Source organism: Podarcis erhardii (genome assembly GCF_964252035.2).
Source record: "Podarcis erhardii genome assembly, chromosome: 4".
In the NCBI taxonomy this organism is placed as follows: Eukaryota; Metazoa; Chordata; class Lepidosauria; order Squamata; family Lacertidae; genus Podarcis; species Podarcis erhardii.
This window is the reverse complement of record NC_138508.1, coordinates 7,896,679-7,956,610: the sequence shown is the minus strand read 5'-3', so window position 1 is coordinate 7,956,610 and position 59,932 is coordinate 7,896,679. Positions and strand designations below refer to the sequence as shown.

Genomic DNA, 59,932 nt, shown 5'->3' with positions numbered 1-59,932 from the left:
AGACAGCATTATCTAACATCCCTTGGGAACTCATAATGGATGCTCAATAATTAACCAACTTTACCTAACGTCCTTGCAAACAAATTGGCACAAATCCACAATAACCATGTTGTTTACAAAGCGATGGTTCTAAGTCAGGGGTAGGCAATGTCGGAGCCTCCGCTACGACCGAGCTGGAAAAGCTCATCCTCTGGTCGAGTCCTTTGGAATCGCCTCCGACAATGATTAACGACCTCAGCCTCTGATAAGGCTCCAGGCACATTCCCTCATTATGCAGAGTATCCAGCAGCAGGGAAGGACGAGAAATAGGAGCTACATTGCAAAGAGTTTTATTTCTAACTACGCAGACAGAAAAGAAACATCCTCTCTCTGTGAGAGCAGAGAGACAACTGGAAAGACAAAGGAATGGGAAAGCAGTAACATCACATCTGTCTCCCGTCTTCTAAGAGACTTCCAACAGTCTGGAATGTCTGGAATGCAAAACAGAGTCTTGTGGCTCCAAGCACTGCACAGTGGCAACACACAGAAACCTAACAGGCAACCTAAGGCCCAGGGGCCGGATCCGACCCAATTGCCTTCTCATTCTGGCCCGCAGATGGTCCGGGAATCAGCGTGTTTTTACCTGAGTAGAATGTGTGCTTTTATTTAATATTCATCTCTGGGGTATTTGTGGGGCATAGGAATTCGTTCATTTCCCCCCAAAAAATATAGTCTGGTCCCGCACAAGGTCTGAGGGACGGTGGACCGGCCTACGACTGAAAAAGGTTGCTGACCCCTGTTAACCAGTGGATGAAGTGACATACATTGTGAAGAAAGTGTACCAACTGACCAGAAAAGTGGTACCTCAGGTTAAGTACTTAATTCGTTCCGGAGGTCCGTTCTTAACCTGAAACTGTTCTTAACCTGAAGCACCACTTTAGCTAATCGGGCCTTCTGCCGCCGCCACTGCACGATTTCTGTTCTCATCCTGAAGCAAAGTTCTTAACCTCAAGCACTATTTCTGGGTTAGCGGAGTCTGTAACCTGAAGCGTATGTAACCTGAAGCATATGTAACCCGAGGTACCACTGTACCCCTAACAACATCACTGTGAAAGAACAATAAAAAGGGGCTACTTGTCCATAAATAAGCACATATGTACCTAAAGCTATCTCCTGGCATTAGGGTCTTCCACTGTGCTTTCTGCTACGCTCCTGCGCATTGCCCAAGGGCAGCCAGAATAGGATCCATTTAAATCATTTTGTGACTAAGGGTTTTCTAAGTGGCTTACTGGAAGTGCTTTCGTCATGGTGAGTGAGCTTCAGTGGGCTGGAAAGAGGGGAAATGGCAGCAGGGCTCTTTCTGCAAGAGGGAGACTGCTGGGGGGCGAGTAGCTGGTGTCTCTTTTTAGAAAACCAGCCTTGCACCAGCTGCTGAGAATGTACGTTTCGTCCCCCACCCCGGCTGAAATGAATGGGAGCCGCCTGTCTTCCTACACAGGAACACGACCCGTGCTTTCTATATTTCTTTATTTATTTTCCGCACGCCTCCCATTCATTGCAAGCAGGCGTGCAACCCCGGGGGAACTCCCTGACTCGGAGCTGAGTCACGGGTTGCCAAGCACCTGTCCCCGAGAACATAAAAGCACGTCCGCTCCGCAGCAACAAATGTTTGCTGGTTCTCTTGCCCACCCAAACCCATTATAACCAGCCGGTGGTTTGTGCTATGTTTGTAGTTGAGATGGGGTCGGCAGTTACCGTATTTTTTGCTCTATAAGACTCACTTTTTCCCTCGTATTTAACCCGAGGAACCACTGTATATTACTTAACCCGAGGTACCACTGTATATTATTTCTGCAAATTTCCCACATCTAACCCTGCAACCACCTCCCCTTATTCCCCAATACCCGTGTGACTTCCTTCAGCCACATGTGTGTGTTTCGTGTTTTAACCCGAGGAACCACTGTATGTTGTAAGCCTCCCAGAGCCGCTGGGGAAACCCAGCAAGATGGGGGGGGGGTATAAATTTTAAAAATATTATTATTATGTGCCCCTAATGCTATGGGGCTTCATGTATACAGTGGGGTTAAGAACTTAATTCGTTCCAGAGGTCTGTTCTTAACCTGAAACTGTTCTTAACCTCGTATCTACGGGATACGAGGGCCCTTGTATCTACGGGACTGCCTCTCCTGGTTTGCCCCACAGAGGACCCTAAGGTCCATGAATAACCATAGTTTAGAGGTCCCAGGCCTTAAGGAAGTCGGACTATCCTCCACCAGGGCCAGGGCCTTCTCAGTGATGGCTCCGACCTGGTGGAATGCTCTGTCCCAGGAGACCAGGACCCTGGCAGGATTTAACCTCCTTCCGTCAGGCCTGTAAGACAGAGCTATCCCGCCTGGCCTTTAATTTGAATTCAGCCTGATCTTTTACGTCCCTTCTCTTCCTTCCCCCTCCCCTTTTATGAAGATCACCCGCTCTGAGACCCCACAGCTAATTCTTCCCTGGGCTCCTCGCTGGCCCAATTAGGACCAATTCAGCCAGCTAGCCCTGGGGATTTTTGAATTTTACAGTTATTCATGTTGTTATACTGTATTTTATGCTGCTTTTATAATTGTTTTAAATTTGTTGTTCGCCACCCTGAGCCTGGTTTTTAAACCGGGAAGGGCGGGGTATAAATAAAAAGTTATTTATGATGATGATGAAATGAATGGACCTAAATTAGTGATGTGCACTAATTTCAACGGATCTGCTCTGCTTGTGGCAAATGTTGGGTTCAGAAGCCTTGCTGCCTCCAACCGATCCCAGTTGCTCAAAACCACAGGAGCGGAGAGTTACTCTTGTGCAATGGTTCTACTTGCAGGTTTCCTGCAGGCATCTGTTAATGTATATTTTAATGAAGAGGCTGAACAGAGCGAAAGATTATGAGTCATTGGGGAAGAGGGTGTGTAAACCTGTGTGTGTGTTTAGCTTCATTTTTCTTGCTATTTTGTTCATAATGGTTTTACACATTATCAGTGCTTTGTTAGTCATATAATGGGACATGCTGCAGTTGCGATGTTTAGCCTGCTTCTTTGTTGCTGCTTTGCTAATAGTGTTTTATAGGTTGTAATTGTTTTACTGATGTTCTGCTAATTATATATGATTTATGCTGTACTTGTTATGTTATTGTTCTTTATTGTTTGGAAGCCGCTTCAGTCAAGAAATCACTCCAGTTGGACACTGTGAGACAGGATGCCGGACTAGATGGGCAAATTGGCCTCATCCAGCAGCCTCTTCTTTTGGACTGAAATAAAAAAAATAAGGTCTTATATATATAATAAATGTTCATAAATGTACCAAGCAAACCCATACATAAATATATAAACCACATGTCTGAAGCAGCACAGGAAACCAGCCCTGAAACCTTTTTGACTCCCAAACTGACCAAATGATCTCTCTGCAAGGTCAAGGAAAATGGAAAAGCCTCCCCATTGTCTCCTCCTTCACAAATCCTGTCTTTAAGGGTATGTCTGTGTATGAACAGGGTGAGCCTGTTCCTGAGCCAGGAACTAAGTATTTGCCATTACAAAAGACTGGCCAGGCTCCCCAGGCAATCCAATCAAGTAAGCATTAACAGGTAACCTGCCAGACAGGAGATAAACAATGCACTCAGATTTCTGTTGTAGACCGCCCTTTCTGTGATGTAGGTATGATGTATCTGGGGGTGGACTCCAAGGCGGGCAATTTAAAATGTCGATATAAGGGCGGACACACCTTTGTTCTGGGTCCTCCTCTCCTGCGTGTGAGGGGGGCACCCTGTTGCAACATTTTCAATAAAGATCAGGCTTACTAGCTGCTTTGCTGCTCAATATTCTCTGCTTGGCCTCTGTTATTTTCTCTGACTGATGGAGAACCTACAAAGGACTCTATAAGGGCTCTTGTGTCCCCCATAAGGGAATTACGGGCAGATTTACGTTTATTACAGACAATACTTATTTTGTGGTGATCTGCCGACCAGCTTTGGGCCAGGTGGTCTCCCGTAAGATGCCCAATGTCATGTCTGAAGACCCTTCATTAGGCTTCCTCATTCGCCTTTCCACTCCGTTGGCACTTGATTAATAAGGTGGCTGCAGTAGCCCTTCTGCTTAAGGGACTCTCTTCACACAGGTCTTGCTGTTTCTCGAAAGCCTATTAATAATGGAGGAAGTGAACGAATAGCTATTTTGCAGACTGGGGAGTCTATAGTTTCTATTTTCGGTCTTTTCGGTCCCGGTTCCTCGATGTAATGAACTGGGTCTCCGAGGGCTGCTTCAGGCCACAAATGACAGATAACAGAAGTGAAATTACGGCTGTAATCAGGCAGCTGTTTTCAAAGAACTGGTAAATAGCGAAACGGAAAGGACGTCATTTTCTTCACACTGATATTAGAATATCTTCCTCCTTTGTCCTGCAGAAAAATTATACCTGTGCTTGCTGTTGTCAGTAACTTGATCAACAGTGAAATCTGTAAAAAGCCACTTTCTGGTTCAACATGCATCGGAATAAACGGGGGCGGGGGGAAGACAAATTAAGCAACATTAATCTTTTACAGGAATCAGTAGAGGATGGCAGTGGACTCAAGCTGTGGGTGGACTAAATTCTATTGTTGTTGTTTAGTCGTTTAGTTGTGTCCGACTCTTCGTGACCCCTGGACCAGAGCACGCCAGGCACTTCTGTCTTCCACTGCCTCCCGCAGTTTGGTCAAACTCATGCTGGTAGCTTTGAGTACACTGTCCGCAGAACACCGTCCGGCAGCTAAAAAAGCCAATGCAATTCTGGGCTGCATCAATAGGAGTATAGCATCTAGATCAAGGGAAGTAATAGTGCCACTGTATTCTGCTCTGGTCAGACCTCACCTGGAGTACTGTGTCCAGTTCTGGGCACCACAGTTCAGGAAGGACACTGACAAACTGGAACGTGTCCAGAGGAGGGCAACCAAAATGGTCAAAGGCCTGGAAACGATGCCTTATGAGGAACGGCTAAGGGAGCTGGGCATGTTTAGCCTGGAGAAGAGGAGGTTAAGGGGTGATAGGATAGCCATGTTCAAATATATAAAAGGATGTCACATAGAGGAGGGAGAAAGGTTGTTTTCTGCTGCTCCAGAGAAGCGGACACGGAGCAATGGATCCAAACTACAAGAAAGAAGATTCCACCTAAACATTAGGAAGAACTTCCTGACAGTAAGAGCTGTTTGACAGTGGGATTTGCTGCCAAGGAGTGTGGTGGAGTCTCCTTCTTTGGAGGTCTTTAAGCAGAGGCTTGACAACCATATGTCAGGAGTGCTCTGATGGTGTTTCCTGCTTGGCAGGGGGTTGGACTCGATGGCCCTTGGGGTCTCTTCCAACTCTATGATTCTATGATTCTAGGTTACACAGGATTGAAGCCTTAAACCTCAGTACTTTGATTTCAGCTTGTTTTTAATTATTGTTGTTACCAGCCTTGTTTCTTTGCTTCTTGGGCAAACCTTAGCAGTTAATAATAATGCTTATCTTGATGTTGTGAAAAGCTGCACCAGCTTACAAATCAAGCTACTCCTTAAAAAGCATAAGAAGCCAGGCCTTCTTTCCTGATCAACTGACAGCTGTAATTCTAAGTAACTTTTAGGAAGTTGCAGAAAGCAGCCTACCTGCTAAACCCACCCTGGATCTAAAAGCCTTGCAAGAAGTTTCAAAAAGCATGGGGAAAATGCAGAAAATACTTCACAAACTGTGCCCTAAAATACATATCTGGACTTGTTTCGATTAATGTCTGCAGGAGAGTTTGTGGATATTTTAAGTTATAATTAGAAAAATCTTAATAATTATTCGTAAAGAAAACAGTTTATAAGAAGTAAATAAGGACGCCAGATACAGGATAAAGGAAGTCTTTTATTTGGTTGTTTGTATTGTTGTATGTTATGTTATGCACACTGTATGTTATGTTCACGTTTAATGAGGGTAGATTTGTGTATTGGGGGATGGGGGGTTGTGTTATGTTGTAAATAAAATTCCAATTAAATTTTTTTTTTTAAGCCTTGTAAGAGTGCCCCCTTGATTAGCAGGAGTGGTTAGGGAAGTGAGCAAAAGCACCTTTTTCACCTTACTTGAAAGAGTAGCTTCTTAAAAGTCTTATTGTCATATGACACACACCTGACAAAAAACAAACAAACTGCCCTGCTCCTGTGCTTTTAACAGCACTTTTTAACAGCACAGCAGAAATCAACAGCTGAAATATTTAATGGGCGAGATAAAAATTATCGGCTTCTAATGTCTGATACAAGGGTGTATGGAATTGAAATAAAAAAATTAAGGTCTTATATATATAATAAATGTTCATAAATGTACCAAGCAAACATGTACATAAATATATGAACCACATGTCTGAAGCAGCACAGGAAACCAGCCCTGAAACCGTTTTGACTCCCAAACTGACCAAATGATTTCTCTGCAAGGTCAAGGAAAATGGAAAAGCCTCCCCATTATCTTTTCCTCCATAAATCCTGTCTTAAGGGTATGTCTGTGTATGAACAGGGTGAGCCTGTGACCTGGCTCAGGAACTAAGTATTTATCATTACAAAAGACTGGCCAGGCTCCCCAGGGTATCCAGTCAAGTGAACATTAACAGGTAACCTGCCAGACAGGAGGTAAACAACGCACTCAGATTTCTGTTGTAGACCGCCCTTTCTGTGATGTATGTATGATGTTTCTGGGGGGTGGTCTTGGACTCCAGGACGGGCAATTTAAAATGTCTATATAAAGGCGGACACACCTTTGTTCTGGGTTCCTCCTCCCTCCTGCGTGTGAAGGAGGCACCCTGTTGCAACAGTCCAATAAAGATCAGGCTTACTAGCTGCTTTGCTTCTCAATATTCTCTGGTTGGCCTCTGTTCTTTTTTCCGACCCATGGAGAACCTGCAAAGGACTCTATAAGGGCTCTTGTGTCCCCCATAAGGGAATAAGGGCAGATTTTCATTTATTACAGAATGTTAGGGGAGGGGTAGCACTTCTGATAGTGCTCCTTCTGGGGTAATTTCTCCACCTTTGGTTCTCAACCTGCACTCAACTCTCACCTGTGTCTTCTAGAAGATGTCAGTATGTGACGGCAGCTACAAAACCGGAAAACAGCTTTGACCCGCATGTTAAACCAGGCGAGGGTAGCCGATGGGTCTCAAACCCTCGATGAGTTAGGGATTTCTCCGGTGAACTGAGTGGACAATACCAAGAGTGGGTCCAACGGTCAAGCAGGCGGTTTCTGCATGTGCTGCAGAGGAAAGTGAGGGGCAGAGGGGGCTTGTCCACCTGGGAAGGGAGTCCATCTAGAAGAGGGCAAACTCTGATCCTAAACCTCCGCTGCCCTGTGAGATATCTTCATCATGTTCTAAACATGTGTCTTCAAATTTTGAGACCTTGCTTTTTAATATACATTTTGCAGAATGTGGGCATACAAGTTCCCAACTCTCCAAAGTCATGCAGTCTAGAGCCCAAGTCTTAATAGGTGTCAGCATTCCAGAAATCAGCTGGAACCATAGCTGTCAACTTTTCCCTTTTCTTGCGAGGAATCCTATTCGGAATAAGGGAATTTCCATTTAAAAAAGGGAAATAATAATAATAATAATAATATCATTATTGCCATTATTATTATTATTATTATTATTATTTCCCTTTTTTAGCTGAAACTTTGACAGCTATGGCTGGAACACCATTAAGCACATTGCAAATCACTTAAGAGGTGCCTTGCAAGAGGTAATTAATTAATAAGAAGAAGAAGAAGAAGAAGAAGAAGAAGAAGTTGCAAACATTAACAAGTAAAAATTGGGAAGACAGTAACAAATAAAAAGTGAAGGCATCCAGTACCAAAGTGACATAACTAGTTCTAAATGAGCAAAGACTGAGCTGATATATACTCTGCTTTTAAAACCAGATTTCCCTCCCCGAAATGCCACACTCAATATGGCTGTTTCTCGGGGCTGAAAGTATGGGCCAATCAGAAAGCTAGTTGTTAGGAGCTGCCTCCCGGGGTCCCGTTGCTTTGATTGATGCTTTTTCAACCCAGTGACAGAGGCAGCAGAGAGGCCCAATCACTGCGGAATGGGTGGGGAATTCCTGCCAATAGGGTTGGACGCCCCGCAGTTTGGCTGCACCGTGCAAGCTGTTGCCACGTTTGAGGTTTGCTGATTTCTCAGCCTCCTGCGGGTCTCCCAGTGCTGTGCACCAGCCCTGTGACTGAGGAAATATGACATCCTCTGGACTTATAGGGAAGGCCTTGCAGTGCAACCCTATGCACAGAGGCCAATAGGAATAAGCCCCCTGAAAACCTGTACTGTGTTTAATAGGTAAAGGTAAAGGGACCTCTGACCATTAGGTCCAGTTGTCGATGACTCTGGGGTTGTGGCGCTCATCTCGCTTTATTGGCCGAGGGAGCCGGCGTACAGCTTCTGGGTCATGCGGCTAGCGTGACTAAGCCGCTTCTAGCGAAGCAGAGCAGTGCACAGAAACGCCGCTTACCTTCCCGCCGGAGTGGTACCTATTTATCTACTTGGACTTTGACGTGCTTTCAAACTGCTAGGTTGGCAGGAGCAGGGACCGAGCAATGGGAGCTCACCCCGTCGCGGGGATTCGAACTTTATGATCGGCAAGTCCTAGGCTCTATGGTTTAAACCACAGCACCACCCGTGTGCCTCTGTTTAATAGGTAAAGGTAAAGGGACCCCTGACCGTTAAGTCCAGTCGCGGACGACTCTGGGGTTGCGGCACTCATCTCACTTTACTGGCCTAGGGAGCCGGCGTACAGCTTTCAGGTCATGTGGCCAGCCTGACGAAGCCGCTTCTGGCGAACCAGAGCAGCGCACGGAAACGCTGTTTACCTTCCCGCCGGAGTGGTACCTATTTATCTACTTGCACTTTGACGTGCTTTCAAACTGCTAGGTTGGCAGGAGCAGGGACCGAGCAATGGAAGCTCACCCCTTCGCAGGGATTCAAACCGCCGACTTTCTGATCGGCAAGCGCCCTAGGCTCTGTGGTTTAACCCACAGCGCCACCCGCGTCCCTGTTTAATAGGGAGGGGTGCATATATAGGGTTGCAGCATGGTTCAGTCTGCCAGCTGATGGAGCAGCATAAATGTGCATTCCTGTAGCAGCTGAGTCACTATTGTATTGAGTTTTGCCTCTGCCTCATGCAAGGTGATTCAGACAGTGCATTTGTCCTATGAGAGATCTGTCTTTTGTGCCAGCTGGTATGTCAGTCAAAGAGATACTGGAACCCACTGGTTTCTGGAAATCTCCTGGCTGCTTCCAAGAAATGTTCTTTCCCCATAAACTGGTGCATAGACTTTTCAAAGACAGAACAGATTTGAGTCTGGGATCTTCTGATGATTTTTCTCTGAGCTCAGCTATTTCCTGATCCCTCACCGTCAAAGAATATTTTATTGGACAAACAGGCCAGACCTTACGCCAAAGGATAAACGGACATAAATCGGACATCAGGAATCACAAGACAGAGAAACCAGTAGGAGAACATTTCAATCTCCCAGGACATTCTATACAAGATCTCAAAGTAGCTGTTCTATTACAAAGGAATTTCAGAAATAGACTGGAAAGAGAAACTGCTGAATTACAACTTATCACCAAACTCAAAACCATGGAAAAACCTGGTCTGAACAAAGACCTTGGATTCTTATCTCATTATACATGACAAAGCCATTTTTCACCTTTTCACCCCTTGCTTTTTCCTGTAAGACCTATTGCAGTCGTTAAGAGTCGTCAACAGGCTCATCACAGCTATCTGCCAATCACCCATTCCCACCACCCTTCTGAGTAATACCCCTCCCCACCTTCTCACTATATAGAAGGGTCTGGAAACTTCTGTTTCAGTGTATCTGAAGAAGTGTGCATGCACACGAAAGCTCATACCTAGAACTAACTCAGTTGGTCTTTAAGGTGCTACTGGAAGGAATTTGTTTTGTAAAGAATATTTTGTTGTTGTTGTTGTTTAGTCATTTAGTCATGTCCAACTCTTCGTGACCCAATGGACCAGAGCACGCCAGGCACTCCTGTCTTCCACTGCCTCCCGCAGTTTGGTCAAACTCATGCTGGTAGCTTTGAGAACACTGTCCAACCATCTCGTCCTCTGTCATCCCCTTCTCCTTGTGCCCTCCATCTTTCCCAACATCAGGGTCTTTTCCAGGGAGTCTTCTCTTCTCGTGAGGTGGCCAAAGTCTTGGAGCCTCAGCTTCAAGATCTGTCCTTCCAGTGAGCACTCAGGGCAGATTTCCTTCAGAATGGATCGGTTTGAACTTCTTGCAGTCCATGGGACTCTCAAGAGTCTCCTCCAGCACCATAATTCAAAAGCATGCATTCTTTGGCGATCAGCCTTCTTTATGGTCCAGCTCTCACTTCCATACATCACTACTGGGAAAAACCATAGTTTTTACTATACGGACCTTTGTTGGCAAGGTGATGTCTCCAAGCCTCAATTTTAAAGGAGCTTGGCTCATTCGTATGAAACAAGGCACTATGAAATCAACAAGGGCACTTTGCAACCAACCTTCCTTACCTGCGCTGATGGTGCAAAGGGCAAAAAGAAAAGCAATCCCAGTGGAAGAATCAAAATAAGTTGCAAGTCCAGCCTTACAAGCTCTTTAAAGCCACTTCAGATGTTGCTGAACTCTCAGTTCCCATCATTCCCAGCCAGGATGGCCAATGGTCAGGGATAGTGGGAGCTGAAACCCAGCCACTTGTGGAGGGCACCAGGTTGGCTATCCCTGAACACACTAGGTACACTACAGTGAGGTATAGGCTTGCTTTGTTTTTGTTTTCTTTATGTATTTTGTGTTTTTATGCTGTGAAGCGCCCTGAGATCTTTGGGTGAAGAAGAGTATACAAATTTAGTAAATAATAATAATAAATTCCAGACGCAGATTCAGCACATAGGAACCATAGCTTTTATACGATTATTATTATTTTATTATTTATTGAATTTATATATTGCCTTATACCCAGAGGTCTCAGGGCACTTCACAGAACAAAATCAAAATATGAAACCAAATAATATATAATCAAAATAAAAAATATATAATCAAAATAAAAACAACCCAATAACCTCTAGATAGATAGATAGATAGATAGAGGCATGTGTATTAAAATGAAGGGAAAGAAGAATCATGCGTCTATTTAGTAAGTAGAAGCGGGAAAATATTCAGTAGTGCTGATGAGGCTTGCTTTTTGGGTAATGACGGATACAAGCCTCCTTCTCAGTAACAGGGAAACTCTCGAGCCTTGCAAAGAAAAAACTGATTTAAAAGCCACCCAGACAAGAGACCCCGCCTTCCTCTGTCGGTCTCCAGGCTCCCCCGTCCTTAACCAATCGGAGCAGCCGTCGGGAGGAGGACGCCGCTGATTGGCGGCGGCGGCCGTCTCCTTCGCGGCCTCGGCCACTTTGATTGGAAGGACAAAATTGCGGCGGAACCCTGTGCGGACGGGTCGGGTGAGCGAGGGGGACCCGTTTTGTCGTTGCACGCGAGAGGCTTGGGGGGCATGTGTCGGCGGTGGACCCATAGAGACTCGTGCTTCTCCCGCTGCGTCGCCGTGGTTACCGCCTGGAGGGGTTCTAGGAGCGGCTGGGGAGCATGAACGCGGCTCTGGGCAGAGTACGTACGCTTTTTTGGGTGGGCAGAGGGATGAGGAGAGAGACGGGGCGTTTTGACCTTCTTACTGCACTCCCAGGAGTCTTTGCTTCTTCCTCGATTCTCATTAGCCTCCCTGGTCAAAGCAATAGCTCAGGGCCCAGTGGTTCTCAACCTGTGGGTCCCCAGATATTGATGGACTACAACTCCCATCATTCCTAGCCAGCATGACCAGTGGTCAAGGATGATGAAAGTTGTAGTCCCAAAACATCTGGGGGCCCACAGGTTGAGAACCACTGGCTCAGGCATAGGCAAACTTGGCCCTTCAGATGTTTTGGGACTACAAATCTCATCATCCCTGACCACTGGTCCTGTTAGTTAGGGATGGTGGAAGTTGTAGTCCAACAACATCTGGGGGCCCACAGGTTGAGAACCACTGGCTCAGGCATAGGTAAACTCAGCCCTTCAGATGTTTTTGGACTACAACTCCCATCATTCCTAGCCAGCATGACCAGTGGTCAGAGATTATGGGAGTTGTAGTGCAACAGGGACCCACAGGTTGAGAACCAAAACATCTGAAGGGCTGAGTTTGCCTATGCCTGCAATAGCTCTCTACCATTCTCAGAATCCTTTTCTTTCGGTGCCAGTGATTCTAAGCTGTGCCCATATGTTCTCCATGGGGCACCTTGTTAGGTATAGGATTGCATTGTGAATTTCCGTTTAATTTGCCATGGATCCTCTCTTGAGTGGAATGAGCTGACTTGCAGGGTTTAGGATCGGTTTGATCTTCTTGCAGTCCATGGGACTCTCAAGAGTCTCCTCCATCACCATAATTCAAAAGCGTCCATTCTTCGGTGATCAGCCTTCTTTAGGGTCCAGCTCTCACTTCCATACATCACTACTGGGGAAACCATAGCATTAACTATACAGGCCTTTGTTGGCAAGGTGATGTTTCTGCTTTTTAAGATGCTGTCCAGTTTTGTCACCTTCAAATATCTAAAGCAAAAGCTTTCCAAACCTTTCATGCTGACGACACTCTTTTTTAGACAGGCATCATTTTGCAGCGCAGCAATTCAATTTTACTAGCAAACCGGAAGTTAAACTAACCCCTTCCCAGCCCTGGGAGGAGTACGGGGAGCATCTTTGTGACACGCCTACACATTGCAGCCGACACATGAATGTGTCGTGACAGTTTGGAAAGCTCTCGTGTAAAGGACTGGCACATGGAAGATGGAGAAAGCTTGTTTTCTCCTGCTCTGGAGGGTAGGACTTGAACCCATGGCTTGCAAGAAGGGAGATCCTGACTAAACACCAGGAAGAATTTTCTGATGGTCAGAGCTGCTCAACAGTGGAACGGACGTCTTCAGGAGGTGGTGGGCTCTTCTTCCATGGAGGTTCTTAAGCAGAGGTTGGTTGGCCATCAGGGATGCTTTAGCTGAGATTCTTTCATTTCAGGGGGTTGGACTAGATGACCCTTGGGGTCCCAACTTTACAATTCTATGACTACAAAACCCTACAAACGGTTTGGAGGTGATCCCAAATTTTGGAGTTTGTAGTTAATGAAGCTTCCTTCCTCCAGTATTTGCCTGATGCTGGTTGCCCTTTTTGTCTCAGGTTTCTCCTCCCAACAGAAAGCTAGGTCTTTAAATGTTTTGTCTCCAAGGGACAGCCTTTTTTTAGGGTGGCCGTATTTCAAAAAGTAGCTTTGTTGAGCTTTTGCAGGGAAACCTACCCCAAACATAGTGATTTTAAGCTTTTTGACCTGTTTCCGCTGATTTTTCTATCGCGTTGCCATACATTCCCTGACATTTGGCCAAATTGGCAAAATCCCCCCCAACACCATTTTTACACCCTAAAACCAGGACATGTTAGGGATTTTCCTGACGTATGGCAGGCCTAGCCTTTTTGATCTTTGTAGGTCATTTCAGAGTCCTCGCTAAGGTATTCAAAGCTGTTTTAATCCATCCAGGAAACTTGGAAGTTCAAGCCTCATGGGACCCTTCCTTTGATTGCTTGTTTTAACCCCAGGTAGCTTTCCCCACCTTCTCTCTTCTCCCGCTGTTTCCTTGCCACCTTTCCATTGTCGTTATTTTCCTCTGGTTAGCAGGAACCTCAAGGGGACGTGAAGTCATGTGTTCTCCCTCTTCTATTTTTGGAACTGTCTTGGGAACCTTATAAGAAACCCAAGTTGCTTACACAACACAGGACTCAAAGGTGACCTACAAAGGTTTGCCTATCTCCACAACCAACCTGTCCTCATTCACTGATAAAAATAGATAACAAAGGGCAACTTGCTACCTAGGAAAATTGAGGCAAACGAGCTACCCAAGGATTTGCGCACTCTGAGAATGTTGGTTTAGGGCTTGTCTACAGTTCCTCTTGTCCTGCTGCTTTCTCCCAGGGAAAACTGCTCTTTAGCGCTCAGTCGGAGCAAAAAGGCAATTCAGGTTTTTCATGGATTGCTGTTTGTTCCAGTTTAGAGCTAAAGAGCAGGTTTTCACTGGGAAAGGACTGGGGCAAGGGTGAAATCTCTTGGACTCATGCCTAAAAAGCACAAGTCAAGCGCAAAACTGCTCAGACTGTGTTTCCTAGGCATGGGACAAGCAGAAGTGTGGTAGGTCCAATAAGGGCTGTTCCAGCCCCCACTCTGCCATGCCCACTTACCCCATAAAACACAGTGTGTGGATGGGTATAGCCTTGGCTGCAAAGGAACAATTGAAAGCTGTAAAGCATGCTCTTGAATGTTGCTTTGCCAGCACGGCTTGCCTTTGGCTGCTTTAAAATTCAGCACCGATTGCAAGCCTGATAGAATTGGTTCCTTTTTTAAAAAAATATATTTATTTAATTTTACAAAAAAACAAAAGAATTTCAAAACCACAAAGCCAATCACAAACATACATCAGAATACAAAAAACAAATTAAAAATAAAAACTCCAATTTTTAAATTCATGTTTACATAGCAATCTTTCTTGAATTCCTCCCGCCTCCCTTTTCTGTGTTCCTCTTTGTCCAATCAGATACAGCAAATCCTTACCCTCTTTCAAAACTCATTTCTAGTTATTAAAATCACTTCTATTATGTCTCCGATCTTTCCTCCTTATGTTTGAACACCTTTAACATATTGTTTACTTTTAACATAATATAACTTTAATCTTTCACCCTTTTTCTATTACATTTTTGCATACTTTTTAACACTGTATCACCAATGCCATATTATTTTTATATCCAACATCATTTTAGCATTCATAAACCTTGCAGTATTTCTGCAAATAAGTCTTAAACTTCTTCCAGTCCTCTTCCACCACTTCTTCTCCCAGGTCTCGGATTCTGCCAGTCATTTCTGCCAATTCCATATAGTCCATTACTTGCATCTGCCATTCTTCCAGGGTGGGCAAATCTTGTGTCTTCCAGTACTTTGCGATGAGTATTCTTGCTGCTGTTGTCGCATACATAAAAAACGTTCTATCTTTCTTTAGCACCAATTGGCCGACTATGCCCAAGAGAAAGGCCTCTGGTTTCTTAAGGAAGGTATATTTAAATACCTTTTTTAGTTCATTATATATCATCTCCCAGAAAGCCTTAATCTTCGGGCACGTCCACCAAAGGTGAAAGAATGTACCTTCAGTTTCTTTACATTTCCAACATTTGTTATCAGGCAGATGGTAAATTTTAGCAAGCTTGACTGGGGTCATGTACCACCTATAGATCATTTTCATAATATTCTCTCTTAAGGCATTACATGCCGTAAATTTCATACCGGTGGTCCACAACTTGGTTCCTTTTGGGAGCTCCAAATCAGAGACAGTTGGTGCAGAGGAACGCTTTTCTTTTGCAAACTAGCCTTTGCAGTGCACTCTGTTGCCTTGATCCAAGCTCTTGGGTCATGGTGATACCAGGAAATCCACTCCTCCTCTCTCCTTGGAACAAGTAAGAATGACTCCTCCATTTTCTCTTTCTCTCTCCCTCTTATCACCTCCATTTCCTAAATCTCACCTTTCATTTGCCCTTGCATGGCCCAAACTCGTGCCACCTTCCTCATATTTTGGACCACAACTCCCATCATCTCCAGTCACGTTGGCCAATGGCCAGGATTGATGGAGGGCGTCAGGTTGGCCAAAGCTTCCTGGATGCCTCTATGCTTCCATTTCAGCCTTCCCATTCCTTAATTTCATTCTTTATACAGCAAAAGTAGATTTCTAGCCTCCCATCTATCGCTGTCCGTATTATCAAAACAAGTTAAGTGTAAACTGTTGTTCTGGGCAGAATGGGCTTAAAAATCTCCTCTGTACTATTCTCAAAACCAGGGTTATGTATGTAGACATGTTTGTTGGCATGTAATGTATGATTAGGGAACTTTCTCCCAGATCTGCTCTTTCCTTTTTAAAGATTGAAAGCCAGTGGACAGATTTTGAAATAGATTGACTTAGGTGCAGGTGTATCATCTTGAGCTGAAGACGAGTCTGTGGCTTCAAAAATAAAACCAGCCTAGCGTGTTCCCCATCCCCCTGAAGATTACACTGTGGAAATACACAAGTACAAGTGGCAGAGTATGCAAAAATAGAAATTGCACTCATCTGTCTTCCTGTTGTTCTTTTGTGAACACCAGCCTTTAGGGCTTCTAATAACAGGTTGAGAAGTTTGCTGGTGGCTTGCAAATGTGGAGCTTTGAAGTAGGAGGTGAACGCTGGAATAGATTGCCAGAGAGCCATCAATGCCCTGAAAAACTCTCTGCAGTCTTTCTTGACATTTTAAGGGTATTTTTCTTTTCTCCCCCCCCCCTTTCTCCATCCCACTAGGCCTTCTACCTGGGAAAGGAACCCCTTTTAAAACAGACGCCTGCGCTTATCAGGTAAGGTGAATAACGTTGAAGCAAACATGACATCCTATCCTGAACAAATTTATTCTTGTCGGTAGGGCGGTAGCAGTAAAATAACCAAAATAGGTCAGGGATTGTGGCCTGGTCTTAAGGCATGTCTACACTGGAGGGGGAGCCTTGTTCTCATATTCCACAGTCAGATGTACAACCAGGGAAAAGGGATCCACCCTGACCCTCTGTCAGTTTACTCAGAATTAAGCCCATTTTGATGTTTATTTTATAGATTGATTGCATTTATATTCCACCTTTCTTCCAAGGGGACACGGGTGGCGCTGTGGGTAAAACCTCAGTGCCTAGGGCTTGCCGATTGCATGGTCGGTGGTTCGAATCCCCGCGGCGGGGTGAGCTCCTGTCTTTTGGTCCCAGCTGCTGCCCACCTAGCAGTTCGAAAGCACCCTTAAGTGCAAGTAGATAAATAGGTACTTCCTGCAGCCAATCGGAAGCCGCGCTTTGGTTTCCGAACGTTTTGGAAGCTGAACGGACTTCTGGAATGGATTCCGTTCGACTTCCGAGGTATGGCTGTATGTACACTTGGCTTTGGAGGCCAGCAACTTCCTACTTTTTGCTTGTGTCATCCGCCACCTGTGTTGACTCCCAAATCCCCCATGCGGATCAATGGGGAACAGAGGAAGCTGTTTTATACAGAGTCAGGCCAGTGATTCATCCAGCTCACCATTTTCTAAAGTGATCGAAAGTGGCTTTCCAGGGTTTTCGGCAGGGCACATTCCAAGACGCTGGAGAACCTTTTGTGTCTAAAGCAGATGCTCTATCCCAGGCATAGGCAACCTTTGGCCCTCCAGATGTTTTGGACTACAATTCCCATCATCCCTGACCACTGGTCCTGTTAGCTAGGGATCATGGGAGTTGTAGGCCAAACATCTGGAGGGCCAAAGGTTGCCTATGCCTGCTCTATCCTATCTGCAGGCAACACCTTTTGGGCCCTTCCCTAACATGCAGTTTTGTCATAATGCTTAAGAAGGTGCTAAATGTCAGCCTTAGGAAAGTTTCAAAACACGAAACACACACATGTGGCTGAAGGAAGTCACACGGGTATTGGGGAATAAGGGGAGGTGGTTGCAGGGTTAGATGTGGGAAATTTGCAGAAATAATATACAGTGGTTCCTCGGGTTAAGTACTTAATTCTTTCCGGAGGTCCGTACTTAACCTGAAACTGTTCTTAACCTGAAGCACCACTTTAGCTAATGGGGCCTCCTGCTGCCGCTGTGCCGCCGCTGCACGATTTCTGTTCTCATCCTGAAGCAAAGTTCTTAACCTGAAGCGCTATTTCTGGGTTAGCGGAGTCTGTAACCTGAAGCGTATGTAACCTGAAGTGTATGTAACCCGAGGTACCACTGTATTCATGCTATGTACAATGTTGAAGGTGTATGGTAATTAATTGAAAATAATTTTAAAAATTATTAAACATAACATAAAATAAAATGGACACAGACAGTAAAAGAAAGAAATTTTCAAAACATTTTGCAGACGGAGACATCAAGAGCCTGTAATGACAAACATTCTTCTTCTTTTTCTTTAGTCTTGCCTTAAAAACGTCCAGAAGGAATCCTGTATGTTCCGTAGGTAAGAATTGATTTCCAGGAACTTCTGTGCCAGTAGCCTGAGTGCTGTGCTCTGCTTTGTTGAGTGGAAGTTATAATTCCCCCCCTCTCGTGTAGAGAGGCAGCCTGAGAATGGACAGAGCAGGCCTTCCACTGACAGCGATCACATCAACATTATTAATGATGAGAAATGCTAATACATTGCTAGGCTAGCCTTTGACCATCTGGTGCCCTCCCAGATGTTTTAAACTACAACTCCCATCAGCCCCAGTGTTGGTTGAGACTGATGGGAACTGAAGTCCAAACACCTAGGAGATGGTGGAAGGCTAGTCTAGCACATGTTAGCATAATGATGGTTTGAATGTTTTGCTAGATGTGATACCAACAAATCTTCACAAGTTCTTGCCTGCAGGTTTGTAACCTAAACATTTCTCACATGAACAAATGATTCAAGAGTAGGGGTGTATACTCTCTTTCTAACAGCTGTCTGTAGTCATCCTCTTTCCTCACCTGATTTCCTTGTTTAGTGAATACTGATAATAATAATAATAATAATAATAATAATAATAATAATAATAATAATAATTTATTATTTGTACCCTGCCCATCTGGCTGGGTTTTCCCAGCCACTCTGGGCGGCTTCCACAGAAACCAAAAATACACTAAAATCACACATTAAAAACTTCTCTGAACAGGGCTGCCTTAAGATGTCTTCTGAATGACAGGTAGTTGTTTATCGCTTTGACATCTGATGGGAGGGCGTTCCACAGGGCGGGGGCCACTACCGAGAAGACCCTCTGCCTGGTTCCCTGTAGCTTTGCTTCTCACAATGAGGGAACCGCCAGAAGGCCCTCGGCGCTGGATCTCAGCGTCTGGGCAGAACAATGGGGGTGGAGACGCTCCTTCAGGTATACTGAGCCGAGGCTGTTTAGGGCTTTAAAGGTCAACACCATCACTTTGAATTGTGCTCGGAAACGTACTGGGAGCCAATGTAGATCTTTCAAGACCGGTGTTATGTGGTCTCGGCGGCCGCCCCCAGTCACCAGTCTAGCTACCGCATTCTGGATTAGTTGTAGTTTCCGAGTCACCTTCAAAGGTAGCCCCATGTAGAGCGCATTGCAGTAGTCCAAGTGGGAGATAACCAGAGCATGCACCACTCTGGTGAGACAGTCCGCGGGCAGGTAGGGTCTCAGCCTGCGTACCAGATGGAGCTGGGAGACAGCTGCCCTGGATACAGAATTGACCTGTGCCTCCATGGACATCTGTGAGTCCAAAATGACTCCCAGGCTGCACACCTGGTCCTTCAGGGGCACAGTTACCCCATTCAGGACCAGGGAGTCCTCCACACCTGCCTGCACCCTGTCCCCCCAAAACAGTACTTCTGTCTTGGCAGGATTCAACCTCAATCCATTAGCCGCCATCCATCCTCCAACCGCCTGAAGCATACTAGCTGCTTGATCCTATTGATGTTTAGTTGTGCATTAATCACAGGATGGATAAAAACCAATAATTTCTTTTAAAAAATGGGGGGGAAAGGATTTTTAAAAATTTAAATCGGATTTTTAAAATAAAATGCTTTTGGAGGAAAAATCTTTCTAAAGATAGCTTTCTGTTTAAGTTACATTATAGTCCAAAGGCTATTCATCAGGAAATTAGGATTTGTTTTAAGTTTTTCATGTGTGTAGTCTTTTTCTAAAAAAATTGTTTAACCACATCAGTTAACAAACATGCATGCATATAGTAGAATGTTATTGTTTTAGTTAAATAAATAGTTTCAATTGTTATTAAGGAAATGGTTATTTTTCTCCTTCCAGTAAAGTACAGCAGAAAAGTTGTCCAAATATAAAGTTAACTTATTAAACCTCACAATAATTTCATAATTATCTGTCTATGTATTTCTAAGAGTACAGTGGTGCCCCGCAAGACGAACGCCTCGCAAGACGGAAAACCCGCTAGACGAAAGGGTTTTCCGTTTTGGAGGCGCTTCGCAAAACGAATCTCCCTATGGGCTTGCTTCGCAAGACGAAATGTCTTGCGAGATTTTCCGACTTTTTTTCCCTCCCCCCCTTTTTCTAAGCCACTAAGCCGCTTATCAGCTGATCCGCTAAGCCGATAAGCCGCTAAAAGGTGCTAATAGCGCTAAGCCGCTAAGCCGTCAATGGGCTTGCTTCGCAAGACGAAAAAACCGCTAGACGAAGAGAATCGCGGAACGGATTCTTTTCGTCTTGCGAGGCACCACTGTATAACCAAATCAGTAATTTTTGATATAACTGTAAAAACTGCTCTGAAAATTTATTGTTCCAAAAATGAAACCTTCATCTGGTTGTAAATTTGCAAGAATGAGTCTTTCTGTAAAAAAAATGATTTAAATCAAGTCTTACTGACTAGCGATTTAAATCATGATTTAAATTGTGATTTAAATTGATTTGAGTTAAATCAAATCCACCCTGATTAATCATCTTGAGCTTGGGGTTTTGAATAAACATGCGTTGGATAGGATTGCAAGGGCTTGTTAAAGCAAATAGCCTTCAGATACCCACCCATTCTCCCTCTCTTTCTATGTCCTTGGGACCTCTCCCCACTGTCCAATGTCTTTGCTTCTTCTTTTTTAAATAAATTTTTATTCACTTTCTTTTCTGTCATTACAAACATCTCCTATCAATAATATACGTATTACACATCTTCACCCCTTCCCTCCCGGACTTCCCTCAGTTTCCATTTCTGGTTTGTTAACCCCTTATTACATACTGCTGTTTCTTACAATCCACTATATCATTTCTTCATTGTTTTAAATGTTCTCTATTAATAAAGATATGAGTGTGTATTTAAATCCTGCCATCAAGTCAATGTTCTTTCTTTGCTTCTGCAAATATATTATAAAAGGTTCCCACTCTTTTTCAGAGTCACTGTTGTCCTTTTCTCGTAGTCTATCCATCAATTTTGCCAGTTCTGCATAATTCATCATTTTTTATTGCCATTGTTCTTTTGTTGGAATTTCTCCAGTCTTCCAGTTTTGCGCTATCAAAATTCTTGCCGCTGTAGTAGCATACATAAATATCGTCCTATAATAATAATAATAATAATAATAATTTATTATTTGTACCCCGCCCATCTGGCTGGGTTTCCCCAGCCACTCTGGGCGGCTTCCATAAAAACCAGAAATACACTAAAATATCACAGATTAAAAACTTCCCTGAACAGGGCTGCCTTAAGATGTCTTCTGAATGTCAGGTAGTTATTTATCGCTTTGACATCTGATGGGAGGGCGTTCCACAAGGCGGGTGCCACTAACGAGAATCCTCTTCTCTTTCGGCATATCTTGACCTAAAATACCTAACAGGAAGGCTTCTGGTTGTTTAACAAATGTTATTTTCAATGTTTTCTTCAATTCATTGTATATACCGTACTTTCCGCTCTATAAGACACACCAGACCATAAGACACACCTAGTTTTTGGAGGAGGAAAACAAGAAAAAAAATATTCTGAATCCCAGAAGCCAGAACAGCAAGAGGGATCGCTGCGCAGTGAAAGCAGCAATCCCTCTTGCTGTTCTGGCTTCTGGGATAGCCGCGCAGCCTGCATTCCCTCCATAAGACGCACACACATTTCCCCTTACTTTTTAAGAGGGAAAAAGTGAGCCTTATAGAGCAAAAAATACGGTAATTTCCCAATATATTGGGCAGTGTCTTTGCTTCTTGACGCAGCTGCTGTGAGCGTCTGGGCGATGCTGCGCAGCTCCTGCCGTCCCGTTGTGACACCTGTGGCTCATTTCTGGTTTCATTTGAGCGGTTGGAGAGAAGAACGACACAGAAGGCAGCAGCTCCTGCTTCCGCCTGACACTATCTTTCAGGCAAACGTGCTTGCCATGGTGACGGTTTCACCAAGGAAACCCCCAATTTGCTGGGTTCCTTGGAGCACAGTTCAAAAAGCACTTGGCTAGTGGGTTTAAGGTTTCTGAAGGGACCTAACTGTGTCTGTTTTGTTTCCCAAAGGTAGCACTCTGCTGGACTGCCCCAGGCAGTACAGGTCCCAGCCTACTCACCGCATTGGCCAGTTCAAATACCTGCTCCCCAAAGAGGTAAGCACCTCTGATCTTGGGCTCTGCTGACTGGGCAGTTTATTGAAAGAAAAAAAATCAGAGATTGATGGGAAAACCTTCAGTGTAAACCATTTGATGTGGATTGGTGGAGTTGAGGAGCACCTGGTGTATTTCCTTTCTTTCCCTCCCAAAATATTTTTATTGATTTTGATGTGAAGAATTAATCAAAAGAAGGAAAAGCAAAAGACGTAGACCACAAAACATCACATGCCTGGAAGGACAGAAGTGCAGCACAGCTCCAGAGAAATAATAACTTACTGACCAATGCAAGGATTTCTCTTACAAATGGCAAAGATAATGTAAAAATAACAGTATCCTCCTCCACCACCACTATTTACCGTATTTTTCGCCCTATAGGACGCACTTTTTCCCCCTCCAAAAATGAAGGGGAAATGTGTGTGCATCCTATGGGGCGAATGCAGGCTTTCGCTGAAGCCTGGAGAGCGAGAAGGGTCGGTGCGCACCGACCCCTCTCGCCCTCCAGGCTTCAGGAAGCTGTCAGCAAGCCGTGGGAGAGCTGAGCTCAGCGCCCCCCAGGGTTTGGGCTTCGTGCAGCTCTCTGCAAGCCGTGGGAGGGCTGCGCGACTTCGCACAGCTCTCCCACGGCTTGTGGAGAGCTGCCTGTTCTGGGGTCGGGGGAAGCTCGGGCTTCCCCCGCCCCAGCCCCGCGCCTGGGGGGGGGGGGGAAATATTTTTTTCCCCTTTATTACCCCCCCAAAAAACTAGGTGTGCCCTATGCTTGGCAGGGGGTTGGACTCAATGGCCCTTGTGGTCTCTTCCAACTCTATGATTCTATGATTCTATGCACCGGTGCACCCTATGGGCCGAAAAATACGGTAGTTTGTTTGCTGCTTTTCCATAGATAAAACCATGCTCTAGGCGGCTAACAACATGAAAAGATTTCCACAATTTCAAAGCTAACAAAAGCAGTCCTAAAGAAGAAACGGAACGCATCCAAAAGTACACAAGCACCATTGAACAATTCCCATGTAAATCAGTATAAGATCAAAAAATAAAAAATAATATCAATAGCAGCAGCAACCAGAATCTGCACATGAACCCAACCCAAGAGTCTGTTCCGCAGCTTCAGCTTTTGCAGCTGGAGTCAGTCTGGACTCTGCCCTCCCAGGCCAGGCTGGAAAAGGCCAGCAAGGAGCAGGTCTTTGAGGACTCACAGCCCAGTGAGCTTGTTGTATTTCTTTTTATAGCACAAGAATGGACGTGGTACGCTTTGTACACTCCTTGGAGAGAAGGAGTTTATTAATCTGAGACTATTAATACATTATTCTTGTCCATTTCACTGTTTGCCCACTGCGCCAAGTAGTACATTGAAACTATAGGAGGGGGGAGTGCTGTTGTCCCCCTTTCAGGTTTCCCACAAGCATCTGGTCAGCCCCTGTGAGAACAGCATGCTGGACTAGATGGACCATTGGCCGGATCTAGCAGACTCTTATTATGTTCTTATCCGTGTAGCAAACTGCAAAATACGGTGGACGCTCGGGTTGCGAATGTGATCCATGCGGGATGCACATTCGCAACCCGCAGTGGCGTGTCTGCACATGTTCGGGTTGCGATTCAGCGCTTCTGTGCATGTGCAAAAAGCAATTTAGCGCTTCTGCGCATGTGCGACTGCCGAAACCTGGAAATAACCTGTTCCGGTACTTCTGGGTTTCGGCGTGTCCGTAACCCACAAAAAAGCAGCTTGAAGCGCCTGTAACCTGAGGTATGACTGTACAGTCGTACCTCTGGTTGCGAACGGGATCCGTTCCGGAGTCCTGTTCGCAACATGAGCAGAATGCAACCCACGTCTGTGCAGGTCGCGATTCACCGCGTCCGCACATGCGCGTGACATCATTTTGCGTGTCTGCGCATGTGCGAGCAGTGAAACCCGGAAGTAACCCTTTCTGGTACTTCCGGGTTGCCGTGGGACGCAACCTGAAAAAACGAAACATGAAGCAAACGCAGCACGAGGTATGACTGTATATGGGCAGAGCAATCCTAAGCCCCAGGCGACCACTTTAGGATTAATCTCACTGAAAAGTGGAATAGGGATACAATCAAGGAACGATACAACAGTTGCCACGGTCCCAAACCTTGCTGCTCACTCAGACCAAGATGGCAGGTAAGGGTGATTTTTCCCTCTTCTTACCTTGTTGCACCTGATTCCAGACGCCCTCCAGTAGCAAAAAAGGGCGTTAGGATCCCACTCGAAGTAGCACAAATTGAGTTGCGTGCTGTTGCTGAGCAGCAGCAGAGATGGAAAGCCACTCTTGGAACTTTTCGGAGGATGAGAAATCTGAAAGGGGAGGCCTTTGCAGTTTGGAAAGATAATGAACCAATCACTCATCTGGGCAGAATGTCTTCAAGGCAAAAGTTGAAATAGGAGCAGTTTGTCCTAGCTTGTCAAGAGCCGGGAAAGATTTTAATTGTTCCAAGACGATTTCGGTTCTTCCCCACCCCCTCTGGCCCCGGTACTGGGAATCAGCTGAACATAAGAAGAGCCCACTGGATCAGGCCAATGGTTCATTTAGTCCATCATCCAATTTTCACAGTGGCCAACCGGGTGCCTGTAGGAAACCAGCAAGCAGGATTCGAACACATGAGCATCACTCTGACCTCCTGTGGTTTCCAGCAACTGGTATTCAGATGCATTGCTGCCATTTACTGTGGAGGCAAAGCATAGCCCTTCACGGCCTAGGACCCTCGTACCTACGGGACCGCCTCTCCCGGTATGCCCCGCAGAGGACCTTAAGGTCCATAAATAGCAACACCCTAGAGGTCCTGGGCCCTAAGGAACTCCGATTAGCCTCAACCAGAGCCAGGGCCCTTTCAACACTGGCCCCAGCCTGGTGGAACACTCTGCCTCATGAGACCAGGGCCCTGCAGGATCTGATTTCTTTCCGCAGGGCCTGTAAGACAGAGTTGTTTCGCCTGGCTTTTCCCTTGGAATCAACTTGATCCCCTTCCCCCCTATCCTCTTTCCTTTTCCTTCTGTGATGGAACTCCTATTTGGGGACTTCCCTGGCTTTTTTCTGGCCCACGAAGGACCAGTCTGGATAGTTGGCCTTGGTGAAGATTTGACGTTTTCATGCCCCAAAAAGTTTTTGATTTGAGTTTCTACTGAAATGAGGCTGCATTTTAATGTTGCGTTTTAATCTTGTTTGTAAGTTGTATTTTAATAAATTGTTTTTATACCTGGTGTTAGCCGCCCTGAGCCGGGTCTTGGCTGGGGAGGGCGGGGTATAAATAAAAATTATTATTATTGTTGTTGTTGTTATTGTTATTGTTGTTATTATTATGGCTAGTAGCCATCAGTAGCCCTCTCCTCCATGAATTTGTCTAATCCTTTTTTAAAGCCTTCCAAGTCTGCCTCCTCTAGAGGGAGTTCCATAATTTCACTATGCGCTGTGTGAAGAAATCTGTCCTTTTTATCTGTCCTGAACCTTCTAGCCTTCAGCTTCGCTGGAGGACGTTCCAGTTTTAGGAGGGAGAAAAGCTCCACTCGATCCATTTTCTCCATGCCATGCTTCAGGTAGATCCTTTTACACTTGCGGGTGCTCCCAGCTGTGTTTGAGACAATTCTGCTTCTTTCTTCTCAGGTTCCCAAGAAAAGGAGGTTACAAATGAAGGAGATTGACCCTGGGACAGAACACGCGTATGGAGTCTTGAACATCGTCATGACCGGCTACGACATGACCTCGGTTGAGCACTATGCGCAGTACATCCACAAGCTCTGCAACCAACACTCCATCAAAGTGGAGGAAAGGTATAGATATCTGATGGATCCCTGCCTGTGTTCTCCAGTGAGACATCTACGCTTTGCCTCATGTGGTTGAATGTTGTGGTTTGAGGCTCTCCAGATAGTGGGACTCCCACTGTCCATCAGCCCCAACCGGCTTGGGGCCCAGTGGTCAGGAAGGTTGGGTGTTGTAGTCCAATGACATCTTGGAGCTTGTTGTTGTTTAGTCGTTTAGTTGTGTCCGACTCTTCCTGACCCCCTGGACCAGAGCACGCCAGGCACTCCTGTCTTCCACTGCCTCCCGCAGTTTGGTCAAACTCATGTTTGTAGCTTTGAGAACACTGTCCAACCATCTCGTCCTCTGTCGTCCCCTTCTCCTTGTGCCCTCCATCTTTCCCAAAATCAGGGTCTTTTCCAGGGAGTCTTCTCTTCTCATGAGGTGGCCAAAGGATTGGAGCCTCAGCTTCAGGATTTGTCCTTCCAGTGGGCACTCAGGGCTGATTTCCTTCAGAATGGGGAGGTTTGATCTTCTTGGGACTCTCAACAGTCTCCTTCAGCACCAGAATTCGAAAGCATCCATTCTTCGGCGATCAGCCTTCTTTAGGGTTCAGCTCTCACTTCCATTCATCACTACTGGGAAAACCATAGCATTAACTATACAGACCTTTGTCAGCAAGGTGATGGAGCAAGGGTCGGCAAACTACAGGTGAAACCCGAAAAATTAGAATATCGTGGAAAAGTTTATTTCAGTAATTCAACCTAAAAGGTGAAACTAATATATGAGATAGGCTCATGACATGCCAAGCGAGATATGTCAAGCCTTTATTTGTTATCATTGTGATGCTGCTTGTGCACCTTTTTCTTCCACACTTTTCCCTTCCGCATAACTTTCCATTAATGTGCTTCAATACAGCAGTTTGGGAACATCCAGTTTCTTCTGCAATTACCTTTTGAGGCTTTCCCTCCTTCTGGAGGGTCTCAATGATGGCTTTCTGCACAGCTGTCAGGTCAGCAGCCTTCCCCATGATGACGCCTTTGCTTGATCATTCAATACGTGCAAAATGGAAAAGTCAAATTGCTGAGTGAAGAATCTTAATTATTTTCAGAGGATTTGTCACTGGAGGAAACCCCAGAATGCCTCAGGGCACCCCCCCCCCCTTTGTTGTCTAGGTGGCCACCTAAATGCATTTAATCTGGCTGCTTAACCTGCTGTGATTTGTCCTGATGACATGACTGCATTCTTCGGTTCTCATGCAACTTAAAAAACCATCGCCGGATTGCATCCGTAGCATGTAGTCACACACACTCCCCGCCACCTCCAAAATTGGATTCAAATCTGCTGAGATCCTACCATCCACTCCTTCACACCACTTCAGTGCTTACTTTCCAAGTTCTGCTTGACCAATCAAATCAGAAATCGCTTCTGCGCATGCCCAGATGCCGAAAACCGCCCCTGCGCAGAAGTGATTTTTGGCGTCTGGACATGCGTAGGCGCGATTTCCAGTATCTGCGCGTGCGCAGACATGATTTCCAGCGCCGCTCAGCGAGTCCCCGTGCCGTGCTGCGCTGGTTTAGCACAGTGCGCGGGGGACTCAGTGAACAGGCGGCTCAGTTCGAGGGTGGCTTGGGGGCCAGTAAAACGGTCTTCGTGGGCCGCATCTGGCCCATGGGCTGCACGTTGCCGACCCCTGGTCTAGGTCTATGAAACATCGTATGATCTTTGAGGAAGAAAGGGGATTGTCTTCCATTGCAGTATTCTGAAATCTGTTGGGTGGTTGGTTTGTTTTTAAAAAAACCTCTTGTACTCTATTCTGGACATCTTAGAAAAGACTAGAGGGTTATGTTCAGCATGAACCTGCTTCTCTCTCTCTCTCTCTCTCTCTCTCTCTCCTGAGCTCTTCCTGTTGTATGGATGGACCTCTTTTTTTCCTACCCGGCCCAGAGACAAAGGTTCCGTTCAGCCTCTGCAGCTTGACCTTTTCCCTCTGCTTTGGCTCTTTGAAAATCCCAGGAGCTGATCAGATCAGGCAGAACAGCAAGCTGGCTTTGTTCCGCCGCAAAGAGAAGCCTCCCAAAAGAAGATATCTTTAAAGGAATGTGTGGAATGGGCTTTTGAAAGGTGGTAGATAAAATCGGAACGAAGGCTCGCTGGATTGTGAGATGGAACATAGGAAGCTGCCTGCTATATATATAGAGTTAGACCTTTGATCCATCTTGCTTAGAGTTTTGTACATTGATTGGCAGCAGCTCTCTAGGGTGTCAGACGGGGCACTTTTCATATTGGAGTGTTTCTTCCCCCCGCCCTGATTGTGTTCGATTTCTAAGTGTTTTACCCGGTCCTTTAAATTGCGTTTTTATTTTTGCAGAATGTTCATTGGAAGGCATTAGTGTAGTAGGACAGTGTGACTGGAGAGGATAATGGATGGGCAGGGCTCAGAATCTGTTATCTCTTGAATGATAGACATATTTTCAAACTTCTCTCTCTATAATACAGTGGTACCTCGGGTTAAGTACTTAATTCGTTCCGGAGGTCCGTTCTTAACCTGAAACTGTTCTTAACCTGAAGCACCACTTTAGCTAATGGGGCCTCCTGCTGCCGCTGCACAATTTCTGTTCTCATCCTGAAGCAAAGTTCTTAACCTGAAGCACTATTTCTGGCTTAGCGGAGTCTGTAACCTGAAACGTCTGTAACCTGAAGCATATGTAACCCGAGGTACCACTGTACAGTGGTGCCCCGCAAGACGAATGCCTCGCAAGACGAAAAACTCGCAAGACGAAAGGGTTTTCCGTTTTTCGAGGTGCTTCGCAAGACGAATTTCCCTATGGGCTTGCTTCGCAAGACGAAAACGTCTTGCAAGTCTTGCGAGTTTTTCCTCTTTTTTCCCCTTTTTCTAATCCGCTAAGCCGCTAATGGCCGTGCTTCGCAAGACGAAAAAAACGCTAGACGAAGAGACTCGCGGAACGAATTATTTTCGTCTTGCGAGGCACCACTGTATGTGCTTGGTGTCACTTTTCAGCATGGGTCCCCATTTTCACCCAGTTCACAAACAGGGGAAGCTTGCTTGAGCCAATTGCAGACTGTGCATTGAGCTAACTGCACATTGGTGTTTGTTCCTTTGAAACCTTTCCAGGTGAACAGTACATGCGCTGTTGTTACCTTGCCTCACACATCCCTGCTGGGCAACTGTGCTCCTCAAAAGAGGATCTGTTGAGAGCACTGCCTGCCCCAGAGGTGCACTCTGTGTGTAAAAGAAACCGGGCTTTTAGTGTTGCAGTTCCAGGCCTTTGGAATGAGATACCAGCCAATTGCCCAACATTGTGATGTTTAGACAGGGGTCAGCAAACTTTTTCAGCAGAGGGCCGGTCCACTGTCCCTCAGACCATGTTGGTGGGCCGGACTATATTTTGAAGGAAAAAAATGAATGAATTCCTATGCCCCACAAATAACCCGGAGATGCATTTTAAATAAAAGGACACATTCTACTCATGTAAAAACACCAGGCAGGCCCCACAAATAACCCAGAGATGCATTTTAAATAAAAGGACACATTCTACTCATGTAAAAACACGCTGATTCCCGGACCGTCCGCGGGCCGGATTGAGAAGGCAATTGGGTCGGATCCGGCCCCCGGGTCTTAGTTTGCCTATCCATGTGTTTAGACATCTACTGAATATGTTTTTCTTTAAGGAGGCTTTCCCTGTATTGTGACCCAGTCACTTACGACATATTAATCATACATCTGCAGGAATGGTTTTATTGGAAAGCTGGTAAAAATGGAACCGCTTGCTTATAGAATTTGCATGGGTGTTGTTGTTTTTTTGTATTTCATCTTATTTTTATCTTTTTCTGCATCACTTTGTTTGCCCTACACTGTAAATCAGTCTATAAATTTGTAAAATAATAAAGAAACCCCAGACATCATTTTTTTAAGATAGCAGGAGATTCGCCATCTTAGAATTGGAACTTTCACTTCAAATCAAGTTCCTAGGGTGTGGAGATAGCATGTTCAGATTGTTTAAACCAGATGGGAAGTTGCACAGGGCATCTGGGTTTAGTTTAGTTTTCCTTCTCCAGGGCTACTAGAAAGAGAGACACTTTATAAAATATATGCAAAGGTGCATTGTTTTTGCAAATTGCAAAAATCAAGCTTTCTTGGCATCAGATTTTAATGAACTTTCTCCCGGTTGAGGCCCACTCAGGGAACTTCAGAGCCAACAGGAATGTTGCTGTGTCTCATGAAACCACCCAACCGAGCACTCTGTGTCTCCTGCAGCACTCTGATTATCTTGAAAATCAACCTATGGGGCACGTACTTGCTTTTTCTTGCATTACACCCACCCCGTGCGCCTTTGGGACGAGACCTGTAAACAAATACGCCTTGCTAGTTTTTGCAGAAACCATTTTCAATGCAGATTTCCCAGTTCCGCTGGCACAGAGGTAGGAGTTTAGCGCCAACAGGCCTCATTAGCGCAGGCGGTTGTGCTCCATTTAACGAAGGCAGCCAGTCTTGTCTGCATCGCTAATTTGTCATGAAGGCTCCATCTCAGGAGCCTCGCTCTCTGGGGCTGGAAGTTCGGTTCTTTCTGCTGAATAGTGCAAACGTCTCCTTTCTCTCGCTTACCCCTTTCGTGCCTGTGGAATGCTGATAACAGCTGCTGTTTCCACAGCTATGCCATGCCCACCAAGACCACGGAGGTGATGCTGATGCAGGAACAAGGCTCCAAGGCACACCTGGATGCTGTTCTTACAACCCACCAACGTGTTGTTCAGGTAGGAGGTCTCACCTGCCCAATTTCCTCTTCGTTTTTGTCTTTTTAATAGTATGGTGACAACATGTTGCCCGGCAGTCTTTCAGCTGAGTTCTCTGTGACTTCTTTGGAGTAAAAGGTAAAGGACCCCTGTACGGTTAAGTCCACTCAAAGGCGACTATGGGGTTGCGGCGCTCATCTCACTTCCAGGCCAAGGGAGCTGGCGTTGGTCCGCAGACAGCTTTCCGGGTCATGTAGCCAGTAGGACTAAACTGCTTCTGGTGCAACGGAACACCATGACATAAATCAGAGTGCACGGAAACGCCGTTTACCTTCCCGCTGGAGTGGTACCTATTAATCTACTTGCACTGGTGTGCTTTCGAACTGCTAGGTTGGCAGGAGCTGGGACAGAGCGACGGGAGCTCACCCCATCGCGGGGATTCAAACCGCCGACCTTCCGATTGGCAAGCCCAAGAGGCTCAGTGGTTTAGACCACGGCGCCACCCGCCACCCTCTTCTTTGGAGTACACAAAAAACAACAGGGGCAGTGCTGGAGATGCAGTCGTTTTAAAGCCCCACTGCTCTACTTTGATCATCTTGGTGGAACTCCTCTGCACACATTACAGTAGCGGGTAAAGGTAAATGTACCCCTGACCGTTAGGTCCAGTCGTGGCCGACTCTGGGGTTGCGGCGCTCATCTCGCTTTATTGGCCAAGGGAGCCAGTGTACAGCTTCCAGGTCATGTGGCCAGCATGACTAAGCCGCTTCTGGCGAACCAGAGCAGCACACGGAAATGCCATTTACCTTTCCGCCAGAGCGGTACCTATTTATCTACTTGCACTTTTGACATGCTTTCGAACTGCTAGGTTGGCAGGAGCAGGGACCGAGGAACAGGAGCTCACCCCGTCGCGGGGATTCGAACCGCTGACCTTCTGATTAGCAAACCCTAGGCTCTGGTTTAGACCACAGCGCCACCCACATTGTAGCGGGTAGAGGAGGTCAATTCCCCACCTTTGGAATAGAGTGTTGGACAAGGGAGACCAGAACAGAGATACGCCGCTGTGGAGCTCAGTAGCTGGCATAGGTCAAGTCTTTTTCTCAATGTATAAAACGGGGGAAGACACATCTATCCCCTTCAGAGGAAGGATTGGATACGACAGTAATAAAGAAACACCTCTTCAGGCCAGTGGCAGACCTACGTAAGAATCCTGGTTTCACACTGTGTCATGGTCTGGTTCATGGGTGGTAGAAGTCCCAGCTGAGGACGTCGGGACTGGGGGCAAGATGGTGGGGTGGGAGCAGGAACAGGGGTCCAGAAGCCAGGAAGCCAAGAGTCCAAGGGTCAGAGAGCCAAGGGTCAGGAAGCAAGGAGGCATGAAGTCAGGGGTCCGAGGATCAAGAAGCAAGGAGTCAAGAAGCCGAGGTCCAAGGATCAGGAAGCAAGGAGCCAAACGCAGCAAGGCAGGAAGCGTGTTGCTGTGGCAAAGAGCCAAAGGGAAATGCTGACCTTATATCCCTTCCCAGCTCTTGCCACCAGGTGCAGTGAGTTACCAATCGGCCTCACCTATGCGGCCGCGCCTTGCCTCTCCAGAACGAACTTAGGAAGGCCCCAGTCCTGCGAAGCCCTACTGGTCACAGGGCCTGGCTCCTGCATGCACTCCTGACACACTGTGCCTTTGGTTCCTGCTGGAAACGGGCTCTTCCTCCCCTCCCCCCCCCATTATCTTTTTTATTTGATTTTCCAAAACATAAACATACAACATAAAATAGTACAAAATCCAGATATTGAGATGACTCTAAATCTCCATACTTCCCCCCATCCCTTCCATGGGTCCTTTTATTTCTATTTTCAACTGCATAACAGTATCTGTATCAGTAGACGTATCTGTATCTAACGGGGAAAGCCACCATGACGTTTTTTGTTCTAATAAGTCTTTATACTTTCCCCATACTTTAAAAATTGATTTTATTATTATATGATTCTGAAAGCCTTTGTGTACTTTCACCTTATCATAATGATGTGTGCTGATAACATAATAGGCCTGTTTTTTTTGGGGGGGGGGGTTTGCTCTCTTCCCTTTCCCCTACAATGATCCATTCTGCTTCTTTTTTCCTCTTCCCCTTCAGATCAGTGGTTTGAATGCTGCATTCGCTCCTATTCTCTTGGAAATTGTTCAGAATAATCGGCCCGAAGGAGTCCATCTGTTAGTGAAAGAGGTATGTGGATTCTTACTGAAGCATTCAGGTTTAGCATTGTGGCTCCTGGCTTTAAAACTATTGTTAAAAAGCAGGTCCTGAGAAGTGCTCCAGGACACACACACACACACACACACACACACACACACACACAGACACCCCTCCCTCTCTCACGCACACCCTCCCTCCCTCCTGCATTTGGTAGTTGGACACCCTTTGGAATAAATTCCTCAGCAGCCATGATATAGAGCCTCCCTGTTCAGGCGCAGTTTGCCTTGGAATACCAGGTGCTGGAGACAAATAACCAAGGCGGGCTTTTGTCACTGTGCCCTGGAAGAAGCAAAGATCACCAGTGTTGAAGCAATGATTCAACATCAACTTCATTGGACTGGTCATGTTGTGCAGATGCCTGATGATCGTCTTCCAAAGCAACTACTCTATTCCGAACTTAAAAATGAAAAGCGTAACGCTGGTGGTCAGCAAAAGAGGTTTAAAGACTCTCTCAATGTAAAATGTAGTAAAGGTAAAGGGACCCCTGACCATTAGGTCCAGTCGTGACTGACTCTGGGGTTGCGGCGCTCATCTCGCTTTACTGGCTGAGGGAGCCGCCGTACAGCTTCCGGGTCATGTGGCCAGCATGACTAAGCCACTTCTGGCGAACCAGAGCAGCGCACAGAAACGCCGTTTACCTTCCCGCTGGAGCGGTACCTATTTATCTACTTGCACTTTGACGTGCTTTCGAACTGCTAGGTTGGCAGGAGCAGGGACCGAGCAACGGAAGCTCACCCCGTTGCGGGGATTCGAACTGCCGACCTTCTGTTTGGCAAGTCCAAGGCTCTGTGGTTTAACCCACAGCGCCACCTGCGTCCCTAAAATGTAGAATAAACACTGACAAAAATGTAGTAAAAACGTAGTATAAACACTGACAACTGGGAAACACTGGCCTGCGAGCGCTCCAGTTGGAGAACAGCTTTTACCAAAGGTGTCATGGGCTTTGAAAACACTCGAACCCAGGACACAAGGGAGAACGTGCTAAGAGGAAGGCACGCTTGGCAAATTCACACCGTGATCAACTCCCGCCCAGAAACCAATGTCCCTACTGTGGAAGGACGTGTGGATCCTGAATGGGCCTCCACAGTCACTTACAGACTCACTGTTAAAACCGTGTTTATGGAAGACAATCTTTTTTGGCTATGAGGGATCGCCAAAGAAGAAGCAGCAGTACATGGGGTTCCCAGATGCACCTGCCTGCCCATTGCTAGGAGGAAAATGCCAGACCTGATGGACCTTTTGCTCAGGCCCAGCAGGGCTCATGTGGAAATGCTGACTTCTTGAGAGAAGCTTCACAGCAAATTTGAACCTTGGCGTCTTTACTTGGCGTCCTTTGCACCACAGGAAATTTGTTCCAGAACAAATGAGGGGGAAGTTTAAACCAAATGGCTGCGATTGTGATGCTAATGGAAATGACTAGAATCAAGCAAAACAGGCAAATTACCACGCACCCCATGTATTTGCATACTTTGGCTTTGAGCACAGAATCTGAGGGCATAATTGATTTTACAATGTACAGTCATACCTCATGTTGCGTTTGCTTCACGTTGAGTGTTTTCAGGTTGTGTTCCGTGGCGATCCAGAAGTACCAGAAAGGGTTACTTCTGGGTTTCGCTGCTCACGCATGCGCAGACACTCAAAATTACGTCACGTGCATGCGCAGAAGCGGCGAATTGTGACCCGCACAGGCGCGTGCGAAAGAAGGGCTTTGCACCTTTATACAATATGCATGTGTGCTTGGGCCCAGGGTCTTTTGCCTCACCATCCCCACTACTGACTCCCTGTTGCTACTCAGCTTAAAAAAGAAGTGTCCCTGGATTCACTGAAAAAATTCTTGTAACCATATGCTAATATCTATAACATCCTGCTCTTGTTGTTTTCCCCTCTCTGTCCCTCCACAGCACACGGAAGAAGACTTCAAGGTTCGGCTGAAGGCTCGTCCAGAACTGGAGAACCTGCTTTCTCAAATGAGCTGAGTCAAGCACATCACAAATACCCGTTTTACATCGGGGTTTGTGGCTGATCGTCGACCTTTTCGCAACGTTCCACAACACGGTGGAAGTGGACCTCTGTGTTCGCTGCAAAACACGACGAGTCTGTTTTTTCATAATAAATGTTTAATCTTTATGGCGTGCTTCTGCGGTGTGCTGTAACATGAGGCAATTTCTGCTGTTAGAGTTAAGCAAAAGTTCATTGCGTCACCTGTACCAATTTAGACTTCTGCTTACAGAATCTGGAAGCAGAATCCTTAGGTTTTCTGGGTAGAATACTGGCAATTCAGCACTCTGTACAGGGCAGGCCCAACCAGTTTATTGAGTGTGTGTGTGTGTAGGGGTGTGTGTGTGTGTGTGTGTGTGTGTGTGTGTATTAAGGTGTTATCAAGACCTGAGCTGTAATGTGCCCCCTGAGCTGGGCTGCTGCTCTCACGTCTGATGAGGGACCTGTCCCATCCTGTCGTGAAGAAATATTCAGCTTCTGGCAGTGTTAGAAACTGGGATAGAAAAACAATTCCCCACATGGCTCCTGGAACCTGGGTTGTGGGTGCCAAAGCAAATTGTCCAGTAGTGTAGCCTCAAAGACAACATCTGGATTTTGAAATCAACACAAATAAGAGCTCTCTAGCAGATTTCGTCCCCATTCTGTGAATTGGTCTTAAAAGCAGTTCCGTGTGCATATACAACACCCGTCTGACCTGCCCTAAACTATCCCCCCCCAAAATCCGGTTGAACGATAATCTAGACTCCTGAGCAATTATCAAATCCAGTGTGGGATAGGGACAGGATTCATGAATGCCAACTAAGCAGTCTGGTCCAGGACCGCAGTTAAGTTTGTACGCATTAAGGGACAGAAAATAATTGAGAGTGATAAGGATGGGCTTATCTATCTCTACAATAACTTCATCTTTAGAAAACCCCTAAACGACAGAGAAAATGAAGAAGGCATATAAATTCCACCTTTTATTTTTTGGCAAGAAAGTAAGTATTGCTTGTTCTGTTAAAAAACCAGAAGAATTTAGCCAGGGGATTACTGCAAGAGCAATGCATGCAGTTACATCCCATCTCTTTGAACCACCTCCCACAGCAACCGTTTCCCAGGGCTCAACCTCTGTGCTGCACTGCCATTATTTAAATACTTCCGCCAAGCAAGGGAACTGCCCTTTGTGCAAAGCTGGCTCTTGTCAGCTTGTGGTTTGATGCTGTTTCTGTCTTCTGAGCAGCTCTGCCATCCTCTGCTTCTCATGTTCCATCATGCAATCCTTGAAGCTCTTCACCTGCTCCTGGCACTTGCGCCAGTCCTGGTGCTCAGCCATGCACTCCTGCACCGCATAGTGGAAAGAGGCGCAGCCGGTGCGGGAGATCATTGTGTCGAAGGGATCTTCCTCTTCCTCCTCCGCTTTGGGCTTCCGGTTCCAGTTGTGACCCGAGGGGTTGGCACTTGACATCCTGGTGGGTCTGGAGGGAGGATGAGAAGGAAATGGACATTAAAAAAAAAAAAGCAGAGAAGGGAAAGGGATCGCCCGGTTGTCATTACAGTTGCTTGAACAGTACCTACTACAGTGGTGCCTCGCAAGACGAAATTAATCCGTTCCGTTAGGCTCTTCGTATAGCGGTTTTTTTGTCTTGCGAAGCAAGTCCATTGACAGCTTAGTGGATTAGCGCTATTAGCGGTTTAGCGGCTTTTAGCGATCAGCTGTTAAGCGGCTTATCAGCGGAACAGCTGATAAGCGGCTTAGCGGCTTAGGAAAAGGGGAAAAAGGGGGGGGGAACCTGCAGGAACTCGCAAGACGTTTTCGTCTTGCGAAGCAAGCCCATAGGGAAATTTGTTTTGCAAAGCGCCTCCAAAACGGAAAACCCTTTCGTCTAGCGGGTTTTCCGTCTTGCGAGGCATCCGTCTTGCGGGGCACCACTGTAAAGACCTGGAGCTGGATAAAGGCATTTTATAAAAGCAGTACAATGTCTCTTATCCTCTTAAACATAAAATAATGCAGAGTTTTATTCACATTTGTGAAAGTAAGCAGGGAAGGGCCATATGATTAGTAGATTGCAGTCCTAACCCCATTTACCTTGGAATATGCCCCACTGAATTCAACAGGACTGAGTAAACATGGAACGCCCTCCCACCAGATGTCAAAGAGAAAAACAACTACCAGACTTTTAGAAGACATCTGAAGGCAACCCTGTTTAGGGAAGTTTTAATGTTTAATAGACTATTGTATTTTAATATTCTGTTGGAAGCCGCCCAGAGTGGCTGGAGAAACCCAGCCAGATGGGCGGGGTATAAATAATAAATTATTATTATTAGCAATGTGCTGTGTGTTTCATTAACTGAACTGCAGCCCTACTTTCTCTTTGTCAGCTCTTATTATTGTTTATTGAGTTTATATACTGCCCTATACCCAGAGGTCTCAGGGCAGTTCACAGAAATGATAACATATATAATCAGAATAAAAACAGCTACCCAATAACCCTGCCCCTGAAAAGAACCACATTTTAAAAGGGTATAGGATGTCAAACAGATCAGCCAAAGCTCTTAGGTAAAGGTAAAGGTAAAGGGACCCCTGACTGTTAGGTCCAGTTGTGGCCGACTCTGGGGTTGCAGCGCTCATCTCGCTTTATTGGCCGAGGGAGCCGGCGTACAGCTTCTGGGTCTTTTGGCCAGCATGACTAAGCCGCTTCTGGCAAAACCAGAGCAGCGCATGGAAAGCTCTTAGGTGGTAGTTATCATTATGCCCTATACCAGGCTTCCTCAGCCTCGGCGCTCCAGATGTTTTTTGCCTACAACTCCCATGATCCCCAGCTAGCAGGACCAGTGGTTAGGGATGATGGGAATTGCAGTCTCAAAACATCTGGAGGGCCGAGGTTGAGGAAGCCTGCCCTAAACCCAGAGATCTCGGGGCAGTTCACAACATAAAATTACAATATAAAAAAACACAAAATACATCGTAAAAATAAGAACAGAAACAAACCAATCATCCGCCTAGCCACAACACATTTAAAAGGGCATCGGATGTGGTTATTTTGCCTTATGAATGGAGGGAATGAGAAAGAAAATGGGAGCACTGTGCATAGCTGTCAACGTTTCCTTTTTTAAAAGGGAAATTCCCTTATTCCGAATAGGATTCCTCGCAAGAAAAGGGAAAAGTTGACAGCTATGGCACAGTGTATTTTGCATGTGCAATATACTGAATTTGCCACACTTTGCATTCAAAGGCCGTAGTTTCTTTCTCCCCCACTTTCCTGACAATTCTCCTGGATTACTAAAGTCAAAAGTCATAACTGAAGCTTTTCCAGCACATTGATGTGAAGAAACTTCACTTGCGGATCCTTAGGCTGACTCCGCTTTTTGCATCATCTGGAGAACTTGTCTTATATATAAATAGCCTTCCTGCAACTTAGCCAATTCCCAATCTGCAGGAGGAGCTGGAGGAGCTGGGGGACCCTCCCCTCTGATACTCCTGGACAGCTATATAACCTTACTCGGGAGGAGTCTTTGGCAAGGTGCTCCGCGGAGAAAGGCCAAGCACGCGCGAGCTACGCGGAAATGACGCCGCCGCTGCTGCTCCGGTCTCCCATCCGAAAGCTGTCCGGGGCTGAGCCTGCTTAGCTTCCCGCGCGCGCCGGGCGCCCCGCCCACCGAGCTACGCAGGCAAAAAAAGAAGAGGCCGCCCACGCCCGGCGGCAGCGGCCTTCCCACGCCCGCCCGGCTCCCCTCGGCCTTGGGCTCCCCTGAGGCCTCCAAGCGGGCCAAGCTGCTTCCCTGGTGGGCGGCGCCCGGGCCTTCCGGGGGGAGGGCAGCGGGATGCGCTTTCCGGGGAGGGGCCCCGGGCAAGATGGCGGCGGTGGTGCGGATCCAGAGCGACTGGGACCAGGTGCTGAGGTGGGCGAGAGGGCCTCCTCGCGGCCACGCGGGGGCACCTGAAGTGTCGGCACCTCCTGCCGCCCCCCCCCCGTTTTCAGTGCCCCCCTCAACCTCTGCTCCCCCCATGACACCTTGCCCTCATTTTCAGTGCCCCCTCAAACTTATCTAGTGCTCTGCCCCCCATTCCAGTTCCTCCTCAATCTTACCTCTTCTCCTTACTTTGCCCCCAGTTTTCAGTGCCCCCTCAAACTTATCTCTGCTCCCCCCAGGACCCCTCGCCCCCAGTTTTCAGTGCCCCCTCAAACTTATCTCTGCTCCCCCCAGGACCCCTCGCCCCCATTTTCAGTGCCCCCTCAAACCTATCTAGTGCTCTGCCCCCCATTTCAGTCCCTCCTCAATCTTACCTCTTCTCCTTACTTTGCCCCCAATTTTCAGTGCCCTCTCAAACTTATCTCTGCTCCCCCAGGACCCCTCGCCCCCAGTTTTCAGTGCCCCCTCAAACTTATCTCTGCTCCCCCCAGGACCCCTCGCCCCCATTTTCAGTGCCCCCTCAAACTTATCTCTGCTCCCCCCAGGACCCCTCGCCCCCATTTTCAGTGCCCCCTCAAACTTATCTCTGCTCCCCCCAGGACCCCTCGCCCCCATTTTCAGTGCCCCCTCAAACTTATCTCTGCTCCCCCCAGGACCCCTCGCCCCCATTTTCAGTGCCCCCTCAAACTTATCTCTGCTCCCCCCAGGACCCCTCGCCCCCATTTTCAGTGCCCCCTCAAACTTATCTCTGCTCCCCCCAGGACCCCTCGCCCCCATTTTCAGTGCCCCCTCAAACTTATCTCTGCTCCCCCCAGGACCCCTCGCCCCCATTTTCAGTGCCCCCTCAAACTTATCTCTGCTCCCCCCAGGACCCCTCGCCCCCATTTTCAGTGCCCCCTCAAACTTATCTCTGCTCCCCCCAGGACCCCTCGCCCCCATTTTCAGTGCCCCCTCAAACTTATCTCTGCTCCCCCCAGGACCCCTCGCCCCCATTTTCAGTGCCCCCTCAAACTTATCTCTGCTCCCCCCAGGACCCCTCGCCCCCATTTTCAGTGCCCCCTCAAACTTATCTCTGCTCCCCCCAGGACCCCTTGCCCCCATTTTTCAGTGCCCCCTCAAACTTATCTTTGCTCCCCCCATGACCCCTCGCCCCCATTTTCAGTGCCCCCCTCGAACTTGGCTATTTTCCTCCCTCACCCCTCCATTTTCAAAGCTCCCTCAAACTGTCTCTCTTGTTCCCCCATTTCAGTGCCCCCTCAATCTTGTCTCTCCGCCCCCCAGCCCCTCATTTTCAGTGCCCCCTCAAACTTGCCTTTTCCCTCCCCCATTTTCAATGCTCCCTCAAACATGCTTCTCTTGTTCCCTCTTGACACCCCCCATTACAGTTCCCCCCTCAAACTTGTCTTTTCTCCCCCCCAGCCCCTCATTTTCAGTGCCCCCCTCAAACTTTGCTTTTTTCCTCCCTTGCCCCTCCATTTTCAGTGCCCCCTCAAACTTGCCTTTTCCCTCCCCCATTTTCAATGCCTCCTCAAACATGTCTCTTCTTCCCCCTTGATCCCCATTTTAGTGCTCCCCTCAAACTTGTCCCTTCCCCACCTCCTTGTCCCCCGTTTTCAGTGCCCCCTCAGATACATCTCTCCTCCCCCCCCCACTTGAAGTTTCACTTGTTTTTCAGCCCCCTTCACATCACCTGCTGCTGGTGGTCCTTTCAGCAGTCATTCTCCCCACCTCAACGTAGGGCAGACCATTCATGGGGCTCCAGGAGTTGAGTTTCCATCTTGGGCTCACCTTTTTGAGTCAAGCACAAAGGAATCTGCCTGCCTGCCTTCGCCATCCTTTTTCCCCCACCCCTCGAGGTTTTCTTTTTTCCTTCCAGAAGGGTTGCCTGCTTTGACTTGAAAGGTTTTGCCCATTTTCTTTCACTGCCCTCTCCTTGGGTATGGTGCCAAGCTGCTCCCATAGTCTGCCCTCCACATCTGTCATTTGCAACCTCCCTTCTCCCACCCCACATCAAATTTTGGGGTTTTTTTTGTCCCTTAAATGCTCTCCAGTTCCCCCAAATACTTCAGCCTGCACTAATGATAATAATGATGAAGTGGCCCCTCCAACCCCTTTAGCCTTGAATGAACTCAATAGCTGCTCCTTTCCAAACCTCCATCTACTTCAGTTTCATTAATGTATAACCCCAAATTTTTGCATCCCCTCCAAATTGATGTCAATGTTTTGTGCTCATTTTGGCCTGTGAACCCTGTGTCTTGTGCTGCCCCACAAACTGAGTAATTGACACAGGAAACAGGCTGCAAGTTAACACCCCCAAATCCAACGTCCTCTGATCCCCTCCAAACTGATGCCAAGTCAGCATTTGATCCTTCATGGTAGGGATAGCCAACATGGTACCTTCTGATGTCGTTGGATCACAACTTCCCTTAGCCCTAGCCAGCAAAGTCACTGGTACGGGACGATGGGAGATGTAGCCTAGCAACATTTGGAGGGCACCATGTTGGCTGTCCCTGCTTTATGCTAACTGGAATTTCTCATCTTTGCAGGAAGAATGAGGAGCAGGCTTGGCTAAGCTGCAGCAGCCCAGGTGAACAAGAAGAGTCTTCTACCCCTTTTGTGGTGATACTGTACAGTTCCATTCTCTTTGTGTTCAACCAGCTCTCTCTCCACACTTTAGCTTAAGCTCCAAGCTCCGAAATTCTGCCAATATTCAAATCCTGAGTTAGAGGCATGGCTTTTCCACCAGCTAATGCCATTTGTGAAGCTGAAATAACAAATTTATCTATTTTTTAAACAAGCCAAAATCAGTTTTAGATGAAAGTCCTACTGACAAAAAAACTTCAGAATTATAAGCCGTTGGTACTTGGTGAACATGGAGTTTTCTTGGCAGGGATACTGGAGTGTTTTGCTGGTTCCTCCTCCAGGTGGATCACGTTTGGTCAAAACTCTCCACTATGACCTGTCCATCTTGGGTGCCCTGCTCGGCATAGTTCATAGCTTCTCTGAGTTATTCAAGCCCCTTTGCCACGGCAAGGCAGTGATCCATGAAGACTCCCTGGAAAAAACCCTGATGTTGGGAAAGATGGAGGGCACAAGGAGAAGGGGACAACAGAGGACGAGATGGTTGGATAGTGTTCTTGAAGCTATCAGCATGAGTTTGACTAAACTGCAGGAGGCAGTGGAAGACAGGAGTGCCTGGCGTGCTCTGGTCCAAGTGGTCACAAAGAGTCGGACACGACTAAATGACTAAACAACAACAACACTTGGTGAACAAGTGTGTTAGAGTATAACAAGCCTCATTCTCTGATTTTCTCTTATTTGATTACTGTTTATTTATGTTAGTTTGCTACAAGTGGGAGTCGCATAATAAACCTGACAGAACTGTTTGTGAATCATTAACTAACAGTGGATCATATTTGTCTCTAGCTAGAAGAGGAACTCATGTTGAAGATCTCCATTAAAAATAAAACCTAAATAGATAAGGATGGCTTTATAACGTACTCTCTAAAGTATTTAACACCTTTTAAGTCTTTTGTTTGTGTTTTTTGCATGCTGTAGGAAAACCTACTTTGTATGGTAAGCTGACTTGTCAGGGGGTGAGCTCAGATGGAATTCCTGAAGTTGTAGCCTCTGAAGGATTTGTTGTCAGTGAAATAACTAAGGTACGGTCACTTCTGTCTATGAGGTTGAAGGGCAGACTAGTGGCTCATAGCAAGAACAAAGATAACTCTATGGTTTTCTATGTGAGATTTATAATCTGAATTTGATCTGGATTAAATTGAGGTGGGGGGGGATATGGGATGTCATTTTGACGAGGATGGTGTCCTGTGCAGATTATATAAAACATCCATCCATGAGCAGCACTGAATTCACAAGAAACTGCTGTGTGGGAGTGCCCTCTGTCATAACTGCATTTTTTTTATATTTTGCCTTTGGACTGTCACAGCCCCAATTCAGATTATTTTATTTTCTACTGGAGGAATAAAATGCTCTCTGGTGGCCTTAGAGCAACTTAGAGCTCATTTTCTTAAATATTAATACTTTTTTCCGTTGGGGTTCACAGTATAAGGCAACACTCAAAATTACTCATTACTGCAATGGTTTATTTCATATCTATGATATTTAATAGAAACATCCAAAATAATTGTGGCTGCCTGCTTTATTGTCTGGAGTTTTCACCGTATTAATTACTGGGTTTTGTGATGATGGGTCATAATCAGCTTCCAATAAATGTTATCTTCTCCTTTCTGTTCTACCTACTCCAGAAAAGTCTGCTGGTTTCCTGCCCTCGTGAAAATGCCTCCACCAAATTTCTGGCACCCTACACAACCTTCTGTAGAATCCATCAAAAAAGCGTAAGTATTTTTACGAAGCGGTTTTTCATAAGATGACTTTAAATGATGATGCAGCTTCAGTTAATTAAATGAGTTGCAGTGTTTTTCGATAACTTGTCAGTGCTGGGCGTATGTGCTGTGGAAGCTTGCCACAGAAAACAGCTGTACACCACACTACACACACACACACACACACACACACACACACACACACACACTACTTACAGATGGTACAAGAAGTCTTCTCTCTCTCAGCCCAGAGAGGATTCTTTGCTTCAAAGTCCTTGCTGTGTTAAATTCCACAGCCAAGCTCCAAGTGCAGCTTCTTTGAAGTCCTGCAACTCTTCACAAAGTCTTCAGGCTTTTCCCACAGTTCCAATTCCTCTTCTTCAGACTGTTTCACAATGTCTCACACCAATTATATGTCCCACCACACCAAATGCTAAACTCCCAAGTACAAACTTGTCTATATGCTACACAGGTAGGTATGTTCTTCTGTCAGATGCGTGACAGCAGAAATTCAAAGTCATCTCGGGAAGGAGGTGGTCAAGCTGAGGAGGACATGTCAAGTGGTAGGGGGACTGAGATTTTGTTGCATCATTTGCTCCTGAAAGAGCGTCTCCACCCCCATCGTTCAGCCCGGACGCTGAGGTCCAGCGCCGAGGGCCTTCTGGTGGTTCCCTGATTGCGAGAAGCAAAGCTACAGGGAACCAGGCAGAGGGCCTTCTCGGTGTTGGCGTCTGCCCTGTGGAACACCCTCCCATCAGATGTCAAGGAAATAAACAACTATCTGACTTTTAGAAGACTTCTAAAGGCAGCCATGTTTAGGGCAGTTTTTAATGTTTGATGCTGTATTGTGTTTTTAATATTTTGTTGGGAGCTGCCCAGAGTGGCTGGAAAAACCCAGCCAGATAGGCGGGGTATAAATAATAAGTTATTATTAATTTATTATTATTATTACTATTAATATTATTATTCCCTATAAGCCCATGTAAGTTCAAAATGGTTTTTGCCTGCTATTTTATGCACAGTTGTATATCATCTGTATTAGAGGTACTCAAAAACCTGGCAACCATTTTTGATTGTTTGACTATTTGATTTGATCTTTTATATGTCTCCTTGAATAGCCTGTGTTTTACAAATTGGCAGTTTAATTATATGGAATAGAGATTTCTCAATAAACTCATTAGCCTATACATCGTAATACATTAGTAATACATGGACTGAACTGTATAACGTGCCAGTGCCCATGCCAGTGCCCATCAGTATTTCACTTTTCTAGATTGTGGTCATTTATTCATTTTCTCTTCCTCTCCCTCTTAGATTACTTGCCTTGACATTTCTAGTGGTGGAGGACTTGGAGTGTCAGCCAGTGCTGATGGAGCTATGAAAATTTGGCAGGCTGCTAATGGAGAAATAAGAGTAAGACCAGTATTGAGGTTGAAATTTGCCTTTAAGAAACCTGCAGTCTAAATCCTTGAATGTTGAACTAATCCCTGCCCCCCTCAAACTGCTGTTCAAACTCCAGAGTTTTAATAGTCATTTGATATCATTGGGAGAGAGAGAGAGAGAAACAACACGATAAATCTTAAGTGCATGTGCATACCTGCGAGTGCACCTTGCTGCATGTTCTGTCTTCTCAGTGGGTAGAGAAATCCATTTCCCCCCTACTTCTTTCCATAAAGGAATTGGGATCTGGTCTCCTTACCATGTTGAGGATCATCTGACTTCCATGTCACAACACTCTGACAGGATAAAAATCAGTTCAGGAAGTCAACTGTTATCTCACTTCTGATCCACCCCCTTCTGCCTGACTGCTTTCTGTATAATGAGTTTACTAACAGTGGCCCAACTCTCACTGTGATGCTAACCCTATGTCTGGACTACAGTTTCAGGTAGCAGGTAGAGTCTCACAAAGAGAAATATATTGGGGGAAAGGCTAGACTATGAAACTTCTTTCTGACATGCTAGTTGATGTAGGTTTTTGTTTTGTGTTTTTTTTTTAAATCAAGATCCCACCTGCAGTCTTAAGTTGATGCAAGTTTAGCATCTTAGTGAGAAACATAGCTGTCAACTTTTCCCTTTTCTTGCAAGGAATCCTGTTCGGAATAAGGGAATTTCCCTTAAAAAAATGGGAAACGTTGACAGCTAGGGTGAGAAATAGGTCTGCTGTGACCTGGAAATCTCAGGCATATGTGTACCTTGTTTGGGCAGCTGGCCTAGATTTAATTACCCTTGGTTATGGTTTTAGGATACTTCCAGAACCTCAGTGTTATAATCTCTGCAAAGAAACAAAATAGAGGATGACAATCTAGGATGCAGCGATGTCATGGAGGCCGTGTAGCCAGCCAGTGTGCTTGGCAAATAAGATGGCTGTTGCTAAGTAACAAGGCAGAGGATGAGATGAGGCTTTTAACTAGCTTTCAATTCTTTTGTCTTCCCAGAGATGCCTGGAAGGCCACGTCTACGATGTGAATTGCTGCAGATTTTTCCCGTCAGGCATTGTGGTCCTGAGTGGGGGAATGGATGCCCGGCTAAAGATCTGGTCTGCGGAAGATGCCAAATGCGTGGTAACATTTCAGGGTCACAAAGCAGGTACAGGAAATTGGCAACTGAAATGAATGCAGTTGTAATAGCAGCTGAAGTTGAGTTAAGCTCCAGGCTGGAGAAAAAGGCCGGTGTTTTTCTTTTGTGGCTGGGCTGATAAGGTGTTCTGAGCACCTCTACAGCTCACCACCTAAACGAACTTGGAGGACAAGGGCAGTTGTACCTAGTAGCTGCGGCATTCCAAAGCTCAGTGCAACTATAAAGATGGCTCCCACTGTACTCTCCAGTTCCAGACTTTGAGGGGAGAAAGTCAGCAATGGGATGGTCCCTGCATATGCACAGTGTGAGGTCAGGGATAAAGGCACTGGCAGGACCCTGGTGAATACAGTGGTGCCTCGCAAGATGAAATTAAGTCTCTTCGTCTTGCGGTTTTTTCGTCTTGCGAAGCACACCTATTAGCGGCTTAATGGATTAGCGGCTTAGCGGCTTAGAAAAAGGGGGGGAAAGGGAAAAAAACTCGCAAGAACTCGCAAGACGTTTTCATCTTGCGAAGCAAGCCCATAGGGAAATTCGTCTTGCGAAGCACCTCAAAAATGGAAAACTCTTTCGTCTAGCGAGTTTTTCGTCTTGTGAGGCATTTGTCTTGTGGGGCACCACTGTACAAGCTAGCTGTCAGCCAAAAACTTCTGATCATCTGTCCTGAAAAGCTCAAAGTTACAGATTGCCAAAATTATTCAAATTCATCTTACGTACACAGTTATCAGAGCCAGCTGTCTCTTGCTGGAGAGATTTACCACAGCAGAATTGAGCAGATACAAGAATTTGTAGGATTGGATTTCTTTTGTTTTATACGTAAATGTATCAGCAGCTGTGGACAGCTGCGTCTATTAGAATTAATGGTGTTATTGGAAAAGAGTGAATGCTCTTCCTTGCTCGTTTCACAAAGGCACTTTGTTGGCCACTGTAGGAATAGGATGCTGGACTAGTTGGGCCATTGGCCTGATCCAGCAGGCCTCCTCTTACGATCTTATGTTCACTTGTAATGATTTGCTCTTGACCTATAATAGCTAAGTGCTAACACGGTATGGAATTTTGCAAATGCACAACAACAACAAAATACATTTGAGGCCCCAGATATCTGAGATTAGACTGGATTTTCATCTAAACTAGGCTCACATCCACACCATACATTGAAAGCACATGGCTTCCACCTAAGTATCTTGAGAACTGTACCTTACCCCTCACAGAGCTACAATTTCCAGCACCCTTAACAAACTGCAGTTCCCAGGATTCTTTGGGGGAAGCCACATGTTTGAAATGTATAGTGTGGTTGTCACCTAGATGAGCTGGCAAATCTTCAACCTTCTCTTTGGTTCTCTGAGGCTGTCTTAGCTGCTGACTCCTTGCTTTTTCCTTGTGGTGTGCTTTGGTCAGGATTATTGGGAAGGGGGGGCGGAATTGTGTCAGACAGTGTGGATAGACATCTTTTCCCTTTCCCACGAGCGTTTCCTTTGCCGTCCCGCAGGAATTCTGGACACAGCCATTGTGGATCGGGGAAGAAACGTGGTCTCAAGCTCTCGGGATGGCACTGCCCGCCTCTGGGACTGCGGGACATCGTCTTGCCTGGGTGTTGTCGCAGATTGTGGCTCTCCAGTCAATGGTGTTGCTTTGGGTGAGGCCGACAACACCTTAAACTTGGGCTCTCCCGAAAAAATACCCAGTAAGTTAACAACATTAAGCAAGTGTTCTCTTCTTTTAAAAAAAAAAAAAAAAAAAAAGCAGAGGCACGTTTTATGGTCATAAAGTCATGCCAAAAAGTTGCACACCTGAAAATAACTCCAGGTTCTATTTTGGCTGTAATTCATTGCTGGGAGAGCGGAGGATGTTTTGTATTGGCTGATTAGGCAGGGCCAGACCAGCAGGGGAGGAGCTATAGCCATGTGCCACTGACCTTTGAGCACAGGAGAACCCAGGTTCGGTTCATGGGTGCTTAGTCCTGCATTGGCCATGTTTACAATATTGGGCTCAGTCAGACTTTCCCAACCTGGTGCTGTCTCTCCAGCTTCTTTGGACTACAGTTCCGACCAGCCCCAGCCAGCACGGCCATGCGAGCTGCGGCTTAAGGAGGTTGGTAGTTCAATAACATCAGAGCAGGCACGTCCAACTAACAAGAGACTGCAGTTTGCTCCCAGTATAAAAATTATGGAAGTGATCTACCCATGAAAGGGGGTGGGATGCCAAAGTTGTTGACCTTTTAGGGAGGGAGCAATCCAAAGTTGTTGATTTTTTTTTTTTAGGAGAGGAAAATTGCTCACCTAAAAAAACGATGCAGTGCTAACAGATACTTTAATTTTCTAACCCATTTGACGCATCGGACTAACACAGTGGCAGAGCAGAGGGGCGGAGAATTCCCTTGCATTGCTTTTCACTTCCGCCAATATAGAGGGATCAACCTCTCGATCACGGTCGACCAGTTAGACATCCCTGATCTAGAGGGCTCCAGATCTGGGGGAAAGCTGGTAGACCAGTCCTCCAGCTCAGTATAAATGGAGCTTCATATGACAAGTGTAATAATTAAAATATATTAAAGATAAGGCAGAAGGGTAACATTGATGCTGACCTGTTAACTTTTTATGGAGAGGTTTGTGGTCCAACTTTGTTTAAAAATAAAGACATCACCTTGCCAACAATGGTCCGTATAGTAAAAGCTATGGTTTTCCCAGTAGTGATGTATGGAAGTGAAAGCTGGACCATAAAGAAGGCTGATCGCCGAAGAATGGATGCTTTTGAATTCTGGTGCTGGAGGAGACTCTTGAGAGTCCCATGGACTGCAAGAGAATCAAACCTCTCCATTCTGAAGGAAATCAGCCCTGAGTGCTCACTGGAAGGACAGATCCTGAAGCTGAGGCTCCAATACTTTGGCCACCTCATGAGAAGAGAAGACTCCCTGGAAAAGACCCTGATGTTGGGAAGGATGGAGGGCACAAGGAGAAGGGGACGACAGAAGACGAGATGGTTGGACAGTGTTCTCGAAGCTGCCAGCATGAGTTTGACGAAACTGCGGGAGGCAGTGGAAGACAGAAGTGCCTGGCGTGCTCTGGTCCATGGGGTCACGAAGAATCGGACATGACTAAACGACAACATATATTCATTCAATCAAATGAAGTTTGAAAAAGCATACTAAGAGCAAGGACAACCTTATGCACACCTATGTATGCACTCACTCATTCCTTCTCACTCCCTACCATTCAAAAAAATACATTGTCAATCTTTGACCATAGCATCTGGGCACAAACACACTGTGCTTAGTGAGCAGAACTGAAGGGGCAAATTCAACTCACTAGGTTTGGTCATTCACGTCTGTCCTGTTCCAAATATATGAAAAGCAGTGTTGCTTCGGGAACATTTCTCCTAGTCTGGCTCACTTCCGGCAATGTGGAGCAGGGATTAGGGAGGTTCTGTATCTGGGATGGCAGGGAAGTAAAATAGGTGAGTGTCCTTATGTAAAAATCAACCATGTGACCTGCAAACATGGCTGCTCCCATCACCCCTAGTTTGGCCATGATTCTGGCCTTTAACAAACCACAAGGTGAGCAGCTGCTAACCCTAACCATGTTTCTTTCCAACACAGGTGAGCGTGAAATCGGAACAGAAGGGAAACTCCTGCTGTTGGCACGAGAGGACAAAAAGCTGCAAGGGGTGGGGTTGCATAGCAGGCAGCCGGTAAGATATCACCATGACCATGTTTAATGTTGCCTTTTCTGCTGTTATTTGTTTTGAGCCTATCGACAGACACAGTGCAACAACCCAGCCATCGAAGCTGACGAGGAAGATTCGGAATCGCTGTGATGATTTCTTCCAAAAGGGACTGGGGCAAATTTATACTCTATATGAAAGAAAATTGCAAACGGTTGAATACGTTTGTAGGTTTAAGTTGAAATGTTTGGTAATGGGAAATTAAGGAGCTGATTTACTTATAAGTAGGTGATTGTTAAAAGATCGATTTAAGGTAAAAAGAATTTAGGAATGTGGAGAAATTGGTAATGAGATATGGAAGTCTGCTAGAGGGAAGGAAGGAGGTTGATGCTTTATTTAAGCAATGTCTTAAGTCATTAATTATTATTTATTGATATTGAAATGTAATAAAATAAATTATATATATAAAAAATGCAACACCCCAGCCAGAGGCCAGTTAGGAACATTCTTTTTTTCAACAGAAATTTCAACTCCCGTTTTTCCTAGCTGCGCGCGCTCTCTCTCTCTCTCTCTCTCTCTGAGTAGGATCGCAATCTCCTTTTCATTCCCTCTTGCTTGTTTCCTCCTCAGGTTTTTCTGTTTGTTGGCTCGGATGCATTTAATTGCTGTACGTTCCTCTCCAACATCTACCTCCTTGGTGGCACGCAGGATGGAAATATATACCAGCTGGATGTGCGAAACACCAAGTGAGTAGAATTGAAGGGCAGCTGTTAACATGGCCTTAGGAGCATCGTTGCTGCTTCCCATGTTGCTCCAGTCATGCAGGTCACTGGGGAAGGGCTGTAAGCTCAGTGGCAGAGCCTCTACCGAAAGCCCTGGGTTCAATTCTCAGTGGCTGTGGCGATCACACAGGGTCCCTGGACGTTTCAACATCTATTGATCCCTGTGCCACCACTTTATTTCTCGCTGCCACCACCCAGGCCCTACCTGGTAAAATACTGAGTCCATTCAGGGTTAAATTGGAACATAAACTTCTGTTTATTTATTGCAGTTTAACAAGCGTGTGGTTTCATAAACAGTATCGGTCAATTACATTCTTGGGGGGCCTATCCAGACCTATAACTTCCGCTACCTGCTCTCACTCACTAAACCACCTCTCAGATATTTACTTGTCTTCCTAGCTCCTAACTGTTCCTGACTCAGCTTATGTCGCTACACTAACTCAACCTCCCCACAGACTCTATCCCAATTCACTCCCACTCCAACCAACCACCCAACTCCTAACAAACTCCCCCCTTCGCCCTTCCCAGAGCTGCTTTTATAGTCCCTCTAACTCCACCCCCTGGGTTCTGATTGGGTAACCTGTTTAACTATTTCACCTCCAGCACTCATATGTTAACGTCTCAGTGGCATCTCCAGGTAAGAGTAGGAGAGACTCTCTGCTTTAAACCCTGGAGAGCCCCTGCCAGTCAGTGTAAGCAATATAGAGCCAGGTGGACCCGTGATCTGGCTCTGATTCAAGGCAGCTTCTTACGCTCCCTATACAACATGGCCCAGTTTATTTCTCTCTTTAAGAAGAATTCTGACAAACTTGTTATAGTGTGACTCTTTGTGATAAAAGTTCCTGCTGCTCTCTCTAGGGCTCCAGTTCGTGTTGTCCATAGATCAGGAGCACCAGTTCTTTCTCTGCTCCCTTTTAGAGATGGATTTATTGCCAGCCAAGGTAGCGCTCTTCTTTTCTTTCAGTTGCTGAGTTAGCATCCGTCTTGTCTTGGGAGACAATGGAGGAGGGCGCATGGGGGGGCGGGGTGAAGTCAAATTGTTGGAACCATTAACGGACCCTCCTGAATTTCTTGCACCGTGAGTTCTCAGCTGTTAAGAAGAAGTCACTACAGTCAAACCTCAGTTCCTGAACAGCTCCATTTGGAATGTTTTGGGTCCCAAACACTGAAAACCTGGAAGTAAATGTTCCGGTTTTCAAACGTTTTTCAGAAGCCAAATGGCTTCCAGAGGGTTTCCCCCCTTTTTTTTCTACATTGACTTTGATCCTCGGTTGTCGAACGTTTCAGAACTGTCTTCCGGAACGGATTACGTTCAACAACCGAGGTTTGCCTGTATTCTCCATAGACAAAAAGCCTTACAGCACTGCACTTGAGGATCCAGCAGGTTTCTCACATTTGATTTCTCAGTATCTTGCTCCGGTGGGTGGGCATCATAATGACATTGGTATGTAGAATGTGAAGGCTTGCGATGTAAACTGCAGTTTCTTGTCTCTCACATGTTCTGCATCTCTTTCCAGGTGATGGAACCTGCTTTATTATGCAGCAAGATCTCGACCATGTGGCTGAGCTCACTGGGCCAGACTGTGACCCCGTATACAAGGTACCGTACCAGGGGAAATGCCTGTCTTGGTCTTGGTCTCGGCAAAGGGAGTTTCTGCCTAGAGAAATCACGGAAATTGCTGCTTAACTCCAGGGAAGAAGGGAAATAGGAAAACTCAGGGAATAAAATTATGGTAAAATGTTTAACTATTATTTTATCATACACACTCATTCATAGAATCTCAGAATCATAGAATTAGTACAGTTGGGAGGGACCTGAGAGCCATCTAGTCCAAACCCCGGCAATGCAGGAATCTCAGATAGATCATACATGACAGATGGCCAAGCCTTATGAGTATGTTTCACCTGGAAAAGAGACTGAGAGGAGATATGATAGCCATTTTCAAATATCTCAAGGGCTGTCATGTGGAAGATGGAGCAAACTTGTTTTCTCCTACTCTGGGGAGTAGGACTCGAACCCACGGCTTCAAGTTAAAAGGAAGGAGATTCTGACTAAACATACAGAAACATACAGTAAGAGCTGTTTGACAGTTTAATAGTCACTTTCAAGAGGTTGTCAACTCTCTTTCCTCAGAGGTTTTAATGCAGAGTTTCATTGATTTCCGCCCTGTGGCGTTGACACCCATTATAATGAAATGTTTCGAAAAACTGGTGAGGAATTGCATCTCATCTTGTCTGCCAGTGGGACTTGACCCGTACCAGTTTGCGTACAAGACAAAGAGATCCACGGAGGATGCTGTGGCAATGGCTTTACGTGCTGTCCTGACTCGTTTGGAGAAGCAAGGGAACTACGCGAGACTGTTATTTGTAGACTTTAGTTCTGCATTTAATACTATTCTTCCGCATAGATTGGTGCCCAAATTATTAGACCTGGGACTCCCACCATGTTTGTGCAGGTGGATATTAGATTTTCTATCAAACCGTTCCCAAAGGGTCAGGTTCGGTTCCCCCGTCTCTACGGATCTCATCACGAATACGGGGACGCCGCAGGGGTGCGTGTTGAGCCCGCTTTTATATACGCTCTATACAGCTGACTGTGCCCCCAAATACCCCAGTAATAAGATCATTAAGTTTGCAGATGATACAACGGTGGTTGGTTTAATCACGGCTGGAGAGGGGGAGGCGGCCTATAGGAAGGAAGTTGAGCAGTTGGGGGAGTGGTGCAGGAAAAACAACTTACTCCTTAACTTAAAGAAAACAAAAGAGATCATTGTGGACTTTAGGAAATGTAAATTGAATATTCAGAGTTGGTCTCTAAGGTGCTACTGGACAATTTATTTATTTATTTTATATATTTCTACTGCGTCAGACCAACATGGCTACCTACCTGAATCTTTTAAAAGACATCTGAAGGCAGCCCTGTTTTGGGATGTTTTTAATGTTTAATGGTGTATTGTGTTTTTAATATTCGGTTGGTAGCCGCCCAGAGTGGCTGGGGAAACACGGCCAGATGGGCAGGGTATCTATGTATGTATAATTAATTAATTAATAATAATTATAGTGGGAATATGTGTGGCCAGTTCAGAGGAATTACTGCAATTTAATGTAAATGTTAAGTGTCCTTTGATAGCGTCTATTCTATTCAAAGTACACAGAGAGATCTTTGCCACCAGTAGGGTAAGATGGGGTTCTTCTCCTTCTTTTCATTCATTCATTCAATATACCACCCTTTATCAAAAGATCCCAGGCCAGTGCACAACAATTAAAAATGCTTTACAGAACATCAATGATAAAAATATAATAAAAAACATGCTGACGGACAGCCTAATAACTGGGAAACAATGCATCTGCCCCTGCTTTATTTATGGTTTTAGGTGAGCGTAAAAGACCGAGGTAACAATTAAACCTCCTTAACGCAATACAGACCAGAGCAGGTAAGATCAAACTTCCCAGGCCCTTGCATTGTAAAACAAAAAGCCCTATAACATACATGAAAAATATATATACAGATCATAGCATGGGAAGGCGTCAGTGTTAAGGAATGAACTAATCCAGCTTCTTATTTGATTGTAATAATACCACTTCTGAAACCTCTTTTCTTACCGTCTTTTTAGGTGGCCACGTGGGAAAAACAGGTGTACACATGTTGCAGAGACGGAATAGTGAGGAGATACCAGCTTTCAGACCTCTGACTTTACGAAAGCCATGAACACTGCGCTATGAATGCTGGACGCACTTCAGGGATTACTTAAACACCTATTTGAAACAAGTCATATATCCGTGTCCCCCGTTTCCAGGACTTTGTACGGTAGCGTGAATGGGGCGTGCAGGTGTGAGGTGTAGGGACCACGTTGAGACAGCACCCAAGGCCAAGCTGTAGGCAACCTTCCTGCCGAGCGATGTGAACACGGCAGCTCTGAAAGTTTAACGCCGTTTCCCTGCGCCGAACAGCACAGAAAGTTTGTTGGGTCGATTGTGCCCTTTTTGTGTTTGCAAAAGTGTTTTTGATATCCACTGTGTGGCTGGTGGTTGTTCCTAAGTGAGGGGAAAGGAGCTGATGTGGGCGAGGAAAAGGGAGGCCAGCAGATGTCAATAGAAAGGGGTGTGTTGCTCAGGCTCGCCTGCTTCTTGTCTTGAGCTGCAAACTGCAGCAACCTTTTGTTTCCATCTCATGCCCTCCTTCCGGAATTCCTCCTCTGTGGCAATTCTCACTGCCCACCAGCAAGCAGTTTGCTAGTTGTAAGTTTCCATCTTCAAATAAAGCTGCTTTGATCTCAAGCTGTTTGCCCAATTAAGTTGATTCTCTCGGGATCAGCCCTCATTGATTTTCTTTTTAATCCTCTTCTCTTACCGTTCTTCGCTTGCCATTCATCTTTGATTCCCAACAACCAGAGGGTTATTTTTTGTCATTTGAGGCTCTCACCAGGCCTCCTTTCATCTTTGACGAGACGAAATTAGGGTTCAGCTCTCTCATCTGACCTCATAACACAGAGCGCAAAAATTACTTTTCAGGAGCTACGCAGGAAGAGCAGCTTGTGGGGTCTATTGCAGTCTGGTGGGGCCGAAAAACTCTGTTTTCACTAAGCTATGTTTATACCCTGCCCTATCCAAAAGACAAGAGTAGATAACAACAAAATAAAAAGAAACAAAATAGTTAATTCAAATGAAACAGCTAAAGATATGAGAATTAAATTCTTCAATCTGCCATTATGTTTGCTAGTGCTGACGGGAGTTGGTAGTTAAGCAAGATCTTGTTAGAGGGCCAAGGCTTCCCCACCTGCCGTAACTTAACAAAGACAAAATCGCAACACCAGTTCCTGTAACTTCTTTGTTGATGGAGAGAGTGATCAGTCAGGAATCTGATACAAGATGCCAAGGCAGTGGAAGTTGCTCCCATTACCTGTCACCTCATGGAAGCAGCTTAAGGTCCAAATGGTTTACTGTTGTGGAAGATAAGGCTCAGTCAAACAGTTCTGGATATAGATACAGACATACACAGATACATACAAGTATATATGTTCCTCCATATAAATCCTAGCAATTCACTGTACAACACCGGACAAGTAATACCAACAGACTGACAACTCAGACTTACAGAAAGACTACTGAGCTGACATGCATTGAAACCAGATGGGAGACTGAGCACTGGGCTACTACCATAGCAATTGGCTTGGCCTGCAGGGTACCTACAATTAGCTCATACAATGAGTGATTTACTCTCATGAATGTTACCATGTCCAGTTACTTCAACATGATCAAGTACAGTGGTGCCTCGCAAGACGAAATTAATTCGTTCCACAAGTTTTTTCTTCTTGCGAGTTTTTCGTCTTACGAAGCACGGTTTCCCATAGGAATGCATTGAAAATCAATCAATGCGTTCCTATGGAGACCGTCCGGGGACAGCGGGGAAGGTGCACGCCTTCCCCTCTGTCCCCGGACCCCTTTTGAACCAAGGGGCAGCAACGGGGAGAAGCGATCTTCTCCCCGCCGCCCCTTGCTTCAAAAGAGGTCTGGGGACAGTGGGGAAGACGCGCTGTGCGAAGCAAGCCCATAGGGAGATGCGTCTCGCGAAGCACCTCGAAAACGAAAAACTCCTTCGTCTAGCGAGTTTTTCGTCTTCCGAGGCATTCGTCTTCCGTGGCACCACTGTAAATGTGTTTGAAGTGGAAGACAGGACAGGTCAGAACATTTGTCCGTTTAGCCAGATTTTTACTACCACTACTACTACTACTACTAATTTATTATTTATACCCCGCCCATCTGGCTGGGCTTCCCCAGCCACTCTGGGCGGCTTCCAACAAAAATATTAAAATACTGTACTACATCAAACATTAAAAGCCTCCCTAAACAGGGCCGCCTTCAGATGTCTTCTAAAAGTCTGGTAGTTGTTATGCTCTTTGACATCTGTTGGGAGGGCATTCCACAGGGAGGGCGCCACTACCGAGAAGGCCCTCTGCCTGGTTCCCTGTAACTTCGCTTCTCGCAGTGGGGAAACCACCAGAAGGCCCTTGGCGCTGGACCTCAGTGTCCGGGCAGAACGATGGGGGTGGAGACGCTCCTTCAGATATACTGGACTGAGGCCGTTTAGGGCTTTCAAGGTCAGCACCAACACTTTGAATTGTGCTCGGAAACGTATTGGGAGCCAATGTAGGTCTTTCAAGACCGGTGTTATGTTGTCTCGGCGGCCACTCCCAGTCACCAGTCTAGCTGCCGCATTCTGGATTAGTTGTAGTTTCCGGGTCACCTTCAAAGGTAGCCCCACGTAGAGCTCATTGCAGTAGTCCAAGTGGGAGATAACTAGAGCATGCACCACTCTGGTGAGGCAGTCTGCAGGCAAATAGAGTCACAGCCTACGTACCAGATGGAGCTGGTAAACAGCTGCCCTGGACACAGATTTGACCTGTGCCTCCATGGACAGCTATGAGTCCAAAATGACTCCCAGGCTGCGCACCTGGTCCTTCAGGGGCACAGTTACCCCATTCAGGACCAGGGAATCCTCCATACCTGCCCGCCTCCTGTCCCCCAAATACAGTACTCCTGTCTTGTCAGGATTCAACCTCAATCTGTTAGCCGCCACCCATCCTCCAACCGCCTCCAGACACTCACACAGGACCTTCACTGCCTTCACTGGTTCTGATTTAAAAGAGAGGTAGAGCTGGGTATCATCCGCATACTGATGAACACCCAGCCCAAACCTCCTGATGATCTCTCCCAGCGGCTGCATGTAGATGTTGAAAAGCATGGGGGAGAGGACAGAACCCTGAGGCACCCCACAAGTGAGAGCCCAGGGGTCTGAACACTCACCCCCCCCCACTTTCTGAACACGGCCCAGGAGGAAGGAGCAGAACTACTGTATGACAGTGCCCCCAGCTCCCAGCCCCTCAAGACGGTCCAGAAGGATGTTATGGTCGACGGTATCAAATGCTGCTGAGAGAGCCAGCAGAACTAGGAAACAGCTCTCACCTTTGTCCCTAGCCCGCTGGAGATCATCAACCAGTGCGACCAAGGCAGCTTCAGTCCCCATGATGAGGCCTGAATCCTGACTGGAAGGGATCCAAATGGTCCACTTCTTCCAGGCGTGCCTGGAGTTGTTCAGCAACCACTCGCTCAATCCCCTTGCCAAAGAATGGAAGATTTGAGACTGGGTGATAGTTAGCCATATTGGCAGCATCTAAAGATGGTTTTTTAAGAAGCAGTTTGATAACCGCCTCTTTCAGTAGGTCTGGGAAGGCTCCCTCACAGAGAGAAGCATTCACCACCCCACGAAGCCCATCACCCAGCCCTTCTCGGCTAGCTTTTATAAGCCAGGATGGGCAAGGATCCAGGAGACAGGTGGTTGGTTTCACTCGTCCAAGCAGCCTGTCCACATCCTCGGAGGTAACAGATTGGAACTGATCCCACGCAACTTGACTAGACAGGACTCTAGCACTCTCCCGCCCCGGCCCTGCTCCCACGGTGGAGTCTACCTCTTCCTGAATTAGTAGATTTATATACTGCCCTTTTATCAAAAGATTTTCAGACCAAAAAGCCGCCCTCCAGAATCTTGAAGCAGAGGCCTTCTGATTCTTTTAGCTGGAGCTATATTGAGATGCTTCATAATTGCATTTGTTAGTCACTTCATATGGGGGGGTGGGGGAGCGCCCTGATGCAACATCACAAGATAAAATACAACAGACAGAAACTACTGAAACCAGGAAATTCAAAGCAATATATAATGCAACAAGCTTAAAATACTCATGCAATAACATAAATCCTACCCACTCCACTTCTATATTTTTTAAATTAGGTATACAAATAACATTAAAATGTTGCATAATATATGCTGTTGGGAAGGTCTAGCAATGTAGATTTGCCAATCCCTTCTTAAAAGTACGAAAAGCAAGCTGTGGAGACAAAAAACCCATCATTTTGGCCATTATTGCTGCAATCGTGTCCCTAATTCCACTTGTGAAATGACATTTAGCTTTTAGTCTCTTCCCCTGGAACTTCAATAAGAGCAGATGGCCGGAAAAAAATTATTTTATATATTATTTTATATATGCTTTTGTTGAATTAAAAACCGTCCCAAACCCTGAAACCTTTCCTCAGTTAGGAGTTGCTCCTCCCTTTTGAACGTTTCCGGAGGCTCTCAAAAAGAAACATAAGAAGAGCCTGCTGGATCAGGCCAATGCCCCATCTGGTCTAGCTGAGCATCCTGTTCTCACAGGGACCAAAGGGATGTCTTTGATGGGAAACCAGGAAGAGGGACCAGAGCCCAAGAGCAACTCTCCCCTTTCCAGTAACAGGGTGTTTAGAAAGAAGCATTGTTGCCTCCAACTTTGGAGCGCAGAGCTATCCTGGCCAGTGGAGGCCGATGTTGTAGCTCTCCGCTCCATATATTGGTGCGCTTCTCTTTTAAAGATCTTGAAGGAAGGTGAGGACAGGTGACCGCACCTAGGCCCGAAGTCACCCCCCACCAAAGCAGGCTCAAAGCTTCTCAGAGCTTTTCAAAATCATTTTTCTCAGCAGCTAAAAGGCATTAGCTAAGCATCAGAAACATTCCGCTTGCTGTAACTAAAAAGATTGCAACAAAAGGTAGGGAACACAGTCCATTGTTTCTCAGGCCTTTCTCATGCCTTCTGGCCTTGCTAAAGAACCACATTGCAACTTACTTTCTGTCTGGGAACCATGCCAGAACAAGAGATTGAAACATATCTGAACACTCTGAAACCCCTTTCCTGGGAAGAGTCCAATAGTCCCAATAGTCCCAAGACAGCTTTCTGTTCATGCTCAGAGGACTCCTGAGGGAGGAGAAAGGAGGAGGGAACTGGAAAGGGGTATATATGCTTGTGCACAGGACTGTGAATTTCGTGCATGCTTTTTGTGAGTTATCACACTTGCTCCTTCTACCAGTTCATGGATGGTAGAAATAAAAGCCTTTTCTCCGAAACTATTCCTTGAGTGTCTTTTGACTCCCACTTCCCTTTCCCAGGCGCAATATTTTTCCCACCCGAGGGCAAAGCCTCATAAGGCTACATTTTCTAGAGCTATCCTGGCCAGTGGAGGCCGGTGTTGTAGCTCTCCGCTCCATATATTGGTGCGCTTCTCTTTTAAAGATCTCTAGCTAGGTTGGTGGTTAGCATTGTCTCCTGCGGGAAGGAGTTCCGCAGTTACATAGTCCTCCCCTTCCTTTGCCCCGCGCGCTGGGGTCTTGCTCTCCCTTCGCGTCGGGACAGAGAAGCTCCGCAGAAAGCCACAGCTCCCGTTGCCAGCGCTGCTCCTGGGAGAGGGAGAAGCGCGGAGCTGCCTGCCGGGGTTTCCAAAAGCCACCCAGCTCAGCCTTTCCCCGTTGGGGCTTCCTCGTCCCGAAACCCGCCGGCGCCGGCAGAAGGGGTGCATGCGTTTGCATTTGCTGCACTGCCGCATGCATTTGTTGCAGCAATTGCAAACGCATGAACGGGCGCGCAAAACAGCAATCATGCAGCAAATGCGCGCGGCGGTGCGCAAAATTGCAAAGCACGCATCAGTGCGGGAAATGCAAGCACGCAGCAAGTGCATGCGGCGGTTGCGTGCAGTGGCACAGCAAATAAAATCATCCTGCAAATGCACGCGGCGGGTGCGTGCGGCGGTTGCAACCTGCACAAAATTGCAAGCATGCAGCAGTGCGGGAAAAGCAAGCACGCAGCAAGTGCATGTGGTCGATGCGTGCGGCGGCGCAGCAATTTCAAGCATGCAGCAAATGCGCGCGGCGGCGCAGCAATCGCAAAACACGCGGCGGTGCACAAAACTGCAAGCACGCATCAGTGCGGGAAATGCAAGCACGCAGCAAGTGCATGCGGCGGTTG

The 59,932-nt window shown here is 46.3% G+C and overlaps 3 protein-coding genes across 5 annotated transcripts; 2 read left to right on the top strand and 1 right to left on the bottom strand.

Annotated features, from left to right (window-relative positions):
- The first annotated feature begins 11,458 nt into the window (after positions 1–11,458).
- On the top strand, positions 11,459–34,987 carry MRPL48 (mitochondrial ribosomal protein L48). Its single transcript, XM_081860811.1, has 8 exons — positions 11,459–11,615; positions 16,388–16,440; positions 18,005–18,048; positions 22,019–22,104; positions 25,725–25,891; positions 30,533–30,635; positions 32,741–32,830; positions 34,762–34,987. The coding sequence occupies exons 1-8, from the start codon at positions 11,595–11,597 to the stop codon at positions 34,834–34,836; spliced, it is 639 nt and encodes a 212-aa protein (XP_081716937.1). The 5' UTR covers positions 11,459–11,594; the 3' UTR covers positions 34,837–34,987.
- Positions 34,988–35,804: 817 nt separating this feature from the next.
- Positions 35,805–38,497, bottom strand: COA4 (cytochrome c oxidase assembly factor 4 homolog). 2 transcript variants are annotated; one of them, XM_081860890.1, is made up of 2 exons: positions 38,338–38,497; positions 35,805–36,312 (listed from the first exon to the last, which is right to left on the bottom strand). In XM_081860890.1, the coding sequence occupies exon 2, from the start codon at positions 36,300–36,302 to the stop codon at positions 36,039–36,041; it is 264 nt and encodes an 87-aa protein (XP_081717016.1). In that variant the 5' UTR covers positions 36,303–36,312; positions 38,338–38,497; the 3' UTR covers positions 35,805–36,038. The 2 variants fall into 2 exon arrangements, with proteins under 2 accessions (XP_081717016.1, XP_081717017.1); XM_081860891.1 differs by having other exon boundaries at positions 38,333–38,490.
- Positions 38,498–38,519: 22 nt separating this feature from the next.
- PAAF1 (proteasomal ATPase associated factor 1) lies at positions 38,520–54,386 on the top strand. Of its 2 annotated transcripts, none has more exons than XM_081860732.1 (12): positions 38,520–38,729; positions 41,296–41,336; positions 42,308–42,411; positions 43,015–43,104; positions 44,407–44,505; positions 45,528–45,678; positions 47,156–47,350; positions 49,262–49,353; positions 49,957–50,072; positions 50,967–51,049; positions 51,626–51,708; positions 53,723–54,386. In XM_081860732.1, exons 5-12 carry the CDS (start codon positions 44,470–44,472, stop codon positions 53,798–53,800), a joined length of 834 nt encoding a protein of 277 aa, XP_081716858.1. In that variant the 5' UTR covers positions 38,520–38,729; positions 41,296–41,336; positions 42,308–42,411; positions 43,015–43,104; positions 44,407–44,469; the 3' UTR covers positions 53,801–54,386. The 2 variants fall into 2 exon arrangements, with proteins under 2 accessions (XP_081716858.1, XP_081716857.1); XM_081860731.1 differs by having other exon boundaries at positions 38,520–38,737.
- Positions 54,387–59,932: the final 5,546 nt, after the last annotated feature.

Excerpts from the sequence above, each read along its gene's own strand:
- MRPL48 (XM_081860811.1), top strand. The coding sequence starts at position 11,595 with ATGAACGCGGCTCTGGGCAGA. Across the intron at positions 18,049-22,018 it reads GAATCCTGTATGTTCCGTAG|GTAGCACTCTGCTGGACTGC; the intron begins GTAAGAATTGAT and ends TGTTTCCCAAAG. Across the intron at positions 22,105-25,724 it reads AATACCTGCTCCCCAAAGAG|GTTCCCAAGAAAAGGAGGTT; the intron begins GTAAGCACCTCT and ends CTTTCTTCTCAG.
- COA4 (XM_081860890.1), bottom strand. The coding sequence starts at position 36,302 with ATGTCAAGTGCCAACCCCTCGGGTCACAACTGGAACCGGAAGCCCAAA.
- PAAF1 (XM_081860731.1), top strand. The coding sequence starts at position 38,691 with ATGGCGGCGGTGGTGCGGATCCAGAGCGACTGGGACCAGGTGCTGAG. Across the intron at positions 38,738-41,295 it reads GACTGGGACCAGGTGCTGAG|GAAGAATGAGGAGCAGGCTT; the intron begins GTGGGCGAGAGG and ends TCATCTTTGCAG. Across the intron at positions 43,105-44,406 it reads GTAGAATCCATCAAAAAAGC|ATTACTTGCCTTGACATTTC; the intron begins GTAAGTATTTTT and ends TCTCCCTCTTAG.